Consider the following 72,089-nt stretch of genomic DNA (forward strand, 5'->3'; position numbering starts at 1 on the left):
ATTTTAAATTCTACTTCTTGTTACAAGTATGGTAGAACCATCACTTCTATCACTTTAAGTTATCTTCCTGATGTATCTGAATTCCTTAGCATATCCAAAACTTCAGAACAACTTGATGATGTAACAGAAACTATGGACTCTCTCTTTTCTAGCATTTTAAATACAGTTGATAACTTAATTGAAAGATGATAAGTTAATCTTACAGCCGTTTGCTGGACAAACCACTGTTCGATTTGCATTAATTCCCAGAAAAAGATATCACTATAATGTGAAGGATGGAAGATTGACATATTGATGAGTAAATTACAGTGCCTTGTAATGAGTTATTGATATATACACAATTGACCTATTTTTCATCTTCAATAATTTTTATGTAAATTAAATTAAATTTAAATTTATGCATTTAGCAGACGCTTTTATCCAAAGCGACTTACAGTGCATTCAGGCTATCATTTTTTACATATCATGTGTTCCCGGGGAATCGAACCCCCAACCTTGCGCTTGCTTGCTAAGGCAGTGCTCTACCAGTTGAGCTACAGGAACACTACATATGACCGTCATATGATATATATCATATTAATGATTAATTATTAAAATTCCCTATATATAATTTGAGTTAACTTTAATGTACTACCCAGTGTGGCTACATATTCATATTGCAAGTATTAGTGGTTTTAGCATCCGTGATAGCGCGAGTGCACCGATAATTATACAGATCGCGAAACAGCCGCAATATTGGCTTAGTGCCAGAAATAGTTGCAGCGCACACAAACATTCCACATTAAACATAGAATCGTTATGAACTTACATTGTCAGTAACTTTAACTTGCACTCAAGGATGTTGCACACGAGTGGAAAGTCTGCAAACGCTATGAAACTCCAGCTACAAAAACTCCGGCTGCTGTGCTTGCGTAGCATAGAATACCTCACTTACGTTAGAAACGTATCTGCTTCAAACTATGTACAGTGCATTTTCTGTAACCCAACACATTAGCAGAATAAATTGCGGACAATAAGAGAAAAGCCATAAAGATTTCACAACAATGACCATATTAGCCCGGTCCTGTCCACACTGCACTGGCTCCCTATCAAACATCGTATAGATTGTAAAATCTTGCTTAGTACTTATAAAGCCCTGAATGGTTTAGCACCTCAGTATTTGAAGGAGCTCTTATTACATTATAATCCTCTACGTCTGCTGCGTTCTCAAAACTCAGGCAATTTGATAATACCTAGAATATCAAAATCAACTGCGGGCGGCAGATCCTTTTCCTATTTGGCGCCTAAACTCTGGAATAACCTACCTAACATTGTTCGGGAGGCAGACACACTCTTGCAGTTTAAATCTAGATTAAAGACCCATCTCTTTAACCTGGCTTACACATAACATACTAATATGATTTTAATATCCAAATCCGTTAAAGGATTTTAGGCTGCATTAATTAGGTAAATTAATTAATTAACACTTCCCATAACACCCGATGTACTTGCTACATCATTAGAAGAATGGCATCTATGCTAATATTAGTCTGTTTCTGTCTTATTCCGAGGTCACTGCAGTCACCCGGATCCAGTCTGTATCTAGACCAGATGGTGGATCAGCACCTAGAAAGGACCTCTACATCCCTGAAAGACAGCGGAGACCAGGACGACTAGAACCCCAGATACAGATCCCCTGTAAAGACCTTGTCTCAGAGGAGCACCAGGACAAGACCACAGGAAACAGATACTTCTGCACAATCTGACTTTGCTGCAGCCTGGAATTGAACTACTGGTTTCGTCTGGTCAGAGGAGAACTGGCCCCCAACTGAGCCTGGTTTCTCCCAAGGTTTTTTTCTCCATTCTGTCATCAATGGAGTTTCGGTTCCTTGCCGCTGTCGCCTCTGGCTTGATTAGTTGTGGTCACTTCATCTACAGCGAGTCTCGTTGACTTGATTGCAAATGATTGCACAGACACTATTTAAACTGAACTGAGATTATATCACTGAACTGAATGATGAACTGCCTTTAACTATCATTTTGCATTATTGACACACTGTTTTCCTAATGAATGTCGTTCAGTTGCTTTGACGCAATGTTTTTTGTTTAAATTGCTATATAAATAAAGGTGACTTGACTTGACCTAGAAGTGGGAACAGACATCTCAGTAACGAGAGGATACCAGGCTGCTGGATCCTAGTATGGTGAAGTCTTCTGTAGCATGGAGTCAGAGACATTCGAATCCATTTGCAGTAAGTTTATCAAAGAATGGTCAGACAATCAGAAATCAGGAACAGCATAAAATGTGTCAAGGGGTATCCAGAATCAGTAACAATACCAGGCAAAAAAATAGTAATCATGTTGAAATGTTGTTGTTATTGCTTTCTTTTTTTTTTGGGGGGGGGGGGGGGGGTTGGCACAGTTTACAGTGCTTGAGTGTTGTTGTTTTTACTGCATATGATAATTCATACTTGGAAAGTAGAACTTAAATTACATTTATTACAAGATGATTAGTTAAATTAATTTTTCCAGTCATGTATTTGGTCATTGAGACTTTTTTTTTTATGTGTAAAAATGCCATTTCTCATCTTGTGTCTTGGGTTAAGTGTCTGCATTAATGATAATCAACCAACAAAAGAAGAAGAGAAAAACCACTCCCTGCTCTTGACAGAATTACATTTTTAGCTTAAAAATGTATATAGTTTAAATTGTTCCCTACCATCACATTTACATTTACACAACCAATAAATAATTTACTACTACTAAAAAGGACCATATATTTCTTCATTGATCTAGTCACTTGATTCTGCTCTCAAAATGCACCAGATTTATGCATTTGCATTACATTACATTTACATTTAGTCATTTAGCAGACACTTTTGTCCAAAGCAACTTACAAATGAGGACAATGGAAGCAATCAAAATCAACAAAAGAGCAATGATATACAGTACAAGTGCTATAACAAGTCTCAGTTAGCTTAAACACAGTACACGTAGCAAGGGCTTTTAAATAATATAATAAATAAAAAGAAAACAGAATAGAAAAATAATAGAGCAAGCTATAGTGTTAGACGTCTTTTTTTTTTTTTTTTTTTTGCTTTTGTTAATTGTGTAATAATTGAAAAGAAAGCAGATAGAATACAAAAAGATTAGCAAGCTAGTTAGATTTTTTTAAAGGGGGGGGGGGGGTGAAATGCTATTTCATGCATACTGAGTTTTTTACACTGTTAAAGAGTTGGATTCCCATGCTAAACATGGACAAAGTTTCAAAAATCAGGTTGTACATTTGAAGGAGTATTTCTGTTCCAAAAATACTCCTTCCGGTTTGTCACAAGTTTCGGAAAGTTTTTTTCGAGTATGGCTCTGTGTGACGTTAGATGGAGCGGAATTTCCTTATATGGGTCCTGAGGGCACTTTTCCCGGAAGAGCGCACGCTCCCGTATAGCAGAGCACTGAGAGCACAGACATTCACTGATCAGAGCGAGAGCGTCGCGAAATGTCACAAAAGGAGTGTGTTTTTGGTTGCCAGGGCAAGACAACCCTAGATTACCTAAAAAAAAAAACAGCATTAAGGGAGCAGTGGATGGAGTTTATTTTTACAGAGCATCAACGGAGTTGTGCAAGTGTTTTTGTTTGTTCCCTGCATTTCGAAGATGTTTGTTTTACAAACAAGGCCGTTTGACGCCAGATTTGCACATCGTTTATTTCTTAAGGATAATGCAGTCCCAACGAAAAAGGGTCACGATCGTGTGTTGGAACCACAGGCGGTGAGTAAAACTGCTTCAAATATCTCTGTGTTGTTAACTTAGCTATCGGCGCGTAAGCACATCAAGTAAACAACATGTGATGTTGTCATCAAACTGCACTTTCCACATGTACCTTAAAAAAAAAAAAAGGCGACATAAAGTGGAACTTAGTCATTTTCCAAAACCGCTAAGCAAATATATACAGTTTCAGTACATACCACATAGAGACGTCCTGCTGTAGTCGTTGCTGCTGCTGCTCTTGTTCAATTTCAGCCTCTGGATCTGATTCTGGATCATAAATATACGCTGAATCTGACTATTAGCCATGGTTTGTTTTGGATGATGTTTTTTTCCTCACGGTAATGTCACAGCTTCCAAACGCTCTCAACGCAAAAGCTTACGTGCGCTCGTGATTCTTTAGCTCCGCCCACACGCCACGCCTCCAGCCTCTCGTGTTTTTCCGGGAAAAAATGGTACAGACTATCTTTCTCTTATAAATATAATAAAACTAAAGGCTTTTTGGAGTTATGAAGGCAGACATCCCAAGTCTCCCGGAAGTTCCGCAAATTAGTTAAAATCTTCGGGATACCTCCCTGAAATGACTTTTTGCAGGTTGGGATGTCTGTGAAGGATGCAGTACTACTCTATAGGTACTCAAGATTAACAGGATATTGAGTGAAAACGAGCATTTCACCCCCCCTTTAAAGAATAGAATTAGTATTAGTGAGTGCTAAAATTAGAGGATCAAATGAAGATGGAATATCTGTGTTTTAAGCCGATTCTTGAAGATGGCTAGGATTCAGCTGCTCGGATTGAGTTGGGCAGGTCATTCCACCAGGAGGGAACATTTAAATTTAAAAGTCTGTAAAAGTGACTTTGTGCTTTTTTGGTATGGCACAATCAAGCTAACTGGATGGTGACACTGTGATGAAACGATGGGTTTGCTGGAACCACAAGCAGTTCTGCCTTGGTAAGGTTGAGTTGAAGGTGATGGTCCATCATCCAGCAAGAAATGTCTGTTAGACGAGCTGAGATGCGAATAGCTACCGTCGGATCATCAGGATAGAATGAAAGGTAGAGTTGAGTGTCATCAGCATAGCAGTGGTGTGAAAAGCCATGTTTCTGAATGACATAACCCAATGATGCCGTGTAGACAGAGAAGAGAAGTTGTCTAAGAACTGAGCCCTGAGGCACCCCAGTAGTTAGATGTTGCAACTCTGACACCTCACCTCTACAAGATTTGAAGGACCTATCTGATAAGTAAGACTTAAACCACTGGAGTGCAGTTCCTGAGATGCTCTTTGCCAGTAGGGTTGATAGGAGGATCTGGTGGTTAACAGTGTCAAAACAGTGGACAGATCAAGCAAGATAAGTATTGAAGATTTGGACTCTGCTCTTACCAGTCTTAGGGTTTCAATAACTGAGAGCAAGGCCGTCTCAGTTGAATGTCCACTTCTGAAGCCAGATTGGTTGCTGTCAAGGTGGTTGCTCTGTGAGAGAAAGCCAGAGACTTAATTGAACACAGCTTGTTCAAGTGTTTTTGCAATGAAAGGAAGAAGGGAAACTGGTCTGTAGTAGAGCCCTGCGCAGGAATGTTTTCTTAAAGGGGGGGTGAAATGCTCATTTTCACTCAATATCCTGTTAATCTTGAGTACCTATAGAGTAGTACTGCATCCTTCATAACTCCAAAAAGTCTTTAGTTTTATTATATTCATAAGAGAAAGATAGTCTGTACCGATTTTTCCCGGAAAAACACGAGCGCCTAGAGGCGTGACGTGTGGGCGGAGCTAAAGAATCACGAGCGCGAGTAGGATTTTGTGTTGAGCGCGTCTGGAAGCTGTGACACAGATCCAGAGTCTGAAATTGAACAAGAGCAGCATCAGCAAAGGCTTCTCTATGTGGTATGTACTGAAACTGTATATATTTGCTTAGCGGTTTTGGAAAATGACTAAGTTCCACTTTGTCGTCTTTTTTTTTTTTTTTAAGCTGTAACGTTACATGTGGAAAGTGCAGTTTGATAACAACATCGCATGTTGTTTACTTGATGTGCTTATGCGCTGATAGCTAAGTTAACAACACAGAGATATTTGAAGCAGTTTTACTCGTGCAGTTTGATGACAACATCGCATGTTGTTTACTTGATGTGCTTACACGCCGATAGCTAAGTTAATAACACAGAGATATTTGAAGCAGTTTTACTCACCGCCTGCGGTTCCAACACACGATCGTGACCCTTTTGCGTTGGGATTGCATTATCCTTAAGAAATAAACGATGTGCAAATCCAGCGTCAACCTGGGCCTTGTTTGTAAAACAAGCATCTTTGAAATGCAGGGGAACAAACACAAACACTTGCACAACTCCGTTGATGCTCTGTAAAAATAAACTCCATCCACTGGTCCCTTAATGCTGTTTCTCTTTAGGTAATCTGTGCAGGGTTGTCTTGCCCTGGCAACCAAAAACACACTCCTTTTGTGACATTTCGCGACGCTCTCGCTGTGATGAGTGATTGCCTGTGCACAGCCTCTCTCTGCTCTGCTATACGGGAGCGTGCGCTCTTCCGGCAGAAGTGCCTCAGGACCCATATAAGGAAATTCCGCTCCATCTAACGTCACACAGAGCCATACTCGAAAAAAACTTTCCGAAACTTGTGACAAACCGGAAGGAGTATTTTTGGAACAGAAATACTCCTTCAAACGTACAACTTAATTTTTGAAACTTTGTCCATGTTTAGCATGGGAATCCAACTCTTTAACAGTGTAAAATACTCAGTATGCATGAAATAGCATTTCACCCCCCCTTTAAACCCGCACCTGCCTGCTCCCGCTGAATGTATGACCAGGCCCGCCCGCTCCAGCAACCTATGTGTTCCACTACCGCCCGCACCCATAATGTTTGTGTCCACTCCCACCTGCTCCTGCGGACTTGATCTCAGAGCTTGTGAAAAATTTACACACATGGGTACTTCAACTAAATATTCGTTCATGTTAACAATCCAGAATAAACTATTTTAAACATAATTGCATTTAAGTAATATTGAAGTAACCAATGCTAAACCAAAGCACCACACATTTCAAAAACACTGGGTAGGCCTATTTTTTTTTTTATATTATCAGTTAAAACCATAGACTGTATAAAAACATGGACGTAGTGTTCGTGACGTCACCCGTAGACTCCTGAAGAGAGTTTTTGAAGCCTAAAGTGTGCAGAGCGAGCCGTCGCCATCTTGGCAGCGCGTCACTGCGCGACTCTCCCGGACAATCGAAAATGGGCAAAAGGGCGGGAGATGGTTGCTGAAGCCACGCCCACCTAGCGCGACGGTTGTTACAGCAGTGGCAATTTACCTGTCACTCAAGTGGCCACGCCCTTAATTATGCAGAACTTTAAGGCTTAATATAATTTAAACGGATCAGTTATAAAAAAATTAACCCCCTCACAGTTGCCATGAAGGGCAAAATTAGCTATATAGACCAAAATTATTTTTTGCACCAGGCTGAAAACATGAGTGTAAATTGAGAGTAAATTTTAATTCAAATTAATAAATGGACGCCACCTTATTGGGAAAAAGCCCTCCCTACACCTACCCTAACCCTACCCAATATTTTATTTTCCACTTTTTAATGACTTTTTCTTTTCTGAAATTTGAAAAGAGAGAAAAAAAAACAGTTTGCCAAAAGGCAGGTCAATCGCGTCAAAACGAATAGATCGACACTGTAGATGGTAGAGTGTGTGTTATTCTATTAGTTTTGCATGCACATGTCAGGATTTAGAAAATTAAATGTGGTGTAAATATATGCTCCCTGTCCGCGGAAACTCCTGATCAGTGGTTTTCACTCCTTGCACATTCATTGGGGTTAAGAAGCTGGCATTTGAGCATTTGCACATCCTGTTGTGATGGTGAGTTTCTTGTTCCCGTGGGTTGCTATTCCTGGTTGCTTACATTATATTGATCTATACCGTATAGCTGTGTGTTGCGATCAGGGCCGTCCCAAGCATGGTTGCAATGTGTTTGTTGTCAAACTCCAAAAAAAAAAAAAAAAAAAACATTATTCTATTTGAAAAAGTTAATATTTGTATTTTATTGACAAAATATTTTAGTCTGCACGTTTTTTTTTTTTTTTTTTTAGATGGCATGTTGTCACATTTCACCTCTATTTTTCAGGGTAAATTAAGAAAAAAAAAAAGTATACACTGTAATTGTGAACTAATACCTTATGTTTGTAATAGAGGTTTGAAATTAATGTGATTTTTTTATTACACTTTGAACCCCATGTGAATTTGCCCTTCTCTCCCCCACACCCGTTGTTGTGTTAATGTTATTGTTCATTTTATAATACCAAAGAACATTAAAGGAAGGACAAAATGGAGATCCATCTTGGAAATAACGAAAACAAAGTGCCTATTAAAATCCAATATAGTGGCCAATTATCCGTGCCGCCATCTTGTAGCAGAACTTCACTTGCGTTAACATCCCATTGTCTCCAATTCATTTTGGCGCCACTTTGACAGCGAATAACTTTACATCTGAGGCGATTAAAGACTCCATTTGTACATTATTTATTTCTAAAGATACATGACAATGTATAAAAAGCTCCATTACCTTCTATGTTACATTATGGCCCCGTAGAAACAGTTTTTTTTTTCACGCCAAAGAACTCCCCGCTCCAGCTTGCCGTCTCTGAAAGATTAACGAAGGCAGTTTACACGCACAGCTACTAGATTTACATCTGTCAGACAGGTTGCTGACATCATCAAGCTTAGTTTGAGTCTGCGCGTCAGAAACGGAGGTGCTAAAATAGCTAAAAATTGACTTCAGTCTCAATTGAGTTCCAATGGGGTCGCTGTGTCCATTTCTTTTACTGTCCATGATTACGACCAGAGATACCGCTTGATGGCATCCGAATCAGAATCAGCGGGATCAGAATGTTAAGGCAGACTTTTTCGCCCAAGTTTTTCTTTTCAACGCAGCATATTTTTTTGGGGGGTTGCTGGCACTTTTATCTGCCTATTGTTATGTATGTACTGTGAAATTTACATGGAAAATAAATTTAATTTGAGTACTTGTTGTGTTATTCTTGTGTTAAGAAATACTGGATACATATGGTATAGTATTTCCAAATTGCAAAAGGAAAAGATGCCTCGCAGGTGTGCAATGATAAATTTTTCTAATAGTGGGGAAGGGTTGTCAGCCAGCTGATGGATAACTGATAGCCAGCTAGTCGCCAAATATCCAACGACCATTGTGTGTGTATTTTTTGGTGTGGTCTTTCAAAACAACAAAACAAAAACTTTTCTAGCACATGTATTTACCTGTGTCAGCGATGCCTCGAGAGAAAAGAAAGCGCAGAGCACGAAAGCACCATAGACATTCTCTGAAAGCAAGTGACTGAAGGATTGCCTTAAAGCAGTATCTCTGAATGTACGATATGACATCATTGACATTTTAAAAGACTTTTTAAAGCAAATAAGTGACTCTAAAAAATCTAACACCCAGCAATGTGTGCTTTCTTTGCATCTCCTTTCGAATACAACATTCAAATTACTAGACAAAAAATTATATCCTGAGAAAAGTGGATTTTGAGGGGTATACCGCCATTGACCTCCATTCATTCTGCACTCGGAATCTTAGTAGAACTGCAACCGGTTCAGAAGCCGGAAGTGTAGTGAGAGTGAAACTTCTCGTCATATTAGACTGCCCGAGGCCTCTTGAACATGCCGTAAATGCACCATGAGGATACACTTTGTGTCGAAAATGAAAGTACTACTTACCGAATGTTAAATCACATTTCAAAACTGCCATAAATATCACATTACGGTAAGTTCAGTTTTAAGCTTTTGATATCATGTCTTATTATTGTATAGTGTTTTTTGTCTATTCGCATTGCTGTTATACTAAACTCGACATTTAAACCATTGTAGTGAGTTGGACGCATGTAAAATCGGATGATCGGCAGTTCACCTTCAGGAATAATATCAAGCTAGGGATTCTTTTATTTGGGATTTTTTGGCTGGTGTTGCAGTTAACTGGTGTCCGTGTTTAAGCTGCGGCTTTTCTCCAGTTTGCTTGACGTTGGACATTCGATATTCGCAAATCTAGGGACCGTCTCTAAAGTTACATGCTAAACTACTATACACTTCTCTAACGTCAATAGCATTTGAACAGAATGACGAATGGTGCGTTCAAGTCCTCCTGTGAAGTTCGTACACACGAGGTGGGAAGTCGTGCTTAAAACGGCATGTGCGGTCAAGTCACTTACGTCTTAGCAAGATGGCAGAGTACTTTCTCTTAACTGCAAAAATATCGGAGCTTGGTAAACAAATAAAAATAATAATTAAATTCTCCTTAAAACTGATCCACCTGTGGAGCATTTAAATGTGAAATTTTAGGAAATCTACAAAAAATACAAATAAATATATTGATAAATGTATTATATCTATAGTTCTGGACCTTATCTGTGTCACCTGTTCACCCCTATCTATCAATGAGTCTATCAATAATCCCTATAAGCTTCAATAACAGTGCTTTAATTATAGAAGGGTGATTAAAACTGTAATGAAACAGAAATTGTGAAACTGAAAATTTTTCACTATGCGTAGATTACAAGGTTATATGAATTCTCAGATGACACACTGCAGACGTTGTTTTTTCATTCACAATTTTAACTGGTCAATGGTTTTAGTCACAAGCTTTTTGAAATACTTTTAATATTTTTAATATTTGCTTAACCGATAGACCGATATCAAGGGTAAGCAACATAAATAATTTATTAAAAAGTGATAAAATACTGACTTAAACGATGTTTCAGACCATCAGTGAGATTATATCTGGAAGTAAAGTTAGTATGATTTTCACCAAATTTGACGCTGATCATCTTCAGACCCCACTGGCCAAAAGTTATGGATTTTGTGTGTGTATACGAAATGGTTCTCATTTAGCGCATCAATGAATTTACTGGAAGGATGCCAAAATGCATTTGAGGCTGCATCTCACAAAAGCTTTGACATATTTGCACCAAACCTTGTATGTGTCATTGTCACCTCACACTGCCTATTGCCACATAATTTTTTTTTCACCTATTATGCCACAACCTCTGTTCTATGGTCCAGCAGAATCTCGGAGCCATACCGCAGAGCAGTGTCTGTATTGTTTATTTTGTTCCTTTTCTCTTTTTTTATCCTCATCTTTTATATTAATATAATGTGCAAAAATTTTATATTGTGTTGTGTTCTAATGTTTACATTTTGCAAAAACTTTTTTTTTTAAAAAGAGATAGTCACGTTGTTAGTCTATTACTAATAGAGTACTGTTTGCAAAGCACAAAGTTAATTACGTACATATATTGTACTGAAAAAGCACTGTTGTTGTATTAAAATAAATATTTAGTACAGTAACTTCATTTAAATCAATAATGTCTCATATCTTTATGTACTAGTAATTCTATACAATAAAAGGTCAAATGCAGAAAGTCAAAAGACCAACTGGACCTTCTTTGCCAATTTCTTTAAAGGATTAAGGGAAAAATATTGTCTGAATATCGATATCGGAAAAAAAATATTGATACACATTTTTGTCAATATCGCCCACCCCTACTCTGTCACATACAGGCCAGGTACAAATAACACTAAAGCTGACTCTCTTTCTCCCCAGACTGATGAAAGTATCCAGCCCACTACAAACGATCGTTACGGCCCATAACCATTTCAAGCCTCATGAATTCAAAGGACACAGGCTGAACATATAAAAGAGAATCACAACCCCTGATGTGAGTTCCAAGACGTCTCTATTTAATTAATTAACAGAATTAAAATCAAACATTCACAAATAATATTTATATAAAAGAAAACAATCTAATGGATGATAAAGAAAAGTTCACGGGTAGGGAAGCTAAGACAACAGTCCCCTAACTACACCTGTTCTCAGAATAAAGTTCTTACCTGATTACCTAAATAAAAGTAAAAACAGGTGAATCTTCCGGACATTTGCTTCCCTCGCTCAGTTCTTACTAAATAAATAAATGTGAACTGATAAATAAATACATACACTACCCGCGAGAAGTAAGAAATATAACAAATATCAAAACAAATTTATACGTTAAACCTAAGCTTAACATAAAACAAACAAAACCGCCTCCAAGAGGCGGTGAGAGAAGCTGGAGAATGGGAAGTGGAGCAACAGAGAGAGACACGCTATTGCCGTCTCGGAGCCTTTTATCCGGTATCCCTGATGAAATCACATGATTTTCGTGTAAGAATCCCCCCACAAAGCCACCTATGGACTCAAAAATAAATATCACACAGGTACACATAGCACCCTCACCTTAAGTGAATAAATTGTAGAAACAATCTTTCTTATACGTTTCCTTTTTGCTTTTACCCTATCTTTTTTAACAGAAAGGGGGGAAAAAAAACAATTTATTCCTATTAGACACGTGATAAAGCATCAGCAATGATATTTTATTTACCACTAATGTGTCGAATATCTAGTTCAAACGTCTGTAAAAACAAACTCCAATGCATCAGGCGTTGGTTTTTGTTTTTCATTTGGGCCAGGAAGACTAATGGGTTATGATCTGTGTAAATAATCAACGGATATGAAACAGAACCCACATAGACATCAAAATGTTGGAGAGCAAGAACGAGAGCTAATGCCTCCTCCTCACTGGTGGAGTAACGTTGCTGATGTTTATTAAGTTTTCGTGAAAAATAGCAAACGGGATGCTCAACACCAGTCTGATCTCGTTGGAGGAGTACAGCTCCAGCACCTGGGTCACTTGCGTCAACAGCAAGCAAGAACGGAGAGGATAAATCAGGAGTAAAAAGAATGGGAGAATTGATCAGAAGTGCTTTGATCTTTTCAAAACTCATTTGAAATGGCTCTGTCCATTTAAATGGTACTTTTGGATTGAGGAGATCAGTTAAGGGGGAGGCGACAATGGAAAATTTTACACAAAAATTTCTGTAATACCCAACCATGCCTAAGAATCGGACGCAACTCACAGCGCATAGAGGGCACAGGAAAATTAGTAATAGCCTCCACATTAGACTCGACAGGCCGAACTAGATTTTGCTAGATTGACTGTAAGATCAGCGGTCAGACAGACGACTGAAAAGAACATGAAGTTGTTTAACATGTTCTGACCAGGACGCACTATAAATAACCAAGTCATACAGATATGCTTCAATGTTGTGCATACCGTCAATAACACGATTTACTAACCTTTGAAAAGTTGCCGGTGCATTTTGTAGACCAAAAGCCAAGACAGAGGCACCTGCCAGTAACTTTTCAAAATATCTATTTTAATGACGAAAGCAGCATTTCCAAGACGATCCACACAATCCTCCATACAAGGCAGTGGGTAACGATCTGGTTTTGTAACAGAGTTAACACGTTGAAGATCAGTATAAAAAAACGAAACAAGCCGTCTGACTTTTTAACCAACCAACAAGGTGAGCTCCAAGGGCTAAAACGTGGCTCAGCGATGTTATTTTCAAGCATAAAGGTAACTTCTTTTTGCAACTGAGCTCGCTTCTCAAGATACACCCTATATGCATGCTGTTTTATAGGCATTGAATCAACATCATCAATATCATGTTCTACCAGCGAAGTACAAGAAGGAATGTCAGAGAACCGATTACCATATATCTGAATTACATTAATCACGTCAGAGCGTTCGATAACAGTCAAGTGAGAAAGAAACGAGACAAGATTTTTAATTATCTCCGAATTTCTCAAACTTCCTACGACCAACCCTGTAGAAGGAAAATCAACATTATCCTCCAGTGTGGTCAGGACAATGGCACTATCAGAGAACAATAGACAGGGCAAAGTTTCAGCACTGCAGGTAGATCAGCACTGGACAGCGCCTGCTCTTCAACCACCAGATAATCTGTAGTTGAGGCGGTTAACACAGCCGACTTCGCTCTAGACAAATCTGTCTGTCTCTCAAAGTACGGTTTAAGCATGTTAATATGACACAGACAAGTTTTTTTCTTTCTATCGGAGGTCATTATCACATAATCAAGCTCACTCACCTTCTCCTTCACCTGGTATGGACCATGATAACGAGCCTGTAGTGCAGATCCAGGTACTGGCAACAGCGCTAGCACTTTATCACCAGGAGAAAATAGCATAACGATCAAAACGTGTTTTCATTCGGTGTTGTGACATCTTCAAATTTTCTTTGGCTAACTCACATGCATGGTGCGGTTTCAAACGGAACTCTGAAACATATTCAAGAACATTGTTTGTTCTCAGATCATTAGTCCAATGATTTTTAATCAGCTTTACTGGGCCAATAACAGTATGACCGAACACTAACTCGGCCGGACTAAAACCTAACAATTCCTGTACTACTTCCCTCACTGCAAACATGACCATAGGCACTCCTTCATCCCAGTCTTTCTTGAACTCCAGACAAAACGCGCTTTCTGGATGGTAACAACTTGACATGCAGTGTTGGATGTGTAGCTGATCTAGAGCCTGTTTAAACGGAGCAGGTAGAATATTTTGATTCGGTTTTCCAATCTTTTGACACACATGACAACTTTGGCAATAACTTGCTACATCTTTTTTTAAGCCAGATCATATGTTTTGTTTACTCCCAAATGGCCGGCAAACGGACCGTTATGCGCAAGTCTCAATATTTCAGGACGATATGAGGAAGGAACTACTACCTGTTTAACAATCTGCCATTCATCAGCAGCAGCAGCATTTGATGGTCTCCACTTCCCCACCAGCACACCATCTTCAACAAAGTATCCTTGCGATACACACTCAAGTTGCTCAACAGGAACAACAGCTTCAAAGAGGGATTACATTTTCTCATCTTTCCTCTGTTCAAAAATAAGCTGCTCGCGTGACAGAGACAATTTATCAAGCTCCATAAAATGTTAATCTCGTTTCTTGATGGCGATGTCTAAACCATCAGAGTTTGAACACGTCATTTCACCAAAATCTGAATTAGAGAGGAACGTATTATTCCAATAAAATTTCCACTCACCTTCTGACTTATCAAAGCTTTTATCTTTAAGTCTCTGCGAAATAGCGTGGGTAACAGCATATGAAGGAAATACCTCTGGATATTTCTGAGCCAATTTGGAGAAGATCCAGTTACATTGTGTGATTCATTCGCAGTTGGAACGACAAGTTCTCTATAATGTCATTGTGTGTGTGGCACTAAGGTTTGTTTTCACTGGAATTACTGGAATAGTCAGAATGTTGTGTATGATTTGTTCTCTTTTGTTTCTGTATGCAGGTCTAAAGCCAGTTTGTTATTATGGAGAACAGAGAGAGCAGTGAGAGAGTTTCATCTTCTGATTCCAGCTGTGTGTCTCTGAAGAGTGACATTTCATTGATTCTACCTCCTTTTTTTAGTGATGGACCAGTGACCTCTGACCCCAGGTGAGACACAAAACATCTTGGATACGTATGTAACCCTTGTTCCCTGAAGTAGGGAACGGAGATGTCACATCGATGACCGACGAATTGGGAATCTCATCAGTGAGACCAATCTACTTCGAATGTAAATTAAGAATGCATCTCATTCTTGTTTCTCTGGCTGTGCGTCAGACTCGTCATGAGGCGCGTGGTCCGGAGCACTGTATGACTGATGAATCGGTTCAATTCAACTTTACTCCAAATATATGAACTTACCCGTCAGTACTTCATATTAAACATGTTAATTTATGCCCAATATTAGTGTTAAACTGCTGGACTTTAAATGAAATCTACTATTGATTTTCACTGTTGACTGATTTTGCTGAATATTTAGACTGATAACCTCCATGCGCAGATGCCGCAAATTTGGCACAGGACGCGTGATATGATTGCATCCAACTATATATGAACTAGCGGTTTTAAATACAGTATTTTTATATTTAACGTTAGTTTATCAGGATTATTGACAGTATATATTTTCGATTATTGGTGATTCCATAGGCTCTCTCTCGTGCACCTGCGCAGTTTAAAACACCAAATAGTTATGCTATGACAAGCTCGATAATATCGTGTATCGTTGATCTCACGTGCTGACAATATGACGATTTGAAAAATGACCATAACGCCCAACACTAGATTGTATCCGGATGCCATTGATCGCAGCGTGATATATATATATTGTGACGAGTCAGCTGCCTCCTCCCTGATTATCACCGGCACCCCGTCCTAAATCGCCGCCCTTCACCAGGCTCCCGACTGGAGTGGGTGTGTGAGAGGAGGGGCACTGGACGAGTCAGGGCTGGCGGCGTGTGATGGGGCACACCTGAAGGAAGTGGAGCCTCATTGCCGCCGCTGTTTAAAAGCCCAACGCGCCTCTCCTCAGGAGACCGGTCTCTTCCCCGTGCATTCACACTGGTGTCCTCGTGGGTCCAGGAAGGGTGCGTTGAGGGACTCCCGCGCCACCAAGACGTGAGCTGCCGGACCCGCGATCCGGATGGGAACCGCACCCGTATACACGGCCGACGGGCCAGGATGCCGGGCCGTCCATCCCCTACCAGCGCCGCGGCCAACGAGAGAGACGCGGCCGCTAGGAGAAGCTGGACTCCGCCCCTTACCTGGACCCTTCCTCTATGAACACTGCCTGACCCACACGAACCCCGCAGCACAACGAGGACACCAGATTCCCTGTTAATTTGGACACTTTCCCCCTTTGGCCACTTTTATTCCCTGTGTTTTATGATTTCTGTTAATAAAAGCCTCTCCGAGGCCTGACGCCACGCCCACTGTGTCTGTCTTGTGCTCCTCCCGTGACAATATATATATATATATATATATATATATATATATATATATATATATATATATATATATATATATATACAGAAAAGTATGCCGGGGAAACATAGGCTTAAAGCTACACATATGGGATTCACTTAGGTCACTACATATGATTCACTTAGGTCACTCTACTGGTTCTCATGGATTCATCGAGTGAGGGCCTGGAGCCAGATGCTCCACCATGTCTGGCTGTTGAGGGAGATGGAGGCGCTCTACATGGTCTAAAGTATGGACACTCTGGGGCAATTTAGCAAACCGGCATTAAGCTGACATTTTGGGTGTTACCCAGCCTGCAGCTCTAAAAATATCTTTCATCAAGGTGCTACGAGCCATCGCCCAGGAGGATGCAACATTCCTGGTAGAGTGAGCTCATAATCTGAGAGAGCAGAACACACCCTGTTCCTGATAAGCAAGGGTGATGGTATCCACTATCCAGTGGGCCATCCTCTGCTTGGAGAGCTGTTCTCAGGTCCTGAAGCTTTGTGTCCGGTCCACGTACCATCTTAAGGGATGAACGGGACAGAGCAAAGCTAGGGCTGGGTCTGCCTCTTCTGGGGGCATTCGTTGAACAAAAAGGCATGCAGATCTCCTACCCTCTTGACTGCTCAAATAACTGCAAAGGCTCAAATGAGGCCTGCTGTAGTGCTCTGAGCACCAGAGTCCAGTTTCAAGTGGGTTTAGAGGGAGAACAAGGAAGGTTCAACCTTCTCGCCCCCTAAGGAACCTGAGGATCAGGTCATGCTTCACCACCATCTTCCCCTTCACAGGGTTGTGGTTGGTGGAACCACAACGTAGTCTTTACGGATGGAGTGAGACAGCCTTCGCTCCAACACTTGCTGCAGAAAGGAAAGCAGAACTCTGATCAGGCATCTCAGGGGGTCCTCTCAGTGAGAAGAACACCACTCGATGAACATGTTTCACTTCAAGGCGAGAGCGTGTCTCTTAGATAGTGCTCGCGCTGAAATGAAGGTGTTCGCTACCTTTTGGGGTAGATCACCTAGAACTGATTTTACACAGTGTGTGTTTAGGAAGGCTCACTGGGGGAAGTGCATATTTGTGCAGGCCCCGCTGCCAGCTTGTCTGTGCTGAGAGAACAGCTGGCAGTGGGATGTTTCTGTAGAGGAAAACAAGTCTACCTGAGCGGCTCTGAAATGTCTTCAAATCAGCTGGACTGTTTGGGAATGGAGTCTGTGTTTTCTCTGCATTAGTGCTGCTTTGAACTGACTGCTTGAATGTATTCGCTTATTGGTTCTTTGGATTGAAAAATTTCCAGGAGTTTACCCGTTTAAAATGATTTGATGCACAGACACTATTTAAACAGAACAGAAATGACATCACTGAATTCAATGATGAACCGCCTTTAACTGTCATTTTGACACACTGTTTTCTTAATGAATGTTGTTCAGTTGCTTTGACGCAATGTATTTTGTTTAATGCGCTATACAAATAAAGGTGACTTGCTTTGATCTAGGAATGTAAAGATGCATGCCGAGCTGGTTGAGAATTTATAAAAATATGTGAAAATTCAATGCCAATATTTTTATTTTTTTTTGTAAATGTTAACATTCTGGCATCGATGATTGTGCTGGCGGAATGCTCCTTTATTTTTGAAGTATTGTTTTGAAATATTTTGAAAACATGAATTTTGTGACTCTCTTCATCTAATTAAACACCATTTAATGCCTCAATGAACCACCAGACAAACGTCTCTTGACTCAGAAGGAAGTGAACTGAGCAAACAATTTTAGAAGTGAAAATACATTGAGTCAAACTGCTAAGCCTAAGCTAACATAAGACAAAAATTACCATAACATGAAATTAATCACAAAGATTACTCACGAACCTACAACATACCTTCATAAATGGGGAAAACATGAATTTTGCTACTCTCTTCATTTAATTAAACACCTGTTGGCAAACGGAGTGTAAATACAGCAGGCTAATATATGCTAGTGTCACTAACAATCGCAAACAGAATTGTCAGAATTGGAATCATTCACAAACAAGATTTCAATATCCCACATAAAAGGTATGTTTAACAAAGCCAGAAACAGCTTTAATTCAGAATATGTAATCAAATGTGAGTAACATTACCATTTAATGCCTCGATGAACCACGAGACAAACTTCTCTCTGCTCAGAAGGAAGTGAACTGAGCGGGCAAAGCATGTGGCACGAGAACCGGGTTATACTGTACTCTTGAAGTGACAATTCACTTCCTAAACAAATCATAAAGATCATATATATCTTAACTTAAACCAATAAAATAATAGATACAATCATATCAAAGAGACACAATTACATTTATATTTAATAGAAAGGGGGGGGGGGGGTTGAGTGAAAATAATTAAAAAAAAAACTGTGTAGAGCCTTATTAGTGAAAAGTAAAGTCTTAAATTGGAAGCAAACTAAGGTTCCTTAAACTGGAGTAATATGCTCACTCAACGGTGTTCGTGTAATTTTCCGAGCTGCTGAATTCTAAACCATCTGAAGTTTATGAATATGTTTTTGTGAAAAAAAAATTCCAGTAATAATTTAGAGACATAACTATTGATTGCACAAAGACAGCAGTACCATTAGCTCAAGAGAAAGCCAAAGACAACTGATATTTTGCAGGTAATATGCTGACCATGTAATTTAATTTACATGTGTCTAGGGCTGTAGCTGGGGTTTGCGGGGCCAAAGTACAGGTTGTACCAGTGGGCCCTGTTTGAAATTGTTTAATTTGTATTTTTGTTCTATTTATTTATTTGTGCTATTTACACAATGTTTACATTTTTTCAAGTTTGTAGCTGACCAGGTACAGAAACCGAAAAATCAAATGTAAAATACCACTGCATAGTCTTCACTTTAAAAATTAAATATACAATCAAACCAAAATGTATTCAGACACCTTTAACATTTCACACATTATCGCAGTTTATTTGATATACTTTAGAAAATGGTAATAAAATGTGACAAGAACTCAAGAGTTAAACTGTGTCAGAACAAATTCATCTTGATAATGTCAGAAAACTTTGATATAAAGATCTGTAATGGATTACAATCAAAAAATTCAGACAACTGTTAGTATGACAATATTTACACAACTATACTTTGTTGACCAGTTACAAAGCAATGCATAATTTTGTTCAATCTGTGGTGTAAAAACGTCACTTTTGCAATTAAAGAAAAACACTTGAGCAAAACATGGTCAGGTCAAAGTGTCTGAATAAATTTGTGTTCCCAATTTTTTTTATTTATTATCTTTTTTTTTTAAACAACCTTTGTGCTACAGAAGCATTTTAGGCTACTGGTTCAGGAAACAGTCCTCATCCTCCATAAAATACACTACACACATATATTTGGGTTGAACAGTTTTGGAGCAGTGTTGTAAACACAACTTAACCACTGATTTCTAGTTGTGTCCTCTTTTGGAAGGCCAAAGAAGGTAGTTTCATTTTCACAATGAAACACAGAGTCTCGACATGGCGGTGGCGGTGACGGCAACAGCGAGAATACAATTTACACCTTCTTTCTTTGCGTGAACATTTGGGCAGTGTTATGTTAGAATGAACCATTTTAGGAAGGTGTGGTTGATGCTTAACTTTTATAAAGAATATCTCTTTGGATTTGAGACTTTACAGTTCTTTACAGATCATCTTTAACACTCCAAAGAGAAAGGAAAAATTTTGATCACATTTGACCCCTTTAAAACATCTTAATTGTTTAGATTTTTATAAGGCATATTATCTTCTTTCTCATTTACAGCTCTATGCGTTTCTGCGTAAAAACATGAGTTGATATTTGCATTGATCTGACCATAAACAGCGAAAAAAAAGGCTTATTAGAAATGAAAATTAATTCTATGCCATAAGCTGTTTCCCCAGTAACGGCTGTACACAAAGCAGCTCCTCGCTCATAAATGCTGCTTTAGCAGGAATTATAGGGAAAATGAAATTAAAATTCCACCGACATGTTTCTGAGGACAGTCGGTTCCCTTCAGATATATTCAAATAAAGACATCCACGCCAAGTTTTGATTTCAAACATGCAGCGCTTATATATTCAATTAAATCATTGCCTTTTGAAGCGACTCTGGTCTTTCCTCCCCAAACTTTAAGACCTCTTGAAATTATAATTAAGACATTTTTTATACCATTTAAGGTTTTTATTATTATATATATTTAGGACCCACAGGAGATCTGTATTTAAGATAATAGCCCTGGGTTATCCTTCTATTTATATTTTTAGACATTAAATAAAAAAATTAGAAGTTGACGTCGACGATAGAAAAACAAACATAGAAAGACATTTCATAACCTCATAACTTTCATAATCTGATAATTCAACCCGTTATAATTAAACTGACATACTGACATGACAGTCGCACGCATGCACGCACGCACGCACGCACGCTTTTCCGTCAGCGCGACCCATGATTATACTTCACTTATATCCACTTATTGTAGTAGTAGCTATTAAAGGACTCTAAAGTAAATGTAAATGTAAACAGCACGAGATCCTGCTACCGCAGCTGTCAAGACTGGCTCGTTCTGTGTTTAGTGTCCCAGCAGCAGCGAATGTGTCTTCAGCGCAGCGGGAAGAGTGATAGAAGAGAGGAGCACTGGGTTAAAACCTTCCACTCTGGAGGCCAGTGACGTAGCCACGGGTGTGCCAGGGTGTGCCAGTGCCACCCACAGTGGCAGCTGGCACACCTAAAAATAGAGGCAAAATTATTTTTTCTCAGTAACTTTTTTTTTTTTTTACTAAACTTGGGCTATTGTTGTTTACTTAGAAAAAAAAAATTATATATATATATATATATATATATATATATATTTAAATCAACCCCTTTCCCTTACACTCCCCTTACACTGCCCAAATGTTCACGCAAAGAAAGAAGGTGTAAATTGTATTCTCGCTGTTGCCGTCACCGCCACCGCCATGTCGAGACTCTGTGTTTCATTGTGAAAATGAAACTACCTTCTTTTGGCCTGTAAGTTACAAATATTTTAACTGACCCCTTGGCGACGCATCATGATTGTCACATGACACACCGCAGCCACTAACAGATGTATCGGTATTCGTTTTATTTAGTTTTTCATTTTTTATTAAAATATACACACAAGCTTGCTTATCATGTCAACTATCTGATATTCCGATTCTTCGTTTAAAAACCTTTATAAATTATCTTGATCTATAACGAGATGAGCGCTGCAGTTCAGAGTACTGTCAGCCGGATTTAACGTAGAGCACTTGAATTCCCCAGTTTCTCCCGAAATACATGAAAGTAAGTGGCTGTTGAACTGGACGAATAATAGAGTAAACTTTATTGTTCTGCTATGTGTGTCTATATGAATAAAACACGTCTGCAAATTACATATGAGATAGTTTTTGCTGCTTCCATAGACATCAGTGTGTATTTTACAAACTACCAATGTATTGTTTTTCTAGTGATTATGTATATTTAAATGTATGAAACCTAAAATAAGCATTATGTGGTTGAAAACACTGCATATTAATTGTGATATATGACAAGCGCTGAACGCGTCCGTCTCTGGCTCAGTGCCAGCCAACACGCAAAAGCTGTTTGAATCTGACAGTTCTGTGACGCCACTGAACATTCTAAATCATACTCTCAGGGGCACAGAAATACGAATCCAATATATAGTGCAATAATGCTAAAAATTTTAAAATGTAATCTACATTTTAAATTATTTTTGTTAAAATATATCTGCCGACATTCGGACTGCCAACCAATCAGCAAACAGCAGCTGACTGTGACTTCAGCAGTCTATGATATAAACAGATAATTTTTGATTGCACATTGCTAGCTAGCAATATGTCGCAGAGCTCCTTTCTTAAATTTTTTAAGCAAAAAACCTCGGCTTGATGGACAGCTGGACACAGGGCCTAACGTTACACCTGATGGGGATGTTTCTCCCTCCCCGGGCCCAACATCAACATTCAGTGTTGCCAGATTGGAAATGTCCAAGTATCGTACCAGAAGTTCAAAATTATCGTATTTGGGAGAAAATTATTACATTTAACAATTAACTACATTTTGACACGACCTGCAAATCACCACTAGGAGTATGGTTGGACGGAAGCAGTGCGATAAAAATACTATCCCATAATTTTGCACAGTAATCTGACAATAAATGTGGCACACCCAGATTTTCATATGCACACCCAGAGTCTCTTTTCTGGCTACACTACTGCTGGAGGCTATTCTTTTTCTCCATTTTCTCTTCTTCTCATTGTGAAAGTGAAACTACTTTGTTTGGCAACTAGAAATCAGTGGTTAAGTTGTATTTAGTTGTAGTTATAGTTGTATTATACAACCCAAATATTTGTGTGTGTGCAACACATTTTATGGAGGACTGTTTCCTGAACCTGGGAGAGTAGCCTTCAATGCTGGCTGTTCTGACTCACAGCCTGTAAGTATGTTTGTATATTTAAAGAATTTGCCATTGATTAATCAAATGTGAGTTTTGAGCAGTGCTTGTTGTTTGTTGTTTCTCCTATCACAAATGCAGACAGGGTTTTATGCTTACACGACGCAATGCAACACAACGCGTAAAAAGACAGTATAAGTCATTATAATCAGTAATTATGTCCCAACTGGATGCAACAAATGGCACATTTGCAATGGTTTTTATTGGTTTTGTCTCATCATGCCAGGACACTGCATCACAGTATGGTAAAGGGTATAACATTTCCATCACACGATTGAGGCATCCGGCATATCACAATGCTCTGGGTAGCTGGCCAATCAGTGTACACCTCACTTTTCAGAATAGTGAGCTTTGTAAAAATTGATGCACCTCCGAAAGGTAGGGCATAGAGGAGAAACAATAGTGTACAGTTTGTGGTAAATGTATTTTTTTTTTACCTTAAACTGCATACACACATTTCATTACACCTAATACACAAAATAATGTTATTTTTTAGCAATATCATATGACCCCTTAAATATGTGATTACAATTTTTATTTTACTCACACATTAAACTCTTTTCTCGTGTTTCTGCAGAGTGTATAAAGAAGGTCAGACTGGAGACCTGCAGCAGGATTCTCCTGAACCAGTAAATGATGATCTACAGAGAATCAAAGACCAGCACAAAACCAGCATGAGGAACAAGTATGAGAGATTATTTGAGGGACTGAAACTCCAGGAGAATGAAACCCTTCTGAACAGGATCTACACACAGCTTTACATCATAGAGGGAGATAGTGAAGGAGTGAATGAAGAACATGAGGTTTTACAGATGGAGAAAAGAGCCAGAACAAAACACTCACAAGATACTCCAATCTACTGCAGTGACATCTTTAAAGCCTCACCTGAACCAGGATGTGAGGAGAGAGACCAAATCAAGACTGTTCTTACTAAGGGCATTGCTGGAATTGGAAAAACTGTGTCTGTGCAGAAGTTTATTCTGGACTGGACCGAGGGAAAAACCAATCAGGATGTAGATTTCATGTTTGTGCTTCCATTTCGGGAGCTGAACTTGATCCAAGATGATCAGTACAGTCTTCACAGACTTTTGCTGGACTTTCATCCTGAACTTCAAGATCTGGACTCAAATATTTATGAGGAGTGTAAAGTTGTGTTCATCTTTGATGGTCTGGATGAAAGCAGAATCACACTGATGTTCTCCGATGCTCAGAAAGTTTGTGATGTGACTGAGATTTCATCAGTGGGTGTGTTAATGTCAAACCTCATGAAAGGAGAGCTGCTTCCCTCTGCTCTCATCTGGATAACCTCCAGACCTGCAGCAGCCAATCAGATCCCCTCCGAATACATCCACCGTCTGACAGAAATTCAGGGATTCAATGAGCCTCAGAAGGAGGAGTATTTCAGGAAGAGAATCAGTGACCAGTATCAAGCCAGCAAAATCATCTCACACATCAGAAGATCAAGAAGCCTCCACATCATGTGCCACATTCCTGTCTTCTGCTGGATCTCATCCACTGTGCTTCAGAGGCTCCTAGAAGAAGATCTGAGTGCAGAAATCCCTCAAACTCTGACTGAAATGTACATCCACTTCTTGATGATTCAGATCAATATGAATCAGAAGTATAAGGAGCAAGATCCAGAGAAACTCCTGCAGTCCAACAGAGAAGGGATTGTGAAATTTGCTGAAGTGGCTTTCAAACAGCTGATGAAGTGCAATATGATGTTCTATGAGGAGGACCTGATTGAGAGCGGCCTAGAACTCACTGACGACTCAATGTATTTTGGGATTTGCACTGAGATCTTTAAGGAGGAATCTGTGATTCATCAGAGGAAAGTCTACAGCTTCATCCATCTGAGCCTTCAAGAGTTTTTTGCTGCTTTCTATGTGTTTTACTACCATATCAATGTAACTATGGAGAAGCTGAAGAATTTTGCTTCAGTACAAAATCTGCTTAAAGGAGCAGTAGATGAAGCCATTAAAAGCAAAAATGGACATCTGGATCTGTTCCTGCGTTTTCTGCTGGGCATCTCACTGGAGACCAATCAGAGACTCTTACAGGATCTACTGCCACACACTAAGAACAGCTCTGAGTGCATCAGACAAACCACACATTACATTAAAGAGAAGATCAAAGATGGACATGGACTCTCCACTGAAAGATCCATCAATCTGTTCCTCTGTCTGCTGGAAGTGAAAGATCAGACTCTGTCCAGAGAGATTCAGGAGTTTGTGAAATCAGACAAACACTCAGAGAAACTCTCTCCTGCTCACTGCTCAACAATCGCTTACATGCTTCAGATGTCTGAGGAGCCGCTGGATGAGCTGAACATCAAGGAATACAACACATCAGATGAGGGGAGAAGACGACTGATACCAGCTGTGATCAACTGCAGAAAAGCCCTGTGAGTATTTAGTTATTAACACAATAAGAATAAAACAAGAAAGCATTATCTCTTTGGCTGCTAGATTATGGCTAAAATCATAATGACAATTATTTTGGTCAAGAATGTAAGACGGACATTGGCATTTCATGGCATAAATTATTTCATTATTCTATTTGTTGTTATTTCATCTGTTCTAGTATTATTGGCTGTAATCTCACTGTTCAGTGTTGTGAGAGTTTGTCATCAGTTCTTCAATCCTCAAAATCTGTCCTGAGAGATCTGGATCTGAGTAACAATGACCTACAGGATTCAGGAGTGAAGGTGCTCTCTGATGGATTGAAGAGTCCAAACTGTCAGTTGCAGATGCTGAGGTTTGATTTTCACATTTAGTTTCATTAATTTTCTTTTAAAAAATAAATAAAACAAAGGAATGTCAAGTCATTTTTCATAATTCAAGTACTTTTTAAAATGCATTACTGAAAATTGTTCCTTAACCTGTTAGCCGGCACCCTGACGCGGGCGTCCTCAACGCCCTTAAACTCGCACGTGTCAGTGTTTACTAATAGATTAAATGAAACGGGACAAATTTAATCTTGACAAACTATATATCATTATAAAGATCTAAGCCTCAAGCATCGACAGCAGTTTGCTGTTTTTCAATGGAAAGCTTATAAAGACTGTATTTGCTAGATTTGTGTAAGCAGTAGACATAAAAACATGAACAATGGAAACGCAGTACATACCAAATTCGTCGTAATAACGAGTCATAAACACCTCCACAGCTGTAAATCCCGGTTTAGTTAGGAAGGTAAGGCTCATTACTCCAGTTATGTTTGTAACAGACTGAAGTAAGGAATTGTTACAATTTTAAGATCACTAGGTTAACAGGTTAACCTGACCCCCCATTATGGAACTCACAGCTGAAAGTGATCTACTTATAATTGTAACAGTTTCCTACTCCCAGTGTGTTACAAACATAATTTTGGTGTCTTTGGCAAAGAAGACCCTTTGGGCTTTACTTTTTATCAACCAGAGTTGATAATGATCAAAAATATTAAAAGTTATAGACACTGAAGTGACTTGAAATTCTTTTTACCACACTGAATAATTTTTTAATTTGATATAAAACTACATGAAATCAATCATGGAGCAATCTAGAAAAGTAATGGGTTGAAAGTCACATCTCATGAGATTCTATTTCAATTCTGAAGAAGATAACATGAAAAATGAGATTACTGCAAACATTTTTCTGAGACTATATTTAGACTATAGAATAATTTGAGTAAGAAAAATAAAGTACCGGGAAGATTAGGAAAATAGACTGGTGATAGACTGGTAGGTCTGCGCGCTTTTCTCAATACAAAGTGTGTTGATTTTGGACTTGCATCCTCTGTAGTTCAGACTTTGTGCAATCGGCACGGGAGTGTCATCCCCGCGACGACACAATCCAGTAATTCTGGAAACAGCAGCGTACTTGATAACTTCAGTCAGCTCGCCTTGATTACTGCAATTATCCTTACTGTAAATTTACAATAAAACGAATTATGATATCAAATACCACTGCCTCCTTTAATTTTTATTTAAACATAATAACAGCTGCAGTCATGTACTGTAGATATGTGTATATATACAGCAATTACAATGAAACTAAATCTTATATCAATTTGCCTTTTTTATTTTTATTTTAACATATAGATAAATTGAATACAAACCAAAGATTACCTGTTAGATTTACCCCCCAAAATTTAATTTTATGTTTAAACACTAAAGAGACATCAGAGCCAGCGGCACATATCAGAAGGTCTAGATGAGGTGAGGCTGCTCTCTGCGGATACATGATTACTGAGCTCCCGCTGATCGCGTGGAGCTCACGTCTCAGAACTCGGTGAAACACATTTTAAAAACAAAACAGAAACAGATCCAACAAGGATGAGACCGGGACACAATCAGGCAACAGAAGGTGCTGGCATCCACTTGTAACATAAAATCACTCTAGCAATGCAAGTAGCAAACGAAATGCAAAACACAATTAATTCAGCCAGACAGAGTGGTAAGTGAGAGGAGAATATATAGTCAGGTGTGTGTGTGTGTGTGAGAGAGTTAACAGGTATGAAGAATTTGTGACCAGGAGTGTTGAGTAAAGGTAAATGAGTCCGGAATAATGGCAAATAACACCCTCTGGTGGTGAGAGGGAGGAACACTGTGTCCGGACTCATGACAACAACACAATGCAGGATAATTCACGCCCTCTTGTTTAGACCCTTTCTACACAAAAAGTGTCTTAGAAAAATTCTAATAATATATTGTTTTCTGTGAGTGAATAAATAAGATGATTTTCACATAATTTAGACAGAAAATTTCAAAACTCAAAAGTCTCGGGAACCGATATTCTGTATGTGTTTTACGGCCTTATTCAAATGATTTACAATATTTAGTCTTTCACTAACCATACATAAACATTGTTTTCTCAAAAACACAATCATGTATGCATGCATAAATATTATTAAAGCCCAGTTTGTGCTGATTACAGTGTTTAAACTTTAGCCATTTAGATGTTTATACTCAACTGAAAAAGGCACAAATGTCAGGGCATGACAAAACTTCTCAAGGCCCCCTAAAATACCCTTAGACCTCAGAGGGTTAAATTTGTCCCATTTAATTTAATCTATTCATAAATATGGACACGTGTGAACAAGGGGAGTTCAGGACGCCCGCGTCTGGGTGCAGGTTAACAGGTTTACAAATGTTCCAAAGGTGAAAAAGTATTGTAAGATGTAATTACATGTGTGTGTGTGCATGTGATATATATATTTTTATTGAATAAATGTAATAATGTTTTTGAATAATGTGTTTGTATGTTAGTGTGGCCATTGTTTAAGCTGTAAGCACAGTGATTAAAGGTATACTTCACCCAAAAATGTAAATTATGTAATTAATAACTCGCTCTCGTGGCATTCCAAACCCTTAAGACATTCATTCTTCAGAACACAAATTAAGATATTTTTCTGATGAAATCCTTATGCTCTTTGACCCTTTGAGTCTGCCACCATTAATGAGTATCACACTGTGCCTTGTTTACAAGAAGAGGAATGCACATGCATGTGTCATTGTACTCTCATTAATGGCGGCAGACTGTCCCAGAAGAGAAGAAATTGTTGAATAAAATCGTTATATTGTCTGACTACAATTGACTAGAGAGACACAGGCAGCAGTCAATATCTTGTCTTGTCTGGCTGCTACACAGTTGTCCTTCAGAAGTACGAAGCTGGAGATGAACAGGAGATGATTAAGCTTCACATACAGTTCTTTCTTCACAAAAACACACTGCTCTTGTTGTATACTGCAGGTTATCTGGCTGTATGGTGACAGAGGAAGGCTGTGGGTATTTGTATTCTGCTCTGAGTTCAAACACCTCACAGCTGAGAGAGCTGGATCTGAGCTACAATCACCCAGGACAATCAGGAGTCCAGCTGCTCAACCACAAACTGCACGATCAAAACTGCTCACTGAAGATACTCAAGTATGTTTGTCAGTGTGATACAGTGATCTGTGTGTGAATGATGCAGATCTACATTAATGCGTGTTTGTGTGTTTATAGTGTGGATCATGGAGGAGAGATCAGGATCAAAGCAGGACCACAAAAGTGTAGGTCTACAAACACACACTTACACCAACAGGTGTAGTGACTGTTGTTTTGTTGTTCTTGATGTTTCTCTCATCTTGTGTTCAGATGCCCGTGATTTCAGGCTGGATCCAGTCACTACAAACAATCGACTCATTATGTCTGATGGGAACAGGAAGGTGAGGCGTGTTGGAGAGAAGCAGCCATATCCTGATCTTCCAGCGAGATTTGATTATGCTCCTCAGGTTCTGTGTGTTGAGAGTCTGACTGGACGCTGTTACTGGGAGGCTAAATGGACTGGACGTGTTAAAATATCAGTGGCATATATAGGAATCAGCAGGAAAGGGGAGAGATATGACTCTATATTTGGATACAATGACAAATCCTGGAGTCTGAACTGCAATAATGACAGATTCACTGTCTGGCACTATAATAGCTACAGTGATATACCTGGTGTCCGCTCATCCTCTAATAGAGCAGGAGTGTATGTGGATGTGTCAGCTGGCACATTGTCCTTCTACAGCGTCTCTGACACACACACACTCACACACTTACACACATTCAACACCACATTCACTGAACCCCTCTATGCTGGATTTGGGCTTTATGATGACTCTTCAGTGTCTCTAAGTCAGATTACACACACACTTGATTAGATGCACAGACTAAGTGGTCTTCATGTTACGAAACAATACAAATAATATAATCAGATGCACGACTTCAGTGGTCTGCCATGATGCTTTAAGCTTGGCATTGACTAGTCTCTGGTCCTATAGAGGGTGCAACAGGATAATACATGACCCTAATCAGGGCCGTATTAAGACAGTGTGGTGGACACTATACCTCAACCCCCCCCCCCCCCCTTCAGACATAATTAAGGTGATATCTCAAATGTAATTTTTTAACTTGTCCAACTACCGTATTTTTGGACTATAAGTCGCACATAAGTATAAGTCGCATCAGTCCAAAAATACGTCATGTCAAGGAAAAAAACATTTAAGTTGCACTGGACTATAAGTCGCTTTTATTTAGAACCAAGAGAAAACATTGCCGTCTACAGCCACAAGAGGGCGCTCTGTTTTCAGTGGTAGACTACAGGAGCACCGAGCAGCATAGAGCGCCCTCTTGCGTCTGTAGACGGTAATGTTTTAACTTCATTGGGAAACAGGGATCGCTTCTGTGTCATTGTCGTCCTGAGCTCATTCTTTACTCGTTTTAAAACAAACTTTCAATCCCTGGAACATTTTGAATTGTAGCTAAACGTCTAACATCTTTGTCTTTCTTTAACTTTCTTTTTGCAAAACCACTCAATTGACGTCTGTCCATTTTGATTCATTTTCTGTAGCAGTTAAAAACAATGACACATTTGCGCGTACTTGTTGTGGACCAACTCAACTCTGACAGGGACAGAAGGGGGGGACTGATAGTGGTCATGTAATCTTTATTTATTTATAATTTATTATTATTATTGTTGTTGTTGTTAAGTTAGTGTTCATAAACTAGTTATGTATGGTCTTTCAAGAATTTCAAGTTAATAATAAAACAATTTACGAAAAATATTTTTAAAGCTTGTGTCATGTGGTGCCCCCCTAGTTGTTGTGAATGGTTGGTGCCCCTGGGCACTGGCCCAAGTGCCCTTATGGATAATCCGGCTCTGATCCTAATGCACTGCTGCACTACACACATAGGCTACATACAGTAGTGCACATCGTGCGCGCACAGAATCATTCAGCACGGAAATGTATTATCAACACTGTTCTGTGATTTCTCAGTAAAATAGTTTAGAAACTAAAAAAGTTAAAGCATATGTTTCTTAATAACTAAATACCACAGCTTCACTCCTAGTAGAGAGACGTTGCCAGGTAAAATTAATTTACACACGCAATTGCTCTCACTAATGCATTCATAGGAATGTATTATACTTTTTCTGTATCTGATTTAGAACGATCATAAATCTGTGAGAAATATAACAACCCAAACACAAAAGAACTGATAAAAATTAGATGCTACAGGAGCAATAGCCATGTGGGCAGTGCTGTGTCATATGCCATAGATGTGCACAAGGTGTTCATGGCAGCTCCAGACTTATTGTTCATTAATGTCATCCTCAGTGACTAGTCGACTTCAACTTGACTTTCACCACATAAAAGTTGACTTTAAAAATCAGAAGTCATTCAACCCCAAATGCACACAAAGTCATCAAATATCACATAATTATGGGCCAAGCACTGCAGATTAGTAGACATGTCCTGTATCCATTAGTATGCTTCTTATTATTAGGGAATAAGAATTATTTACCTCTTTTAGTCATTATTTTTGTTTTTCTTATCATTATAAGTAGGGGCCTTATTAGGGTCTTCTTATTAGAGGCCAAGCACTGAAGTTGTATAGGAACAGTCTCAATATTAATCCTAGCAAGTTGAGTCTCTTACGCAAACCATACAATATCTAAAACGATATCCTTATTGTCGTCCATGTATAATTTTATCGTAAAAAGATATATTTAACAAATGAATTGGTGTATCATCAACAAACTTTGTACTGCCATCAGCACCATACCCTGAAGGTACTCAAAAACATTTGGGAAAGTGCCATCTTGAGGTCAAAAATTGTATTAAAAAAAATAAATAAAATAATATATATTTATATATATATTTAAATTTGTATTCATTCATTTTTAATTAATGTTTATCATCATCCAGAAGATATTTTTTGTACAATTAACATTTATTTAAAGCTATTAAATATACAAATGAATAACAATAAAAAATAATAATCATCAAATACATTTTTTTTTTACATATATTCAACCTTTTTGAAATAAAAAAGTAGAAGCCCTAGGCTTATTAAATCCTACCTTCAGTAATTACCAATACCAAATCACAATCAGCCATAATAAATCATTTTGAATAATACTGAAATACTACTCCAAATTATGCCCTACTTCATCTATCTGTTAAGATAAAGACGACAAACAGAAACAAAATCAAGCAGCAATATTATGCTTTTTCACTTTTTCAACTTTAGTTAGTCTGTAATGTTGCTGTTTGAGCATAAAAGGGATCTGCAAAATTCCAAATCTCAAAGTCCAATTCAAAAGGAGATATTTTATTTAACAGAAATCACTTTTCAAAAACTGCAACGAATGACTCGTTTGGACTACAACAAATGTTTTCCAGGATTTTTTTATATCACAAAGACCGACGAATGGAATGAAACTTGGTTGAGGTGCACTAGAGAAGTGTGAGGACTATGTGATTGACGTCATCACCATTTCAGTAGGTCTCGGTGAGTGTTAAGTGTTATTATATTTAGCTATGGACGTTTGCAACTCTACAATTCATACATTTAGTAATATCATGCAAGTTCATTTTCTTTGTTTACTGTTAGTACTTGCTGAAGGGTAATAAGTCACAAGGAGTCTAATGGTTTTTACAGGCAGTTTATTGGTAATTTAAACGAAACAGCTCTGTGGTATTGTTTGTACTTACCCGTTGATTTCTGCTCTGCTCTGCTCTGCTCTGCTCTGCTCGTTCCGGTAGCGCGCGTAACCCGGAACGCGCTTATAATAGCAGCGGTCATACCATTTTTCACAACTGGGGGGAGATAACCTAGGTTGGGATTGTGTTGTTTGTTTTGTTTAATGTTTAATGTATGTTTGTAACATTATTTTGCTTAAGCTGCACTAACGGTATTTATTTAGTTAAGTGAGATGAGCTTGTTTTAATGTCATTGATGTACATTATTGAAACAAAGGTTCCCCTGTGCAATTGGTGCGTTCCATTTCTGTTAGGCGTGAAGTTTGTGTATTTAAACTGAATGTTCCTTATTGAAAGGAGGGTTTTTGGTGGTTTGCTTTGTTACTAGAGTACAACATTATGTTCTATTGTTGATAGAGAACTGTTTCAGCAATTTCCCTTTGTGTTTAATCTGCAAAGGTCTCAGTTCTGCTTCTTTTTTCTTTTTTTTCATTATTAATTTGTACTTTGCACTGATTATCCTTGGCTAATTAATAAATTATCTATTTTGCACCGAAAACCATCTTGTCATGCCATACCTTCCTAACTCCTCTCTAGCTCTCAGACTACAGCACCTGGCTTTGGGCAGTCTCAAAGGCAGTCCTTTGTGACAAGAAGGCAACTGGTTTTATCACTATTTTGGAGTCGCGTTCGTGTTCACAAGACAGACGAGCTTAGAGTGGTTACAATCATCTGGGTTTAAATCACGCTCAAATTGATGTGATTTTGATGCAATATATAAACAGAAGTTACAGCAGGCAGCTATGGTAAGAAGCAGGACATTTCCCCCCCAGGTGCCGAGTGCTGGCCAGCTAACCAATCACAGCACATTTCCTTTTTCAAAAGGCCGGCATTCATTAGATACAGGAACCATTCGAGCCGTTCATGCCAGACTGGGGAGAGGTTTGTAATTATGTAAAATATGTGAAAATTTTGTTTTTTGAACAACCTAGTATGAGAGCCTGTTCTAGTACACCCCCAAAACGAAATCAAGACTTTGTTAAAGAGCATAATAGGTCCCCTTTAACTACAATTTAGAAATTCTCTCTCTCAACCCCCACGTCTGTATTTATCAAAAATAAATATTTTATACTTTCTTTTAAATTTCAGCATGTTAACAATTTATTTGATACATTCATTTATTATTAATTCACACCTCCGACAGGTATGACACATTATCCGCATCATTCTTTTATCATTATTCTTTTGTTTTTATTCTACCTTTTATTAGCCTTTGTTGTGATTATTTCAAGCTTTACAATCCACTAAACTGCTATCTCACTTAGTCTCAGTATGCATTTAGCCCTTATTTATCAAAAGTCTTACTATAAAAATACAACAAAACATTTTCTTACGACCTTACGTGAATTATTGTGACAGAAATGCATTATGAAGAAGAACTGCACCTGCTATTAGTAGCATACGAGATAACGTTAGCATCAAGCTACATCAGACAATTTATTAAATTATTAGTACACTTTTACTCAAAACCCCGATCGAGTGTTTGTAATAACATCCTTTTGCGATCACAGGTGGACTTTGGTCGTTTACTATTGTAAAAGCATGCTATTTGTAGCCTTTTTCATCGCTGCACAAGTTAGCATTACCGATGTACATTTTTTATATGTTTTATAAAATGCCAAAGATCTCAAGAAAATCTCATATCAAGCTTTACTATCGTAATCGCGGATTTATTATTCGGATATTTCGTGTGTACAGAGGTGTTTCAGTGTTGTTTTGGACAGATAACTACCAGGAAGTGTGCAGGAAGCATGTGACACGATGTGGCGGTGTCCGGTAATGATTGACAAGCCGAAGGACCAATCAGAGTCTTTCTGGGTCACAGCTCGAGTACACAGAAGCAGACACACAGAGACAGCACTGGGAGAGGCTGTTTATCATCAGATCGCGTAAATCAGTGGAAAATGAATAGGAATGATGATTCGGTCTGAAGAAATATGAAGTAAACATCAGTAATTATATCCATATATCTCCGCAGATATGCATCTTTGGTCTATAAATCCTTATTGACGCTGTTCAGTGAGTCTATGTGAACACAAATAAACCGCTGCTGACTTGACTGAATATGAGTGAGTGGTGAATTTCTATAAAAAATGTGGCATAATACAGAGTTATTATGCACTCCTGACACAAATAACTGTCACTGCAACAATGTTTTATCAAAACATTAGTCAGATATCGAAGCTAGTCTTTAAACTTTCAATTGATGCACAGTTTGTCCAGATCAAGTAAGAGAGTGATGTTTAATGTGCTGTGAAAGTGAAACAATAATAAACTGGGGCCGTCGGCGATGTTTGCAAGTAAAGGAGTTTAAAAAAAGTATTCTCCAAAGCCATCATCTGTCTGTCTGTCCCAGGGGCGAAAATATTATAAACATAAACTGCTTTGAAACTGTGTTGTGAAAAGTTATATAAACAATATGAATTCATATTCACATCATAATGCATACACACTATCCTCTCTTTATGTATTTATGTATATACTATGCATGTATATACATGTCCTGATTATATTATTTGTATTGTTCGTAACACACCTTTTAATACATTATAATGCCAATTTAAGTGCAAATGGATAAACTCGACTTCTGCATGACTTTCTTGCGTGTAACTGCATCCAGCTTTAGTTAGAGGGCAGCAGAAACTAAAGTAGAAGTAAATTAGAGGAATTCACTGGCTGAGACATTGAATCCTCTCAAACATGGCTGTAAGCAGACCTAATGTGTTACAAAACTCAGTAACAACTAAACATCTTTCAGTTTGTTCTGTCAAGTGTACTGAAAAGTCAATGTACAACTTATACTTAAGTGTAAAAATGACTGACTGTTTAATTGCTCTTCAGAAGATGAGAATGAAAAGAGGCATTATGATAAATACTGTTACAAATCTGTAATGACGGGTCACAGGCCTCGGGGTTGGGATGTGTCTTCAACACACACACATCTGCCTTTCATTTCGATTCCTGACCTTATACACCCAAAAATAATCTGTACATTCAGTACAGTTCATATTTCAGTATAAAGACCTGATAAATGATTGTGTGAGAAATATCTGGGCCATCTGGGTACGTTTTCTATTCTTTCAACAATCACACGAAACATTTCACTCTGTGTTATATTCAGTGATGATATTCACATTACAAGCAGTTTAGATTGGGATAAAAACCTCATCGCTCAGATGTTGCTCTTTTGTATCTAAGGAGATTTAATGGCGATCTCATGTATGTTTAATTTTCCTTTAAACAATAAATGTTATTACTTTGATACTGACTGATTGAGGTCCTTTTGTTTTAAATATTTGTATTACTTTCAGTTTTATCTGCAAGGATACGTTACAAACGTGTGCAAAATGCATCAAAAGTGACAGTAAAGACATCTATAATGTTACAAAATAAATGCGCAATTAAATTTTTTTTTCTAACTTTCTTAAAATCTTAAAGAATCGTAAAAAAATAAAATAATCATACTTCCTCAAAAATGGGATAACACTGATAATCATAATATGGTGTTTCTTGAGCCTCAAATCAGAATATTAGGCCTAAATTGATTTCTGAAGGTTCATGTGACACTGAAGACTGGAGTTATGATGATGACAATTTAGCTTTGCACCAAATGAATAAATTACATTTTAAAATATATTCACATAGAAACCAGCTATTTTGAGTTGTAAAAAAATGTTCACTGTTTTTAATGTATTTTTGATCAAATAAATGCAGTCTTGGAGAACAGAAAATACTTTAAAAAAACACTGCAGTTTCAAAGCAATGGTTGAGAACTACTGAAGCAACACAAATAGACAGGATTGACAATCACTCAGACCACAGCTCACTCTGCAGACAGGGGTCAAACTGACCCAGGGGCGTAGCCATCTTTTCAGAAGTGAGGGGGACAGAAATTACACACACATGGATATATATATGTGTGTGTATATATTACAATATAACGTTTCTGTAATCTATATAGCCTACTAGTCTTCTTTCATGTTTTGAAAGAAGTCTCTTCTGCTCACCAAGCCTGCATTTATTTAATCCAAAGTACAGCAAAAGCAGTAATATTGTGAAATATTTATACTATATAAAACAACTGGTTTTCTATTTAAATATATTTTAAATGTAATGTATTCCTGTAATCAAAAGTGCATTTTCAACATCATTCCTCCAGTCTTCAGTGTCACATTAATCAGAAATCATTCTTAATATGTTGATTTGCTGATTATCAATATTTAAAACAGATTAGTAAAAAATGTTCAGCATTCTTTGATGAATAGAAGGATCCACAGATCAGCATTTATGTGAAATAAAAAGCTTTTGCAACATTATACACTATACCATTCAGAAACTTAGTCAGTATATATATATATATATATATATATATATATATATATATATATATATATATATATATAGAAAGATTATATATTGTTTTGAAACATTTTAATTCATAAAAATAAATCATGAGAACATGAACTTCATCACTGTATTTGCAGGTTTTTTTTTCATATTAACTCATGAAGTCCCGATCTGAATCAACCGAGTCGCGAACAGGCTCCGAAGTGCCGGTCTGAATCAACCGAGTTGCGGACAAAAAATAAAATAAATAAATAAATATATATATATATATATATATATATATATATATATATATATATATATATATATATATATATATATATATATATATATATATTCTAAGTAAACAACAATAGCCCAAGTTTAGTAAACATTTTTTTATTGAGACTATAAAAAATAATTCTGCATCTATTTTTAGGTCTGCCAGCTGCCACTGTGGGTGGAACAGGCACACCCTGGCACACCCGTGGCTACGCCACTGAGTGAAATGATAGAAAAGACAGATGCATTATCTGTGTAAGTCAATTCGCCTCATTTGCGCGAACTGGACGTTTATGTTACTGGTCTTTATGCTCAACTAAAGTGAAATAAAGAGCATATTTCCACTTTGAGAAACTTGTGTTGCTCTCGCCTTCCACCAATCCTTCAATGCCTCTGCAAACAGGTTAGGCACTTCAGTCAAAATTAATAAATTTTTTAAAAAGTAACGGACAATGCACCATATGGTAAGGGTAACGGAGTTAATTTATTTTAAAAAGTAATGCATTACAATATTAGTTACTATCAAAACGCGTCAAAATAACGCGTTACTGCCCAACACTGGACAAACTGACTCAAATGATTCGGGAACCCGCTTTGAACTCCCGAACTGACTCAAATGATTCGCGAACCCGCTACGAACTCCCGAACTGATTAAAATGATTCGCGATCCCGCTCCGAGCTCCCAAACTGACTCAAATGATTCGCGAACCCGCTTTGAACTCCAGAACTGACTCAAATGATTCGCGAATCCGTTTTGAACTCCCAAACTGATTCAAATGATTCACGCTCCCAACTCCCGAACTGACTCAAATGATTCGCGAACCCGTTTTTCACCCAAACACCTGCTGCTCTGTGTGACCTCCGTATCCGGGAGGTTTAGTCAAAGGTTTAGAAGGAACTAAACCTCCCTTCAGCTCCTCCAGATGAACTCGTGGTGTAGCTGAAGCTGCGTCCGAAATGATGCACTATACATATGCGCTCATACACTATGTACTTTTGCACTATGTACTCAACCATATAGTCTATGAAATATAAAAGTTTATTTTGTCTTTTATAATCTGAGTCTGATAGCCCCTCCCCCTTCGTTACGCAACAAAAGCTATAACAGTTGAGTGCATGAAGAGTTTAACATTTCACACTTCGGTTATTTAAGTGCATCACCCGGGTGTTTAAAGTGCACTTTTTCTTTTTGTAATTTTCAGTGTGAATGTACACACACTACATACTACAAAACCTCATCGAATAGTGCATAAGCAAGTGATTTGGGTTTCTCACTCTGTGATTATGTCAGTGTAAAGGGTTTTTATGACTGTCACGTAATCATACGCACACATTTACAAGCTTCACGCCCACCAGTCTAGTTAAAATATCATAAACACTGAAGAAACAGCTTCATCATGTGAACTCAATACATACTGTATGAACTTCTCAACAAATGAGCTCTATACTCTAAATGGAAGGCAATTATTGACCTATTTGAGCCTGTTTTTTCTTTCTCAAGTGGGGATTCAAAGGAGAAGCATCTGAGACAATATTAGTGCTATAATAAATCATTACAGAAAAGGCTGTTAAACTGTTGAAACGTCAGTATCTGAGCAATAAAACAGTTTTGTGGATGTGCAGCTGTTCATCGATGGTGCGAGCGACGCTGTTGCAGCTGTGTTGATGTAAGGTGGAGCATGTACATTTGCTCTTAAAGTGCTCGTGTGTGTTTGTTCAAAATAACAAATGAGGACTTCTTGGTTGTGTTTCAGGTCAACGTCATCTCCAACAAGAACAAACCAAAATTAGTCAATATAGTTGTCATCCATTAAGAGTGAAAAGGCTTAAAAAATAAAGTGGAGAAGCTCAGACCATGTGATAAGAAGTGTGAGTTTATATTGCCAAATAAATTCAATGTATTTGCACACATATATTTTTAGTGGACCCCCATGAAGACTCCATGAGTTCATCCAAAAATCATATACTTGTCTCCATGTCAATCCACGCCTGTAGGACTTTCTTTCTTCCATGGAGCATGAAAGATGTTTTTAAAGCCCAAACAACACTGAACCCCACTGACTTTCATTGACAACCTTATAAACCTTTACAAACATAATACTTTTGTGTTCCACAGAAGAAAGAAAGTGAAAAGAAAGAATGAAGTAAAATCACTTTTGGGTGAACCAATATGTTTAAGAAATAATTTTGCTGTTTTGTTTAAAGACATGTAGATGTTTTACTATAAAACAAGGCAAAACCCAGGACCTTTGATGGCAGACTTTTCAGTTAAGATCTCTTCTGAAACTCTAGAGGAGATTAAAACAAGCCTGTTCTGTCCAGGAGAAACAAATGAGATCTTACAGAGCTCTCGCCTGTGGTCTTTCCTGTGGGTGAGCAGCAGACGGATGCAAGAGTGTGAGAAAAAACAAGTAAACCGAAGGGGGAAGGTGTGACTGTGAGTACAGAGGACAACATGAGTATGTGAGCGAGAGAGAGAGAGAGAGAGAGAGAGAGAGAGAGAGAGAGAGGGAGAGGGATAAAGTGCAGCCGGTGGGAGGATCTTTTTCATTCAGCAATAACTCTTCATCAGACTCTTAAAGAGACAGAAATAAAGACCTGGCAGCAGCAGCACACACAGCTCTCTCTCTCTCTCAAGTGTTACTCAGCGAGCGTCTGGATGGAGGAAAACGGAGGTGTGGAGCTCACACAGAGCCCCGAGACGCTCACCGAGGACGATGTGTGTGTGATCCAGGACACATGGAGACCCGTCTATGAGAACCGAGAGAACGCTGGAGTCGCTGTGCTCATCAGGTACTGCCCGTCTAACACACGTCAATCATTCACAGAAACTAGCACGCTATCACTTTCAACGTTTGAACAAGCACCACAGTTTCTGCTTAGGTTAAGTTTTTTTTTTGGGGGGGGGATGTACCATAGTATCATAATAATAATATGGTGTTTGACATTTAATATAATAATTTTTTTAAACTGTACCATGGTAGTACCATTTTGTTAACTTGATTAGACTGTGGTTGTTTGAGCAATTACCATAATTATGCCGTAATTTTTATATATGCACCTTGGGAATACGGCTTTTTTAACATGTTCAAATGTTTTTTTGGACATTTACCATGGTAATGCAACCAGGTTTTTGACATATAGAATTGTGGTCATTGGTAATTTGTGCTAACATATGTCAACATAAATCTAGTATTTAATGGTTATTTGAGCATGTACCATGATAATGCTGTGTATGTGTGTGTGTGTTTTTATGGTATTCTTTGAATGGCAATCATTCAATAGTGTGCTACAGTACTACAGTATTCCCATAATAAGACATATATAAACATGGGTAGTATTAATCACAGTTGCACTAGTGTTTCTTGAGATCCAATTAAAGAAATCCTTGTTTCTATCATGGTGGAGAATTTCCATCGATCTCTATTATTTTCTCTCTCTAAACTCGCACACAAACATTTCAGCATTTGTAGGCAGTATTTACTTCATCAATTTGTTTGCCTTGGTGACGTCCACAAGTGTTGTTCAGGGCTGGTCATCTGAAGGTTGCTGGTTCGATCCCATCAAGAAGCGAGTCATGAACCATCATCATGTATGTGATAAAAACATACAATACGTCCAAATCCAGGAGGACCCACGCTCTATGGTGACATCATGTGAAATCTGATCCCACTGGCGCTGCTTATGTGGCCAAAGATTGATATCCTGTTGTTTGGAAAGAGAAGTTGTTGAATTGGGTGAAAAGGACTGTGGGTAGAGCTGAGGTGTGACTGCTGGGATTTGGGGAACATACTGACCTTGAGAGCATGTTGGTGCAAGAACAAGGAAGTGAAGAGCTTAGTGCCAAATCAGAAAGTGTACCACACTGAGATGAAAACAAAAGGCTTTATTTTCAGATCTTTTCTCCAGCTGCTCTTTATGTTTTCAGAGATGACAGCTTAAGTGCAGAAACGTCTCACGCTTCTTCTGTGCTTCATCTGTGCTGCAAAAAATACATGACATTTGCATTGGTATGCCCTGATTTAGATACCTAGATAGATCTGTGTGTATCTACATCTAAGTTAGTGTTGCTATTTAGAACTAAATCTTATTTCAATTAACTTTAAGCTTTAATTCTCTAACCCCTGGTGACACAAACAAGGCTTAAACCTAGCCCCGGACTAAAGTGTAATTCTGAGCTGTTTTAACTGAAAGAAACTTGCTCTGACTGATCTTAAAATATATCAGTGTATGTGTTTTGTCTCAAAATGCAGACCAGTAATGTTTTTTTTTTTTCTAAGGCATGTTAAGACATAAAAAATACTTAAATGTCCTAATTGAACTATTGCCTAGTCCTGGCTTAGTTTAAGCCCTATCTGTGAAACCGGTTGCGGTGAATTTGCCAAGTAAGGCACGTTCCTGGATCAACATTACTGTCCAAAAATATAGACTTCACCCAATGCCTACCCCTAAACCTAACCCTACCCATAATTTATTCCTAAAATCAGCGGGAAATGAAAGCTGTTTAACAAGGGTGTAGAAGGACCTAACTCTGATTGTGAGCCTTAAACAGATATTTTTAAAAAAATTCCCTCGATTCTGATTGGTTGATTTGAATGTGGTTCCAGGATCAAGGATGTTGATCAAGGGACATGTTGTACTTGGTGAAATCACACTCGCCCTGTGAAACCAGGCCTTAATGGTTTCATGAATTAATATAAGCTCAATAACTTAAACATAAATATTCAATAGAAAACTTCAATAAAATTTGAATCTGAAATAAGATTAAGTACTAAAATTACCAAAAGTAAAAAAATTATAGAGCTGAACTGAAATATAAAATGACAAAAGCATATAACAAAATTACTCAAATTAAACAGAAACCTAAAAACATCAAATTAAAGCTAAAATAAATTCTAAAAGCTCAAAATATTAATAAATACCATACAGTCTGATTACCCTCTTAAACCATCTGAGTGACATGTTCACTCTTAAAAATGAAGGTGCTTCAAAAGTTTCTTCAAGCGATGCCATAGAAAAAACATTTCTGGTTCCACAAAGAACCATTCAGTCAAAGGTTCTTCAAATAACCATTTCTCTTACCTTTATAATCTGAAGAACATTCTTTTGCCACAAAGAACCTTTTATAAAAAAAATATTTCAGATTTTAAAGGTTCTTTATGAATCCATTTAGATAAAAAGGTTTTTCTATGGCATCATTAAACACCTTTGTTTTTAAGAGTGTAAAGTGACCAGCTGGTTTATTATTTATTGTCAAATTCACCTGTTATTATTAATATCAATTCAGAGAGTTTAGTGAAGGAGCATGCATTTGTGAGGAAAACGAGAGATGCAGAAGTCACAAAATAAGAGAATTCAGGCCAGATATCTGAAACTGAAGCTCTTGAGTCATGATATCTGTGATTCGTTTTGAAAACAGAAATCACAAACTGATTCGATTTACTTCACTGCCAACTGTATCTCTTTTCTAGATCTACTGGCATAACCATAAAAGATTATAAAGAGTGCATGATTGCATATAAACCAGCTGGGAGAAGTTAATCAAGAACATTAAATGAAATAAAGTGAATTTGATTAAATTGAATCATTATAAAACCTATTAACTTATATGACATAATTAGATCTCTTGTTAAAAAAAAAAAAAATCATTGATGCATTATGAAGTGTTTCCACCTGAAAGCCTCACACGAGCATATATTTCTTCATTCCTGACCTTGCACAGCGCTTGAGGACTGTGATGGATGTTAGCAGCAGTGATTTCTCTCTAAAGATAACAGCTCACATCTTCTCTGACGATCGCACCTGAAGGGCTGCAGAAAAGATTCATAATTAAACTCTTTCAACTGGTGAAATTAGATTTATTTCTCAGAGGGGACACACGGGACGTTCACAGGAGACTATATTTCTCTCTGTGATGCTTTAATTTAGCAGCTCAGTGGATTCAATCAGATGTTATCATCCATTTTTCTAAGTTTTAATCAAACCCAAGCACACACTGAAGTTCTACAAGACATCCTTTCATGGCTGTGACTAGTTGCCGATAAAATAAAAAGCAACCAAGAAGTAGTGGTAAATGGCTAAATCAGCTCAGTAGTGAAGTGTAGTGTAGAGAACAGCAATGAACAACCGTTAATAAAAGTGAGAGACAGTGGAAGCAAGTGAAGCGCGAGACTATTGAAGTCAAAAGCCATCAAAAGAAAAAACCTCAGGCTGCTCACACCAGCGGATAATAACATAACAATAAATGCAACTATATTAACTATATCAACATCCACACCAGTGGCCGATAACTAGTGTTCACATCAATGGACAATAACTATAACTTTAAATACAACTACATCAACAGACGATAACTATATTAGCATCCACACCAGTGGATTGCAACTATACCAATACATTTTAGTGTCTACATCAACAGACAGCAACTATATCTATAACTATGATGCTAATTATATTAGTGGATATGAAACCATTGTCTTAAGTTACAATGATTGCTGAAACTTTGTGTTTATAGTTTATCGTTATAGATAGAAGTGATATTTTTAATGTGCAAATTTTTGGTGTGAGCAGGCTTTTACTCAAACAGTCTTGTTATTGTTAAGGAAAACTGTTAAAAAAATTTTTTGTTCATTCAAAATAAAGCTGAAATAAAATATCATTATTAGATAAGAAACGTAAAAATGATAAATGCTGACTCGTGATTCTTTAGCTCCGCCCACAAGTCACGCCTCCAGCCGGTCGTGTTTTTCCGGGAAAAAAACGGTACAGACTATCTTTCTCTTATGAATATAATAAAACTAAAGACTTTTTGGAGTTATGAAGGATGCAGTACTACTCTATAGGTACTCAAGATTAACAGGATATTGAGTGAAAACCAGCATTTCACCCCCCCCTTTAAGCACTTAAAGTGTCTTCTTAACAGCTCTGCTTCTCTGCACTGTGTTTGTTCTCCCCATGATGTTTTCACGTTACACATGAATCTGGAGTCAGAGGTGAAGAGCTCCAGCACTTAGACATGAGTTATGACACACAGAGAAGACAGTGTCTCTTTATCTCCTGTTTGATTTGGACATGTGAGCACACGTCTCTTCTCTGGGCATTTACTGGATTCAGTCTCTGTTTCATGGGACGGATCTTCCTGTTGAGGTCTGACTCACGGTTCAGTCGTGAGAGGTGAAACACTAGTGAAGGATCAACATCTGGAGCTGAACGCATGAGACACGGCTGTAGTAACACAAAACAGTGCAAAATTATTAAACATAATATAACAGGATTTAATTTCTTACAATTTCAAGCAAATTACATGCAAAAGTCTTACTTCTGAAACCAATTCCAAACCACATCAGTCTAAATAACTACTATTCATTTAGTCTTTTAATCATTTATAAATGGTGTATAATTGTTTATGAAGGATGGAAGTGAAAACACCTTATATTCTCATGTGCAGAATTCTTTCAAGAATTGATCTTCAGGAATATGGCAACAAGTTTTGGGAGCTCATTTTCAGTCCTGTTCTGTTCTGTTTTGTGGAGATGGACTAAAAGTGACCTTCCTAAATTTACTGGCACATTCCTGAAGATACACTCTTGAAAGAGTGATAGAAGAGGATGTGCTGGTCCTTCAGGAGTCTCTCTCTGTCTGTAAAAGCGTATTACACAACACTTGTTATAACAGCATGTGATTGGGTTTCTCTCTGAGAACCTGACACCTCGTCTTCTGGAGACTCCAGGGGGGTTCGTTTTTAAAAACGGTGGAACTGGAGGCCAAAGGGCTTCTGATGGTTTCACACTTAATTTTTAATCATTTTTTCTTTTCCACCAGTTTCTTCTGAGCGACTGACCCAATGAGCATTTCGCTCTCCAATGCTCGTGCCTTAACTTTGCAATTTCCAGTATTGCATTAGTATTACATCCTTCTCATGACCATTTAATATTTGTTTTTTTACAAAAACTTTACAAGTATTACAATTGAATTAAACGGGAACATTTGAAGTAGAAAAAATGTAATAGGATATTCTTACACTAAAACAAACTCCAATAATAATTTAATAGACTACTTAGAAAAATCATGTTTTACGTTGAATTTTGTTTCTTTAAAAGTTTGTTCAACCCATAATTAAAGTCAGTTTCTTCATCTAAGCACCCTTTGGTTTTGAAACATGAGCAGCTTCTCCCATGAAATAACTTAGCGTGAACTAGTCCGCTCTTGTTCTGCTGTAGACCAAGATTATCATGCTGTTCTCTTCCCATCAAACCTTTATCCAACCTTTCATCCAGCAGCATGATTTAACCCCAAAACCTTGAAGGATGTTCTGATGACAGTCAACCACTTTCATTGGGAACAGGGATTCAGCCGTGTGATTCGCCGCAAGCGTCACATGAAGTTATGAAACATTAAAACGCTTTAAAGGAAATTGAGGGGATGTGCAGACAAGATGAAACAGCAATATGTTTGTTTAAAAGGACGAGGTGTACCAGAACAAATAACAAAGACTCCCTGGTGGAACCTGCTCCCTCTGGACATTTCCAATCTCACAACTGCAGGATTTACGATCAGCCTGTTATCAGAGAAATTAGACATCATTGTTGGGGCCTGGAGACAAAAATAAATGATCAGAGAGAAAGTATCAACCCTGCAGTCTTCATCAGAGCAAACACATACAGAAGCGTTCGGAGCAGAGCTCAGTTACAGCAACCCTGAGAATAGCTGCTGAATTATGTCTTTAGTTCACATAAAGAGTTATTTATTGCAGGAACTATTATCTATGCAGCAGTTCATGTTTACCCTAGCAACCGCATCCCAACATACAAACAAACAATAGCAACACCCTGGCAACCACGCACAACAGTAACCCCTTTCCCACAGTTTTACCATTTTAACCTTTGATGTTGTTGTTGACATATTCTAAATACAAATATAAATAATTGTGTATACATAGAGTACACACACACACACACACACACACACAGAGGGATTAACTTTCTCAACATGTGTTTAACTGCTTCTATGTCATTTTTATCACAACCAGTGGTGTAGCCAGGGTGTGCCTGTGCCACCCACAGTGGCAGCTGGCACACCTAAAAATAGATGCAGAATTATTTTTTATAGGTAACATATAAAAAATATATAATAAAAAATGTTTACTAAACTTGGGCTATTGTTGTTTACTTAGAATATATATATTTCTTTTTGTTCGCGACTCGGTTGATTCAGATCGGGACTTCGGAGCCTGTTTGAGATTTTTTAAAATTCAGATCTGGACATCGAAGCAGGAAGTGTTTGTCAAACAGTTAATTGGTGATAAATGAATATTTGGACTTGAGGCTTTTTTTTACCGGTCGATTCAGCATGTACATGGACCCACACACAAAGGTGGACACACTCTAGACGGGTGTGCCAGGTAGGGTGACCACCCGTCCCGTGTAGCGCGTGCGCGCAGTTTGAGCCCAATACATGCGTCCCACAAATTGAGACTGTCACGCATAATCAATGCTTGCTCAAAAAAAGTTGGTCGCTATATTTGGATAATCTATAATAATTTTCTTCCAAATACGATAATTTTGAACTTTAGCTATTTCATTTTGTTTATATTTCATTACAATTTATTCACTTTAAATAAATTATAATATATAATTATAGGATTAAAATAGTTGCTCAATATAGATCTTTTTTTTCTGGGAAGCCGGGAAGCCAGAATGCGCATGCATCAACAGAAACATTTATTAGCTGAACCCTGTTTTTTTTACGTGCCATTTATAGCAAGACATATTACAGATAATATTACAGATGCTTTGTCAGATTTAAGTTGAAGCGCGTGCCGAACCGTGTGTGGTGAACCGAACTGTTTGGTTTTTTTTATTTCAGCGAACCGTGCCATCCCTAATACCTCAATAATCAATCAATTACAGTCCTAAAACAATCATGCCCGAGCAGACGGATATTAGTACATCTCATCACACCGGCACCCGCGTCTAAATCAGTTGTATGGTCTGGTTTTCAGTTTAAAACAGTTGTGTCAAGTATAAATGTCTCGTCTGTTTCGGGAGGTGCGCGCGCAGTCAGCGGAGGCTCGCACCTTTTTTTCTCAGATTTTGAAAAATCTTCGTGATCGACTTAAAATGCTTCCAAGATCGACTTGTCGACCGCGATCGACGGGTTGGTGACTCCAGATATAGCGAACAACTTTTTTTGAGCAAGCATTGATTATGCGTGACACAGTCTCAATTTGTGGGAGGCATGTATTGGGCTCAAACTGCGCGCACGCTCTACGCTGGACGGGTGGTCACCCTACCTGGCACACCCCTCTAGAGTGTGTCCACCTTTGTGTGTGGGTCCATGTACATGCTGAATCAACAGGTAAAAAAAGCCTCAAGTCCAAATATTCATTTATCACCAATTAACTGTTTGACAAACACTTCCTGCTTCGATGTCCAGATCTGAATTTAAAAAAATCTCAAACATGCTCCGAAGTCCCGAACTGAATCAACCGAGTCGCGAACAGGCTCCGAAGTGCCGATCTGAATCAACCGAGTCGCGAACAGGCTCCGAAGTGCCGATCTGAATCAACCGAGTCGCGAACAGGCTCCGAAGTGCCGATCTGAATCAACCGAGTCGCGAACAGGCTCCGAAGTGACGATCTGAATCAACCGAGTCGCGAACAGGCTCCGAAGTCCCGATCTGAATCAACCGAGTCGCGAACAGGCTCCGAAGTGACGATCTGAATCAACCGAGTCGCGAACAGGCTCCGAAGTGCCGATCTGAATCAACCGAGTCGCGAACAGGCTCCGAAGTGCCGATCTGAATCAACCGAGTCGCGAACATGCTCCGAAGTCCCGATCTGAATCAACCGAGTCGCGAACAGGCTCCGAAGTCCCGATCTGAATCAACCGAGTCGCGAACAGGCTCCGAAGTGCCGATCTGAATCAACCGAGTCGCGAACATGCTCCGAAGTCCCGATCTGAATCAACCGAGTCGCGAACATGCTCCGAAGTCCCGATCTGAATCAACCGAGTCGCGAACAGGCTCCGAAGTGCCGATCTGAATCAACCGAGTCGCGAACAGGCTCCGAAGTGCCGATCTGAATCAACCGAGTCGCGAACATGCTCCGAAGTCCCGATCTGAATCAACCGAGTCGCGAACATGCTCCGAAGTCCCGATCTGAATCAACCGAGTCGCGAACAGGCTCCGAAGTGCCGATCTGAATCAACCGAGTCGCGAACAGGCTCCGAAGTGCCGATCTGAATCAACCGAGCATTTTAAGTCGATTGCGAAGATTTTTCAAAATCTGAGAAAAAAAGGTGCGAGCCTTCGCTGACTGCGCGCGCACCTCCCGAAACAGACGAGACATTTATACTTGACACAACTGTTTTAGACTGAAAACCAGACCATACAACTGATTTAGATGCGGGTGCCGGTGTGATGAGATGTACTAATATCCGTCTGCTCGGGCATGATTGTTTTAGGCCTGTAATTGATTGATTATTGAGGTAATAGGGATGGCACGGTTCGCTGAAATAAAAAAACCAAACCGTTTGGTTCACCACACACGGTTCTGCACGCGCTTCAACTTAAATCTGACAAAGCATCTGTAATATTAATGGCACGTAAAAAAAACAGGGTTCAGGTAATAAATGTTTCTGTTGATGCATGCGCATTCTGGCTTCCCAGACATTACAAAAACATGAAAAAAAGATCTATATTGAGCAACTACAATTCATTTTAATTCTATAATTATATAATATAATTTATTTAAAGTGAATAAATTGTAATGAAAAATAAACAAAATGAAATAGCTAAAGTTAAAAATTATCGTATTTGGAAGAAAATTATTACATTTAACAATTAACTACATTTTGACACGACCTGCAAATTAACACTTGGAGTATGGTTGGACGGAAGCAGTGTGACAAAAATACTATCCCATAATTTTGCACAGTAATCTGACAATAAATGTGGCACACCCAGATTTTCATATGCACACCTAGAGTCGCTTTTCTGGCTACACTACTGATCACAACGTTGCGTTTAAAAAGACTTTCCCTGCGTTGTATTGCTGTATTTGTTGTGAATGGAGCAGAATTTCTACAATGCTGGGTCAATATTAGATTAGTGTTATCTCAGGAGCTGGGCTCAGATAGTCTTTCTCACACACAACACTACTCACTTTCACATGTTCATCTTTAGGATTCTCGTGAAATAGTTATTTTGTAGTTTGCAGCCTCGATCTGGAGACTAATCATCCACTACCTACCACAATGGATTATTTTTGTAAACGATCATATATGAAGGGTATCTTTACTCTGATTATGTGATGAGGATCTTCTGTTATGCATCTGTGTGCAGCTCACTTGTGCTTGTCTGTAAAAATCGATTTAACATCACAAAAACAATCACATTTCAATGCAACAGTTGAACATTTTTAAATAATTTTTCAGTTTTCAATGTCATTCCAAGCCTGTATGATTTTCTTTCTTCTGTGGAACATAAAGGTGACATCTGTACAAATATTGGGAACCAAGTACTTTTGGCACAAATGTCTCAAAATATCACCTCCTGTGTTTCACAGAAGAAAGAAAGTCATATGGCTTTAAAGAAATAGTCCACACAAAAATGAAAATTGCCTGAAAATATACTAACTCTCTGGAGATGAGTTTGTTTCTTCATCAGATTTGGAGGAATGTAGCATTATATCACTTACTCACCAATGGTTGCTCAGCAGTGAATGGGTGCCGTCAGAATGAGAGTCCAAACAGCTGATAAAAACATCACAATAACACACAAGTAATCCACACCACTCCAGACCATCAGTTAATGTCTGGAGAAGTGAAAAGCTGCGTGTTTGTATGCAACAAATCCATCATTAAGATGTTTTTAACATCAAAGCGGTTGCTTCTGGCTAACAAAAAATACCCATGATAAAGCTTCCTCCAGTGAGAAAGTTGTCTCATCTGAATCAGGAGAGAAATCTGCACAGATTAAACAAGCCAAAAACAGTCCAAAACAGCTCTAACAAATATGTGGCTGGATTTTGACGGGGAAATAAAACATAAAATGAATTTATGTTTTGAAAATAACTAAATGTCTGTTTCTCCAGGTTCTTCTCCAACTTCCCGTCGGCGAAGCAGTACTTCGATCAATTCCGTGACATGCAGGATCCTGAGGAGCTGAAGCAAAGCGTCCAGCTGAAGAAACACGCCATGCGGGTCATGACCGCCCTCAACACGATGGTGGAGAACCTGCGCGACGGAGACAAACTCAACACCATCTTCCAGCAGATGGGCAAATCACACGCACTCAAACACAAGGTGGACCCGCTTTACTTCAAAGTGAGTATGAGCAACTAACCCAAGTCTCTTCTGCACCCAGCCTGCACTTGATTGAGAAATGGAAAAAAATTATATAATTTTACAATTGATGTTTACTGTATGCATGTATTTTCAAATAAACATTACTCCAGTCTTCAGTGTGACACGATCCTTCAGAAATCATTCTGATGTTAAAACAGTCGTGCGGCTTAAATTTTTGTGAAAACTGTGATATTCCATTTTTCTGGATTCTTTGATGAATAGAAAGTTCGAAAATAGAAATCTTTTGTAAGATTATAAATGTCTTACCTGTCACTTGTGATGAGTTTAATGCACCCTCGCTGAATGAAAGCATCCATGTCTCACTGCAGATTCTGGCTGGAGTGATTCTGGAGGTGCTGGTGGAGGCTTTCCCACAATGCTTCAGTGCAGCGTCGGTGCAGAGCGCCTGGTCTAAACTCCTGGGCGTCCTGTACTGGCAGATGAACAAAGTCTATGCTGAAGTCGGCTGGGACTCCATCAAAAACACTTCAGAGTGAAAGAGAATTAATGCAGAATTATAAGAATTAAACCAAAGATTATGACACAGATGTCAAGTATATTGCATTCATTTCTAAGTGAAAGAAAAATATGTAGCAGAAAATAAAAACGTGTTGTTAAATTGAGAAGATGTTTTATAAATGTTAATGGACCCTACATGATATTTAATCTGGACTTCTCGATGTCAGATCCCTAGCAGCTGTTATTCAGCTCAGATCAGAAACACACTTATCAATCCGTGTAGAGATCACAAGACCTCTGCAGTCCATCTCCCATTCAATATTTACACATTAAAAATGTGCAAAAAATGAAAGATTTGTGTCTCTGCTGGAGCTCCAGATAAATCTCCAGCTCCTCTGAAGCGGATGTCTGTGAAACAGATGAGTGCTTTCGTAGCAGTCTCTTCCCCTGCGTGCTGTGAGCCACTGTTCGGTGCTACTGAAGCAGATAAACTCAGCTCTTTTTGTACTTATTCAAATGTTTTGTACGTGTAAAATAATGACTGATTCAGAAATAAACACTCTGCAACATTAAGAGTCTTGCACTTTTCCATAGACATTAATACTATACATATATTCAGATTTTTTTGTTTTTTCATCTTCAGAGTCACATGATCTTCAGAAATCATTCTTATATAAAAACAACTTTTTTGATTCTTATCAATGTTAGTAACAGTTGTGCTGTAATGTCAATGTTAGTAATGCATTATGCTTTCACAGGAATAACATTACCTGTAGTAAACATTGTATTTAGACTGACACTATGGTTATCATGTTACAGTTATGGAAGCAAACACTGTTTACTGTGAGCTGAACGTGATAAAATCTCTATTAAATCAGTCGTTTTATCCGTGGGTTCACGCGGAGTCTGTCTGTGTGTGATAATCTACAGCGAGCCAGAGATATTCAGCCTCTGACCTGATCAAACTTTACAAAGGCACGGAGAAAACTTCATTATTGTGGGCTGCGTGACATAAGATGAGTGTTGGAGAGAAAGATAGAGCAAGAATGGAGTGTATGAATGGAACTCAGCAGGAGAAATGTGATTATCAAAGCTATGCGTGTGTGTGTGTGTGTGTTTACACAGATGTTGAAGCGGCCTGCAGCATCAGACAGATCTGACCACACATCGCTCACAGACTCGATCGGAAACAGACCTGCGCTTCAGACACGCCACATTCTCTCCACGTTTTACCACCACAGGGATTTTCAATTGACCCTTATGACTGCACACATAGCAAATGTCTTCTGGCCCAGATCCGGGACACATAATGACTTTTCCCTCGGCCCAAGTACCACAAAGAATGACGGCCCAGAAGTGGCCCAGAACTGTCTTAAAGAGTCGGGTCACACATGGGCCATAACCGGCCCAAATCTCAGCCAGTTAATCAGCCTTAGCTGGCCCTGATCTGGGCCAAAACTGGTTTTATTATTGGTGCCAATTCTCAGCCTTAAGTAAACCAGAATCCCCAGATCTGAACCACACCTGAGCCTTATATAGCCCAGACCCAACACAGACAGCAAGCAGTGTCGGCCCAGATCCCGAATGGATTTCACGCGGGCCAGATGTGGGCCGGATCTCGGCCAACACAATATTGCTGTCTGGGAATTTTAATATTTCATATTATTACCTTGCATATTACTATGATCGCAATTACTCATTTTGTGACATGCTTTAATGTAGACACAAACTATGTCAATAAAGTACATTAAACTGAATAGAAAATCAGACTTAAAACCCACACATCATGTAACTGTGCAATAAAAAAACGTATTGCATTGGTTTTTCTATTTATTTTTATAAAGAACAAATCAACCAATAAAGAGTGAGTGTATAAAGTATAACGTTACTGTCTATAAGAGAAACGTAACAGATAGACACATGAAACTTAATTACAGAGGTGACAAAGAGCAGTACCACAGTAATCCAAATGACGATGCATTGCAGTTGCAGTCCACTCTGGCAGAATATAATAGTAGTGTGAGGTGCAGGGCATAATTTAAGTTGTTAATCGCTGAAAATACTATCCCGATCCACTCCGTCAAGGCGCGCGTTTCTCATTCAAAACACACATCACCGGAAACACGGCATGTCGCAATCTCTGACGAAACCGACGAGATCCAATGAGCGTTTGATATCGCTGTCGTAAAACTTGTTGTAAAACTTCTTAACGGCACATTTTTAAATAGTTACTACTATAGCTACAGAGAAAGGAGATACATCTCGCTGATGGATGCGATTTGAATTTGGAGCATCAATTGGATACAGGATTTAAATAAAATACTTTCATGATCATTTTATTTAATGCTTGTGCATGACAACATACTAATAAAATGATGTGCCCCCACTCTCTATTAGAAAAAGTGACGTGACATTCAGCCAAGTATGGTAACCCATACTCAGAATCCAGCTTTGCATTTAACCCAACCAAAGTGCACACACACACACACACACACACACACACACACACACTGTGTGTCCCATAGTAAACCAAATAAATATTACATGTTAACAGTTAAATACTCTCTCTCTCTCTCTTTCTTGTCATGTAATGATTCTAAGATTATTTGTACCAAGAATAACAATATAAAATGTAATAAAATTATAATTAAGTGCAGTTTAATGCACTTGACTGATTTGCTTAATTTTTTGAATGATATGTTTCATTCTGTTTTGACTTACCATTTCAAAGACTACATTTTAACAATAAAATGTATGAGATCATTTAACCATTATCATGCAATATTGTATTTATCTTGCTTATCATGGGTCACATAATATGTTGCCAGCTCTTAGCCTGATCTGGGCCACTCCTCCCACCAACAGTCGGCCCTCATGTTGTTTGCCGGATCCCCGCCGTGCTGTCATTGCCACACGTGGCCCTGCTCTGGCTGAAAGGGTACATGCCATTACCGACAGGAGGCCAGCAGTGCCAGCTTGAGGCCACATGTGGGCCAAGTCCGTTTGTATGTGGGTGGTTTAGTGGTCACAAATCAATTGATGATAAATGTTTGATGTTCATATTGAGATCTCTGAGTTTTGATTGGTTGACAAATCTGATCGCAGTCTGAGACATTGCTGAGACATCTTCTAAAACCCTATGAGACAAAAACACCTGACAAGTGGCATTGTTCAGCAAAAGTCTCCAGTTACACAAGAGAAGCAGTTGAGATATCACATAGATCTTGTTTGTGATTTTCTCTCTTGCAGGGTCTGAAGGGTCTCTGGTTTAAAGGTTAGTCAAAGTTCAGATGAAGGTTTGCACCACAGCAGATAAATGACTGACACAGACACACGTTCCTTATCAGTTTCAGCTGTGATCATGTGATGCTTCACGAGAGTCACAGTGACTCATCATAATCACATCGCAGTGACTTTCCACTGGGTTTGATGGATGTGCAGTTCACTTTAACACACTCATCATCCCTGTTCCCATGATATCAATCAGTCATGTAACACAATAAACATCAGCTGAATATTTGAGAACAACAGAGTGATTCAATCCTAATTCCCACAATGCTAAGCTGTTGTGATTTGTTGCTTGTGGTTGCTACACATCTGCCAAGACATTCAGTAGTGTCTGCATAGCTAAAGAAATATATATCAATTCTAGCAACCAAAGAAAACTCCCAACCATCCTAAAACACCATATCAACCAATTACCAACCCAAAACATCCTAGCTAACTCCTAGCAACATTCTTCAGAACAAATCCTCAAAGCTCCCAGGACACAGGGTATGTTTTCTGGCCCGTGTCGAGTATTTGGGCTCAGTTCTGATCTGGTGGACTGCTGTGTCAGCAGGTGTTGACAGCTCAGACCCTTCACACGACTCACGCTGACTGAGATTAGCACTAATCCAGACACATAATCTGACTCACATGCAGCTGAAAGAGGCTTGTGTTCGCTCGCAGAGTTTCACTGTACTACAGCAGTCATGTGCACCACAATCATGGTCCTGAGCACCATTGCTCTCCTGCTGAGACGGATGTTCATCAATCGAGTCAAACCGTGAGTCCACAGCATTCTCTATCAAATCTGAACACAATATGACATAGATTGTGATGTTAAACTGGAAAAATGTGTTGTTGTTGTTGTGTAACAGAAGCCATTTCTAACTGAACTGATTCTAGTGTCATACCTAATGTGTCAAATTACATATTATTCTTGACATAATCTTCAATTAAACAGTTAATTTCATGCAACAATGTTTTAATATAAGTGAAAAAAATATGATTCAAACTTTCAGTCAAAAATGTGGGCTTTAAAAAGAGATAATTAAAACAGAAAGAACAGATTTATAAATATTACAATTTATTTTAATATATGATTATATAATTTTCATACTTATATGGTAATAAATAAGCAATATTAATATTAAAATATTTATTTCAATTATTTACATATTAAAATAACTTATTAACAATGTAACAAATTTTTGTTATTTTAATATAATAATTCATAATTTCTATTTTATCATATATAAAAATATTAATAATATAATTATGCTAGCTATGTTTTTAAAGATATTTCAACATTTAAATAAAAATAATATAATACAATAATATTATATTATGTTATAATTTCTACACAAGCAGCAACTCAAGATTTGATTTACAAATAAATTAAACTAAACCTATGTTACTAAGAATACAAATAAACAGCACAGACACCATCCTGAATAACTTTTTTAATTTTTTTGCATCAAGCTCAGTGCTTTATGGGATTGCCGTCACTATGAAGGACACATGTGAAGCTGCTTTAGGGTTTGGCTACAGGAACAGATCTTATAAAGCAATGTAACGTGTCTGCAATCGTTTAAGAGCAGTCTCTCCTGATCCTATGATTGAAGCGTGTGCTGTATTTTTGAGAGTTATTGCAGGTTTATTTTTCTTTCCATATCCCCAGACAACCAGATGTGAATGGGACAAAGGAAAAGCCGCATGAGAACGATGCAACATCTTCAAAAGAAGACTGATAAGAGACATCACTCATCCATCTGAGATTGTGAGGATAAAAAGAAACACAGTTCAGCCTGTGAGGATCTTCCCGGGGACATTTCACAAAGTAAATGGTCATCCTGAAATATTGAAGAGCACTGTCAGATTGAATACAAGACGACACAAGGAAAAGGGTCTCGTGCGAATCCACTGGATGCCTCCATTCCCAACACAGCGAAGATGGTTTGAACTGGACACAGGAGAAAAAATAACACCAGAGGACAGTGAAAAGAAAAGTGCTTTCAAGAGCTATGAACTAGCCTGCTCCATTTTAGACTGAAAGTGCTGTGAGCGGATGAACACGGATGCGGTGTCCTATAAATCATTCATACACAACAACCAGCCATCAGCTGCATGCAGGACTGGACCAGCAGAGCCCTTCATCATCATCATCATCATCCGGACGTGTTATTAACTGACACAGGAGAAGGAAAGAGTGTGCTGCTGAAAGAAATTTAAATGAGTAACAGAGGCTCGTCTGATGAGCGTCTCACTGGAGGAGGCAGTTTAGAGCATGAAACATTGATGTCTTCACATGTCAGCTCTTTCTGTGGATGTGTGTGTGTGTTTACCACGCTTCACTGATCTCACACACACACACACACACACACACACACCTGCTCCACAGCACTCAGTTCTTCAGCTCAGCACACTCTAGATTGTTGTAATGGCCTATCAAAAGTAATTATTTCTCATAGTCTGTTTGATCAGTTTCAACAATGAGATCAATTTAATATCTCAATAGTTTCTCTCAGCAATGACATTAAATGAAGATCAAACTTCATTTCTCCTTTTTTTCTGACAGTCAAAATTATGAGACAAAACTCTGGCATTATGATAAAGTCACAATTATAATATTAAAAGTTAAATGAAATACTAAGCCATAATAATCAAGCAAAAAGACACATAATTGTGACATAAAAAGTCGAAATTAAATACTAAGCCATAATTATAAGATAAAAAGTCAAAATTCAGGCGAAAACCTGAACCTATGCCAATCCAAATTCTGAGAGAAATGATAATTACAACATAAAAGTATAATTATAAGAAGTCAAAATTATACTACACACTTCTTAAATAGCAACTTAAGTGAAAACATACTTAAGCCATAATGAAACATAAAGTCAAAACTGAAATAAAAAGTTTCAATTATGACATTAAAATTCTGACATTTTTGGTTATAATGACTTCAGTTATGATCTCAATTTTTGTTTTCCCAAACCTACATGGTGGAAATAGGCTTCAATATTCACAATATCTCACAGAGGCAGTGGCGTAGCCACGGGTGTGCCAGGGTGTGCCGGTGCCACTCACAGTGGCAGCTGGCACACCTAAAAATAGATGCAGAATTATTTTTTATAGTTTCAATAAAAAATGTTTACTAAACTTGGGCTATTGTTGTTTACTTAGAATATATATATATATGTTGATATATATATATATATATATATATATTGTTCGCAACTAGGTTGATTCATATCGGCACTTCGGAGCCTGTTCGCGACTCCGTTGATTCAGATCGGCACTTCGGAGCCTGTTCGCGACTCCGTTGATTCAGATCGGCACTTCGGAGCATGTTCGCGACTCGGTTGATTCAGATCGGGACTTCGGAGCCTGTTCGCGACTCCGTTGATTCAGATCGGCACTTCGGAGCCTGTTCGCGACTCCGTTGATTCAGATCGGCACTTCGGAGCATGTTCGCGACTCGGTTGATTCAGATCGGCACTTCGGAGCCTGTTCGCGACTCGGTTGATTCAGATCGGCACTTCGGAGCATGTTCGCGACTCGGTTGATTCAGATCGGCACTTCGGAGCCTGTTCGCGACTCGGTTGATTCAGATCGGCACTTCGGAGCCTGTTCGCGACTCGGTTGATTCAGATCGGCACTTCGGAGCATGTTCGCGACTCGGTTGATTCAGATCGGCACTTCGGAGCCTGTTCGCGACTCGGTTGATTCAGATCGGGACTTCGGAGCATGTTTGAGATTTTTTTAAATTCAGATCTGGACATCGAAGCAGGAAGTGTTTGTCAAACAGTTAATTGGTGATAAATGAATATTTGGACTTGAGCCTTTTTTACCTGTCGATTCAGCATGTACATGGACCCACACACAAAGGTGGACACACTCTAGACGGGTGTGCCAGGTAGGGTGACCACCCGTCCAGCGTAGAGCGTGCGCGCAGTTTGAGCCCAATACATGCCTCCCACAAATTGAGACTGTGTCACGCATAATCAATGCTTGCTCAAAAACAGTTGTTCGCTATATCTGGAGTCACCAACCCGTCGATCGCGGTCGACAAGTCGATCTTGGAAGCATTTTAAGTCGATCGCGAAGATTTTTCAAAATCTGGGAAAAAAAGGTGCCTCCGCTGACTGCGCGCGCACCTCCCGAAACAGACGAGACATTTATACTTGACACAACTGTTTTAGACTGAAAACCAGACCATACAACTGATTTAGACGCGGGTGCCGGTGTGATGAGATGTACTAATATCCGTCTGCTCGGGCATGATTGTTTTAGGACTGTAATTGATTGATTATTGAGGTAATAGGCAGGGGCGGAGCCAGAAGATGTAAACATTCGGGGCTTAGCCCAAACCTAGGGGGCTGCAGGGGTGTACTCCGCAGGGGAGATTTTTTTCCCCCATTTATTTATGTCAGCTAAATGCACTATTTTTCAGGCTGTTTGAGATAACAGAATGACTAAAAATCTATACACTATCTGGGAAAATGATGGTTACTCAGAAAAAAAAAAATATTCACCCAGTAGCTATATTTCTCAATTAATCTATCTTCTTATCCCACTAATGTGCCGAGAACAGTTGTAAAACATGCCCTGAAATAACTTAGCATTTGATACATTGGGATATATTGCTTTTGAATCTCTTTCTGGCCGGTGAGGTTTGCTGTTACAAGTTCCTTTTAAAAAAAATTGTTATGCCCATAATGTTAATTTCAGGCGGTTAGTCAGTGAGCTCGCTACGACGGCGGTGAAATAAAAAGCCCACCAGCCCCTAATGACAACGACGAAGAAGATGATTTATATTCTTCTTCGTTAGTTTTTATCAGCAGTTGGCAAACAAGCGAAGTGATGCTTTACCGTCCGCCACAACGCACAGTAATAGAGCTTTTGTTTCTTTCTTTTTTTTTTGCCGCTCCAGTCTGAGAGACTGAGAGGAAATTAAACAAAGTTGAAGTTATTTTAAAAAAGCTAAAAGATTCGGGGCTTTTGACAAAACATTCGGGGCTTAAGCCCCATTAGCCACCCCCCCGCTCCGCCCCTGGTAATAGGGATGGCACGGTTCGCTGAAATAAAAAAACCAAACCGTTCGGTTCACCACACACGGTTCTGCACGCGCTTCAACTTAAATCTGACAAAGCATCTGTAATATTATCTGTAATATGTCTTGCTATAAATGGCACGTAAAAAAAACAGGGTTCATGTAATAAATGTTTCTGTTGATGCATGCGCATTCTGGCTTCCCAGACATTACAAAAACATGAAAAAAAAGATCTATATTGAGCAACTACAATTCATTTTAATCCTATAATTATATATTATAATTTATTTAAAGTGAATAAATTGTAATGAAAAAATGAAATAGCTAAAGTTCAAAATTATCGTATTTGGAAAAAAATTATTATATTTAACAATTAACTACATTTTGACACGACCTGCAAATTAACACTAGGAGTATGGTTGGACGGAAGCAGTGTGACAAAAATACTGTCCCATAATTTTGCACAGTAATCTGACAATAAATGTGGCACACCTAGATTTTCATATACACTACACAATAATGTCTCAAACTGCTCAGTCTTGCCACGAAACCATTGTCTGTAATCAAAAATCTCAACAATAAATATTTCTTATCAAATAATCTGAGCTGCACCACTTTGATGGTCTCAACTCTGGTCTCTGAGCGACATGGACTGTGAAAACACAAAGCAGAATGAACAAATAATACGTTTCCAGAAAACACACAGCTGCTCTTTGAACATGAGATGATTGCCTCAGAATTGATGATTATTGTTCACTGAAGATCTAACCTGCTCAAACTGTCCTGAGAGAGGATCAGAAAACACAGCTGCACTTGCGAGGGAAACTCGAACCTCAGCGTCTCGCTCCATACAGTCATGCATTCAACCCCAGGTGTCCAATAAGAGAAACAAGAAAGCCCAGATTTCACAGACGTATACACAGACTCACACGAGACGCAGATAAAGTTTCATTCGGCAGTTTAAGATCTCAAACCCGGAAACATCTTCTAGAGTTGATAAACACACCGATGGAGGTCCTACAGGAGATGACTGAGGTCTGGATGAAAACAGACACCTTTCTCCAAACGAGACCTATTCTCTAAAACAATAAAGGCACAAAGAATGATTTAAAAGCACTGTTAGAAATCTGATCAACTATTGTTTCTAATAAAACTAATCATGCATGAAGAGTACCTTCTGTAAATAATCAAGCTCAACCATTCAGCCCTGTTACCAACAAGCATGTAGGACACAATTAAGATAATATTGTTCTCTAAGAAGATAAACCTAAAATTGATCTGCAAAACAACATTTGGTCCCAAACTTGAATTTTGCATATACATTCTGTCATGTTTTAAGAGCTTGTACTCTTTTGGTGGATTGTGGAAACTAATTATCTTCCCACTGAAACCAACCAAACATTTTGCTTTTAGAAAAATAAAATGAGTCATGATCTAGAAAATATGAGATTATGTTTCTCAAGAGTGATTGTAATTCTGTATTACACTGAATCGATATAAATGAGAAATGGTCACAACAGACTAAAAAAATAAAAACTTGAATAAACTAGTAATGTACAACATGATAGTTTGCTTTAATGGAAAAGCCTTAATTCCAATGTTAATAATAGTAAAACATGAATATTTCATGATTGACAGATAATTCATGTCATTAATGTCTCATAATACTTCAATAATCACAGATGTTAATCTTGATGACTGTTGTGTTTACCTGTCTCTAGGTTTTAAATGCTCTTTAAATAAAATGCCTGATTCGTATTCTGGATAATGTAAAGTCATTGTGTCTGGGGATGTGTGTGTGTGTGTGTGTGTGTGTGTCGGTCTCACATATTTCAGCATGTTGTGTGTGTGTGTGTCACATATTTCAGCATGTTGTGTGTGTGTGTGTGTGTGTGTGTGTGAAAGCAGCTGCTGGGCTCCTGTGGGATGTTGAGGGTCTCTACAGCACAAACCTCTCTCTTAAATCCCGTTTGAAGCAAGTGGTTTGTCTTTGTAAAGTGACACTGGTCTCGTGTTTTAAACCAGTCTGTGCATGTCCCACTAAATCACACAGCCTTCCTGGAACTGAACAGATTTGACAGTTTAGTATCGAATGTGATAAAGTCTATCAAAAACAGCTCATTTTCTAAAAAGAAAAACTAAAACGTTGGTCTGTAATAATCATCTTGAAATGTCATGCAATAATGTGCTGTATTATGAGTATCAGTAAAATGAGCAACTGGAAAATGCACTGCAAGTTTTGTCAATGAAAAACTTGTTCTATCCTGCTGATAACTGAACACACAAATCCATCCATAATAACCATATTCTTTACTGAAAACAATTTAAAGCTCCTTATAGAATCAACACATTTTAAAAAATGCTCAGGATGTGCATTAAAACATTCTTTTAAACTAAATATACATGCAAGTTGATGCTTGGGAAAAACTGCTTTTCAAGTAAAAGTCAAGAAGAGAAAGAGAGCGACAGTCTCCATCTGCTGGCAGTCAACTAGTTATATTTCAGATTACTACTTTACAAAAATATTTAAAAATATTCCACAGACGTTTAAAAATTACACAATCATAGTACTCTCAACAATAATAACAAAATATAGTTTAATAATTAAATAATATAAGTTTGAGTAGCAATAAATAATAATTTGTAAAAAAAAAAAAAACATTTAAAATGAATGGAATATTTAAATAAATATCAGTAATATTTAACAAAAAATAAACCTTTTAGACAGTCATAAAGTTCAGTGTTTTTTTTTTCAGAGAAAGGTTGCACAAGAGGCACAGCTCGAATATTGGTAATTTATTCACATCACGGTTTATCCCATGTTCAGCCTCTGACATTATACCCTTAACTAAAACTAAAACCATATCAAAACTAATATTTTGAATTAAAAAAACCATTGCATCTTACTAAGACGAACTGTACTCAGCGAGTAAAATCAGCAGAGAGCGAGCGATGAGGGATTCAGATGAAACAAGAGAACCTTTCTCAGATCCTCCATTCCCTGAGGAATTAAAATATTATAGCACAGACAATACTTATTATAAACCATTATGAATAAGACGTTATCCAAATTCATATATGCAAATATCTCTCTTAATCACAAAATGAAACTTATCTTCAGTGTGCGTTCCGTCATCAGTGTAGAAGTGAAAAAAAAAACACACCAACAAACCAAAGAAATACAAAATGATGCTGCGAGGACAAACTGCAATGTAGAAGTAAACATTACATTTATTTGGGTGACAAAACACTGAGTCAAGAAGGTTGTGCACCATTATGTAACAAACTTAATACAATTTATTGTATAAAAATCTACAGATAATCTCATAAACAGAGGAGCTCCCTTTGATTTGATCAAAACAGTCAGTAACAACATCTGCTCCAGTGTAAAAAACAAGAAAAAAAAACATTTTTAAGGTAAACTTTTACCAAGTGTCATTCTTGGTTTTCTGCCACTGAAAACCTGAAGCAATAACACACAAGCACCCAAATGATTACATTTATCAGAGCTAACTCAGCCTTCAGAAACATGGTCCATGAGTAACACACACAGAAATACAAACCTGAATCACTAAGAGTACATGAGGAAACCCGATTCACACTTCATAATGCTTTCCATCTAGATTACACACACACACACAAATAAAAAAATATAAAAGCTAAAAAATATTTACAAGTATACACACAGGTTTCACTTTACACAAAAAAAGAGCACTGTGTTTTAGCACTGAATGAGATGTAGTGTGTACATTTTATAGTGTATAATCTCATATACAGTTTCATATATGCATATATAAATTATAAATGAAATTAAACCAACTTGAAAAAAGTGGAATGTTACATAACTTAGGAGAATGTCGAAACCCCTCATCTTTCTTTGATGAGTTCAAGTAATGTAAAACATAAGTTGCCCTGACTTACATATATTCCTCATTATAAGGCATCCGATGAGGAATCTCAGAACTGCAAGTTACTGAAGCACAAGTCTTCAGACCTTCAGTCTATGGACCTTGATATTAAAACCATCGCTGCAAGTTTCCAAAACTTCAGTGTCTGTTCAGTCGCACTTAAAACAGTTTTTAAGTGTGACTTAAGTGTCCAAACACTTTGGCACCACTTCACATATTCATTAATTTTAAAACAAACCCACAAAAGACTATTCTCTCAGCTTGACCTCTGAAGGGACTCACATTTTCTCGGAGTAAACCATGTTGGTGAATCTGGCAGGATCTCGTTGGGTCATTCTAATGATTGCTGAAGCTCTGAATCAGGCTGCGTCTCTCTGTTTCTCTCGGTCTCCTGTTCTTCAGTCTCTCTCAGAGGACTCAGTTCACACATTTCTGCTGCGCTCTGGTTATGGTTTGATAGATCGTGTGAAGTTTCTGCCTTCTCTCTCTGTTTTAAGGATGAGACACATGAGTTAAAAAGTATCTGCAAAAAATATGCTTATAGATGAAATTGCAGATGTTTGACTGTGACAGGTCTCAGTTCTTTTAGCATTACAGATTCATTCAAATAGAGCTCAAAAATGAACAAAACATACTGTGTGAGGTTGAAACACACATTTCCAAGATTACTACTATTATGCAGATTTCCATCAACATTGGTGCACCATTCAGTTTGATTATCTCTGATCTAACAAGACTTGACTGACCCACAGATAGTTAGGGTTATTTATCTGGATATCACACAAATAGTTCACCCAACAACGAGCATTCTGTTATTATTTACACGTTTTTTTATGATGTTTGGTATCCAAATGTGGACCCTGTTTACTTTGTGTGAAAACAAAAATACAAGTCATATAGACTGCTTGCCTGAAGAACCTAGAAGTCCGGCCGCATCATAATGATGTCATCTATAATGCAGGGTTACTTACAAATCTCAAATTAATACAATGTTATATATGATCTCTTGGCTGTACTGTAAATCCCATATCAATCAGTATCAAATACATATAAAATCTGATATCAAACTTTAAATAAACAATACTAACCTGGAAACGCTGCAGTAACTCTTTAATGTCTGTGTGAAGAACAGTGGAAAACATATTAAATGACTCAATGTGAAATTGATCAGTCTCGGCTGAAGCACAGCTTTGTTCAAATCACTAGATTGCATAATGACTGATTTCTGGATTTAGAAAAGAACGTGCTATAAGATCGTCTACACCTTCAAAAAAGCTGAAGTGTTTCATGTGTGCACCTCTAGAAACAACAAAGCGGAATCTACTTGTACGTGTTGTTTCTCATTGCTTGAACAAAACAATAAAGTATATAAAACGATAGATTTACAACAAATCAAGACATACATAGAGACTGAACATCAGCCCAGTGATGTTTTATAAAGATAGTTAAGTCTAGTTCATACTCACAAGGTTCGAAAATGATTAACAGCAGCACAGAAGAGACAAAGAGGCATTCGGAGGAAAAGACAACTTTTCTCATATCCTCCATCGCACGCTCACCATCAGCTGAGGATTCAAGATGATAAAGTGAGGACAAGTTTGATCACTCTAAACCACACAAGCTCCTCTATTTGTAAAGTGTGCTTGTTTTGTGATAACTCTACATTTACTTTAACATTTCACATATTCTAGAGAAAGACTCAATAGTGTAATATGATTTTTAAGTAGTGATTTGTTAAGTGCTTATGAAGTTATTGGAACATGGAGTGTTTATAAGAAAGTGTCCGGTGCATTTAGAGAAAAGAAGAGTGTGTTTTGTTTATACTGTTACCACACACCTTGATTCACATGAAACTGATTCACCTCCTCTCAGTGTTCAGCGTGATGCTAAAAGGTTGAGTGTTAACTTACCTACTTTCATGATCAGTTCTGTTATCAGTGCAACAGAGTTCACTAGAACAACACCGACGGATCCGATAAGGTAGACAACGCGTCTAAAAGGAAGATCTGGAAGGCAGATAAAAATGTAAACAAATAAAATGGGTAGTAAAAGTAAAAGTTTGTAATAATAAATAAAAAAAATTTAAATAAAGACTATTTAAATTTAGAAAAAAGCATAGTTCTTACAATATACTTGCAGTGAATGGGTGCCGTCCAAACAGCTGATGAAAACATCATAATAATGCACAAGTAATCCACATCACTCCAGTCTTCTGAAGTGAAAAGCTGCATGAACCATTAAGATTTTTTTAACTTCAAATTTTTGCTTCCTTCTAAAATGTAGGAGGAAGTGTTATAATGGATTATGGACTCGTATTTTGGCAAGAAACAATGGTTTAAAGTTAAAAACATCTTAAAATAAATTTTCACTTAAAGGTACAGGTTGTAGGAACTGCCACTAGAGGGCGCACTACCAAAACAATAACAATCGCGTGGTTTGATGACGCTAAGGAGCGTGGAATGATGGGATTTGTTATCTTCTACCCAACCGCTGACGGCCATCAATCAGACGGAAAGATAAATCATGGATTTAATGGATGAGGTAAAGTTTTTTTAAATGTCATATTTTCGATGTCATAATTTTCAAACACGAGTTCAACGATTTGTGCGAGTAGATTACATACAAGGACAATGCAAAGACGCGATCAGACTATGGATCAGATGTGATGCCCCATAATACTAATCTTGTTGATCGTTATAATAGCATACGTTTTCTGTAAAGATAAAAATCAAAACAACTCACCTGTTGAGTAAAACTCAAGCGAGATCGGCATCTCTTTCTAATTGAAGTTTGTCGCGAAAATGCAACTCCGATATTGATCCTCGCTCTTTCTCTCCTGTCACTTTCAATAATTATGTTCCATAAATAAGTAACACAATCCACCATAAAACGTGCTAGAAGTACATAAGGAACTGCTTGAAGCAAGCTGGTGGTTTGCTGGACGCTAGACACTACTTCCGCATTTGTCCACGACACTGTTGTCATGTGGTTTCTACATCAGTAAAGGTGGTAACAAAGGGTAAATTACGTCATTGACAGGCGACTGCACTGCCCCGTGTCACTGTTTAGTAGTGGTGGAAATTATGATTCTGTCAAGAGATTCGTTCGTTTTCAGTTCGTTCACCAAAATTATTTGTTCAGATTTGTCCATTGACCATTTCTTCGTATTTCACAATATATGCCAGCAGGTGGCAAAAAAAGTGTATTATGTGTTATGTCTTAAGTCAGCAAATGTATTCACTTGTTAAAAAAAACTGATTTGAATTCGAATGTGTGCATAATCGCATTCATTATATAAAGTTTAAGTTGTTCAGATGAACAAACACGAGGTTTTCTTGCATAATTAGCATTTTAATTGTTTGGTCAGATATATATTAGCCTATATATTCACATTCATAAATCGGGGATTAAACGTGGAATTATGTTCTGTATGCTAAATATGAAAACAAGCATATGTGCACACTGCACAGTACATATAACTGCACTTTGCATTTTGCGATTGACATGCTAAATGGCCAACTGACCCGGTTTATTCTCATTAATTTTGTTCACGAACGAGATAAGTTATGTACCAGTCCATTTCATTCACGAACGACATGTGCTAGTTCAGTCATTTCATTCACGAACAATATCTCTAGATCTCGTTCAGACTCATATGAAACTGTTCAGTGAAGGGCGTATTCGTTCACTACATTCAACAAATCACATGCTCTGTCACAAGTCATACTCGAAGGCTATTGGCTCGAGGTTGAGTAACTCTTTGACAGGATAAAACAGTTCACAGATACCCGGTTCACAGAGTTGCGCATGTGCTACGCTGCTGTGGAGGGAGGAACTTCAGTGAACGAGAAATACGAGTCAGTGGACTCCGTGAACGAGAACGATTCGTTCACCTAAAAGATTTGTTCAAAAAGAACGATTCGTTCACGAACGACACATCACTACTGTTAAGAATGGGAATATCCTCATGATTTACAAGTAGTTGAAAACATTAGAGATGTTGTTAGTAATCAGCTGGACAAAATATAAAACACTAGCCTAGTGGTTTTTGGATATTTTACTGCAAATATCTTACAAATTGTACCTTTAACAAGTCATTAAGTGATAGAGTGGAGTGATGTGGATTATTGTGATGTTTTTATCAGCTGTTTGGACTCTCATTCTGACGGCACCCATTCACTGCAGAGGATCCATTGATGAGCAAGTGATGAAATGCAACATTTCTCCAAATCTAATGAAGAAACAAACTCATCTACGTCTTGGATGCATGTAATTAACATTTTAATGCATTTACCAAATTTGAATCAGTTTGAACCTGAAACAAGATCTGCTTGAGGAAATTATTGGCAGGGAACTGACTGACCAGGGTCAAACCAGCATTTAAGACAAGCTTAAATGACCCAGACTATCAATATAAGATGAAACCATCTCGAAGAAGAAGAAAATAATCTCACAAAAGATTATTAAAAGTAAATCAATACAGTACCCAGGTCTTCAAACGAGTGCTTCAGGACAACGATTCCCCAAAGACCTTGAAGAAAAGCAGCTACACAGACCCATCCCACACAATCTGCAATCAGATCAATATATAAGGAATAAATGAACACTTCACTTGATTTGTGCCTTTTATGTAATTGTGGCCATTATTGTACCTTTCTCTTTTTCCAGCGCTATGAGGTAAGAATAGACCATTATGCCATTTACTGTTATCATGAAACCTAACCACGCTGCCCTCCTGGCTCCTGAGTGCAAACCTGAAAATGATGAACATGTAAGAATGTTTATTTATCAGTAAAATTAATATATTTAAAACTGTATAAAAAAAAAAAAAAGAAAGAACGCTGCAGAACAAGTTGGAACACGTTATTTGTTTTCTTATTCAACAGTAAGTAATTTAAAATCAAAGATAGTTATTCAAGACAGTTTCATTGATTTATCTATGAGAGTAATTCATCAAATACTCACACTGCAGTTTTTCCACACATGCTTTGTTCCAATCATATCTTGTCAAAGTTAAGAACAGTGGAAAAACTCCAAGAACAAAAAGTGCTGTGTATAGAGAGAGAGAGAGAGAGAGAAATATTTAGTAGGCTACTTTGTGTTCAGGTGTATAGATTTATTACCTTAGATAAACCTATATTTTCCAGGAAAAGCATTTGTTAATTTGACAATGTTTCACTATAAAAAAGGCATTCAAAAAGTGAGAAAACTGAACGAGATAAGCTGTTATAAAAATATAAAATATAAAAATATATTTACACACAAATGTCTCTATATATGTCTCAACATTTTACCTCGTCTGGCAGCTCCAAAAGCGTAGAAGAGGAAGATGAGTTGTAATGGAGGCAGAACATCATGACCGATATCAGACACCAGGTCTAACACAACATGTATACGGACGTCTTTATATTTGATGAGTTCTGCCAATACTAGATCAAAGAAAAATAATTTTTAATTGCAAATTATCACAACTGGACTGAATTATATTGCGATAGCATTCAAATATCTTTGATGGTTATGGCTAAAAACGATACAGAAATACTTACAGAAAACGATATTGACGATGCATATCAGAATCATTATCCCAAAGAGGATTGTTATCAGGACTCTGTCAGATTCTTCATAACTCAGACTTTTCTCCCAAAAAGATTTAAAAAGAACTGGGACAAAGGAAGAAATATGCAATCATCAATAATTACATTAGAGTATTTTTAAACAAGGTTACACAAATGCTGCTGATTGAGCTTAACTTGAACTGAACCCAAAATACTTCATCATTAAGTTGATATGGTTGAATATTCAAATTTGTCTACCTGAATGAACAACATTTGTAAAGAGGGAATATTGTAGATGAATTATGCAGTGCACAACTGTTTCACGACTGCCTGTAAAACAGAAAAAGTTATAATCAACTCGAAAAAACTACAAAATGTATAATCTAATTAAAACAAAGAAATAAACAAAAACATGTGAAATGGAAGTGATCCTTTCAAAAGTCAAATTAAGAGTTTTTTTTTTTTTAAGAAGTTTGTCATTTCTCACCAAGGCTGCATTAACTTGATCAAAAATACAGTAAAAACAGTAATAGTGAAATATTACAATTTAAAATAAGTGTTTTCTATTTGAATATACGTTAAATGCAGTTTATTCCTGTTATTAAAACAAATCTAGTTCATCAAAGTGAACGAACCTGGGAAATGTTCTGAATGTGGAGCTGTCCATAAGAGAAGAAGAGGCCTCAGAAAATAATGAGCACAGCAGGCAACAGTCTCACTCAGAAACCCTTGGGATCGGGGAAACAATCAGCGGTGTTAATAACAGGGATGACATCCAAGGAATAAAGTGATTTTTGTTCTACAAAACTATGAATTAATCAATTTTATAAAGCTAAATTGATATAAGAACAAGGTATAGTTTCTTCAACTAGTATAATGCTATATACATAATTAATACAGCTGAGATACTCACCTTCAATAACACCCCAGAACAAAAAGGCAAAAAACATAAAAAGGTTTGGTACGGTGACTACAGACATCTGAAGAGACAGGGCTTTACCTAGAGAAATTAATTTCAGTCAGAAATTTTTTTATTTAAATAAATATTTAGCATATATAATTTGGACTGAAAATGTCCACTTGTTTAAACTCATGAACCTACTAGCAAATAAAGAAATAAGAATAGTTTCTGTGCAAACATACTTGTGTTTGATGATCTGTGTTTTAAATTTATACACCACGGAACAGACAGCAGCAGAGCAGATCCAGATGCAGCAATACAGAGAATCAACACAATTATGTGTAAAACTGAGAAACCTGTGAAAAACAGACATTATATTACTTTTACTTATTAAAGGAAACTCATCGAATGACAATGCATGTAAGAAAGCTTAGCATTAAAACAATGAGTATCAACACAATTTTGTGATTATAGTGAGAACAGTGTGGTGCTAAAATGCTATGGTGAGATGTTGAGCAACAGCCAACCAACTATTAAGTGCCTGCAGTACTTGTCTCATGAAATGCTCATTAGCATTTTAAAGAAAGAGCAAGTACCAAAAGAAAAGTTGGTTAAGAACAAGAATCAAAAAGGACATTAAGACATCTTTAATAATTCTTGAGTTAATGGCATTCAAACTGGAAAAATGAAATGCAAAGTCACCACTGGCATACAAATCTTCAAATCAAATCTTTTTAAAGTTCTAAGATCAAATTGTCCTTTTGATCAACCTCTAAAAATTTAGTGGATTAGTCAGTAAATTTAATAGTAATATCACTGAAATTTGTTTGACAGAATTGCTCAGTTTAATAGCCAGTGAACTCTTTAAAGCAGTGGTTCCCAACTTCGGGGGGGCCTCCAGGAACGTGGTTGGGAACCACTGCTTTAAAGCATTAAACAGACCAGAATTGGAAAAGAGTTGTAAAAGCCTTTCTAAGTACATTCACACCATCATTTGCATGTCATTTAAAATCCAGCAAATTGATTATGTGACGCATGTGCATCAAAAATTAAGCCAATACATATGCTTGATTCAAATAAAATTGAGCATGCAAATTACATCTTCATTTAACTAAATTTGTTTAGTTTCATATATCAGTGTAAGGTTGTTGTTTTGTTTTCTTTTTTGCTCACCCAGTTGCTCCAGTTCTACAGTTGCATTGGCTGAAAAATTTCCAGCAAACACTTGACACATGTAAACTCCTTTATCCTCAGTCCTGACACTCTTCAGTCTGAGAGAGAAGTTTCCTTTGGGGATTTCAGCAGTGAAGAACTCAGCTCTGCGTCTGTATCGCTCATCTGATGGAATTATTTTATTCTTTTCAAAAACCAGAACCTGGATGTTTTCATTTTTATCTGTTTTCCTCCATGAAACCTCATCAATCTCTTCAGGTGGGATGTGAGAGTCTACAGAGCAGTTCAGAGTGACGTCCTCACCCACAGACGCAGATACAGGATGATCAGAACCTGATACCATCAGATGCTCTGAGACAATACACAAAATATCAAATCATACAATAAAGTGAAATTCATTTATAAATGTTGGCCAGAACTCAAAAGATTTTCACTCACCAACTGACTTAATCTGAACCAGGGTTTCTTCAGATTCCTGATCGGTGTAAACCTTACATCTGTAGAAACCCTTATCTTCAGCTCTCACATTGTCCAGACGGAGGGAGAAGTTTCCATGTTTGACTTCATCAGAGAAGAAATGAGCTCTAGCATGATAATCCTGATACTGGGCTTCTGGTCGACTATCATAATCTTGGAAAACATGCACTAAAGTATTGGCATCGGTTCTTATCCAAATCACTTTCAGTCCTTTCAAAGGTAAGGGTTCATCAACATAACAGGGCAAAACCACCGAAGATCCCAGAGGAACAACCAGAGAACCAGAAGGACCTTTCACTAAGAACCCTAAAAACAAAACCGAGAACATTCAGGAAAGAGAGAGATGAAAGAAAGGTTACTTTTGAAGTCTCCTATTCTTTTGATATGTTCCGCTTTCCAGTATTTGGTATAGGTTACATATAGAGACCTACCTGTTTTGTAAAAAAAAAAAAAAAAAAACAAAGAAAGAAAGAAAGAAAAAGAAGAAGAGGAAGAGGAAAAAACATGTTTTAGTACAAGTATGCATACAGGTATATATTACGTAAATGGATGACGTTACAATACTTACCTTCACAGATCATAAATAGTGCTGCCACGCACATGTATGTATGTAAGTGCATGTTGTAATACAAAAACACTCTTCTGTAACTGAAAAACAACGTTGTTTCAGACCTTATGTGGAAAAAGTAGCCACACGTAAAGTTATCTCTACTTTCACTTTCTTTTTAAAAAAACTTTCCGAAACTTCCGGATTTATCGATCATCCGGGGACCATGTTACCGTAGCATGTAACGCGCGCGTGCACGCAAGTATGTTCACCTGGATTTCCAGCACGATTATGTTAAACGGCGACAGATTCGTC

The 72,089-nt window shown here is 37.9% G+C and overlaps 3 protein-coding genes across 4 annotated transcripts; 2 read left to right on the plus strand and 1 right to left on the minus strand.

Moving 5' to 3' along the window:
• Nucleotides 1-9,374: 9,374 nt before the first annotated feature.
• LOC127941521 (NACHT, LRR and PYD domains-containing protein 3) lies at nt 9,375-31,566 on the plus strand. Of its 2 annotated transcripts, XM_052536633.1 has the most exons (8): nt 9,375-9,538; nt 11,372-11,486; nt 14,979-15,124; nt 23,514-25,340; nt 25,520-25,693; nt 28,669-28,842; nt 28,921-28,967; nt 29,053-31,566. In XM_052536633.1, exons 3-8 carry the CDS (start codon nt 15,000-15,002, stop codon nt 29,598-29,600), a joined length of 2,895 nt encoding a protein of 964 aa, XP_052392593.1. In that variant the 5' UTR covers nt 9,375-9,538; nt 11,372-11,486; nt 14,979-14,999; the 3' UTR covers nt 29,601-31,566. The 2 variants fall into 2 exon arrangements, with proteins under 2 accessions (XP_052392593.1, XP_052392604.1); XM_052536644.1 differs by lacking the exon at nt 11,372-11,486.
• An 8,066-nt stretch (nt 31,567-39,632) lies between these two features.
• On the plus strand, nt 39,633-51,469 carry LOC127941904 (cytoglobin-1). Its single transcript, XM_052537360.1, has 3 exons — nt 39,633-39,884; nt 50,185-50,416; nt 50,767-51,469. Exons 1-3 carry the CDS (start codon nt 39,751-39,753, stop codon nt 50,932-50,934), a joined length of 534 nt encoding a protein of 177 aa, XP_052393320.1. The 5' UTR covers nt 39,633-39,750; the 3' UTR covers nt 50,935-51,469.
• Nucleotides 51,470-61,562: 10,093 nt separating this feature from the next.
• LOC127941912 (uncharacterized) lies at nt 61,563-71,961 on the minus strand. The gene is made up of 16 exons (XM_052537373.1): nt 71,796-71,961; nt 71,189-71,533; nt 70,751-71,101; nt 69,820-69,933; nt 69,590-69,676; nt 69,312-69,404; nt 68,935-69,006; nt 68,668-68,781; nt 68,416-68,550; nt 68,087-68,170; nt 67,774-67,875; nt 67,608-67,691; nt 65,032-65,127; nt 64,588-64,686; nt 64,210-64,238; nt 61,563-63,608 (listed from the first exon to the last, which is right to left on the minus strand). Exons 1-16 carry the CDS (start codon nt 71,845-71,847, stop codon nt 63,453-63,455), a joined length of 2,013 nt encoding a protein of 670 aa, XP_052393333.1. The 5' UTR covers nt 71,848-71,961; the 3' UTR covers nt 61,563-63,452.
• Between the last annotated feature and the right edge of the window lie 128 nt (nt 71,962-72,089).

This window comes from Carassius gibelio, chromosome A3 (genome assembly GCF_023724105.1).
Source record: "Carassius gibelio isolate Cgi1373 ecotype wild population from Czech Republic chromosome A3, carGib1.2-hapl.c, whole genome shotgun sequence".
Lineage (NCBI taxonomy): Eukaryota > Metazoa > Chordata > Actinopteri > Cypriniformes > Cyprinidae > Carassius > Carassius gibelio.

Bases quoted from the DNA above. Each gene is read 5' to 3' on its own strand.
- LOC127941521 (XM_052536633.1), top strand. From the start codon at position 15,000: ATGGAGAACAGAGAGAGCAGTGAGAGAGTTTCATCTTCTGATTCCAGC. The intron at 25,694-28,668 runs GTTTGATTTTCA...TGTATACTGCAG, and splicing joins TGTCAGTTGCAGATGCTGAG to GTTATCTGGCTGTATGGTGA. The intron at 28,843-28,920 runs GTATGTTTGTCA...GTGTGTTTATAG, and splicing joins TGCTCACTGAAGATACTCAA to TGTGGATCATGGAGGAGAGA.
- LOC127941904 (XM_052537360.1), top strand. From the start codon at position 39,751: ATGGAGGAAAACGGAGGTGTGGAGCTCACACAGAGCCCCGAGACGCTC. The intron at 39,885-50,184 runs GTACTGCCCGTC...CTGTTTCTCCAG, and splicing joins GGAGTCGCTGTGCTCATCAG to GTTCTTCTCCAACTTCCCGT. The intron at 50,417-50,766 runs GTGAGTATGAGC...GTCTCACTGCAG, and splicing joins TGGACCCGCTTTACTTCAAA to ATTCTGGCTGGAGTGATTCT.
- LOC127941912 (XM_052537373.1), bottom strand. From the start codon at position 71,847: ATGCACTTACATACATACATGTGCGTGGCAGCACTATTTATGATCTGT. The intron at 69,677-69,819 runs GTATGTTTGCAC...TAATTTCTCTAG, and splicing joins ACACAGATCATCAAACACAA to GTAAAGCCCTGTCTCTTCAG. The intron at 68,551-68,667 runs GTAAGTATTTCT...TCTTTGATCTAG, and splicing joins CATCGTCAATATCGTTTTCT to TATTGGCAGAACTCATCAAA.